Consider the following 72,089-nt stretch of genomic DNA (forward strand, 5'->3'; position numbering starts at 1 on the left):
CTGATCCAAAATTTATGGCCAAACACTAACTTAATTTGCTTTGGAGTTCTAAATAGAGGTTTTGACATGAATCAGGTGATAGTTAAAGAAACTAGAAATATTTAAAGTTAAATTGAAAAAGCATATTTGAAAATTGAGGTTGTCTTACATTTCACCTTAAAATATATTAAAGCCCTTTGAGGGGAAATCTTTTCTCTTTGAAAAAGGGGAAAGGTTTAAATTTACTGCTGAACAATGCGAAATTATTTAAATACATCCGTTAATAGTTAGGGTCAGTCCTGTCCCCACTATTACAAATTAGGTACAAATCTGACCTTATTTTCCAATTAGCTGACGAAATCTCATAACAAAATCAAAAAATAAAAATGAAATAAAATTAAAGATTAGTTGTGTCTCTGCCGCTGATCTTCTTTGTCGCTGACCAATTTCAGGTGAAATATCGATAAAAGCAATTGGAATTGAGTTGGGTATTCAAATGGTTGTTTACCGAAGTTTGGAGCGAAAAATTGACTATAATATATATAACCAAATATTTATTTTTTAAAATAATTGAAAAAAACTGGAACATTTTACTCGTCTTGACAGGCGTTTGACCATAGAATTTGGGAGCTTGATTTCAAATTAATGTTTGTTTATGAAATCTACACAAAATTTCAACTTCGACTTCAAATCATGATTTCAAATCTTATTTTCAAAAGGTAGGATTTTGAGATCCAAATTGTGGTTTCAATTTTTTTTTAAATGTAAAACTTGGCCATAAGTTTAAATTTTGTAAAAAGAGATCCATCATTTTAAATTTTACAAAAAAGATTCATGCTCGATGTAAAAAAGTTGTTCATATATACCATGTGGAAGGATTATATTAAATTATAGCTAGTTGCTACTATTATTGATTCTTTTGACTAGCGGATCTTTATAAAATTATGTGTATATGAAAATTTGTTTACTTTATAATAACATGTAATTGGAATTATTTATTCATAAAAGGAATATGGAGATAAGTGATTTATTAATATTGCGGCTTAGTTTCCATTAACTTATTAAGTTACAGTTTGCTGATTTGGTAAAATTTTGATAGTTTTCACAAATTGTGGGGTTTTCATGTTTATGAGAAAAAATATAACTTAAGAAATCTAAATTGCATGTCCAAACAAAATTTCAACTTTCAATCAACCTGATTTCAAATTATGATTTCCAATCATGTCCAAATGCGACCTTAGCAGTCATCCTCATAGCAAATTTAAATTTAATTTGGACACGAAATTTTAGATACTGAATGATTAAATCAAAAAACTATAAAAAAAGAGAGGGAAAAAGAAGTCCCTTTTATTGTTTAAAGGATTTGTTTCACATTTAATTTATCCATCCAAATGAAATTAGATTCTACTTGATTAGCTAAAAAACACACACTTTAAGATGGTTCGGAACTATGCTTCGATAAGTCTAGTATTCAGTCAGCTACCAAACGTGATTACCAAAATTGCAGATCCATCTACATATTTGTGATCTCACTACAATAGCAAAGATTTGATAACACTAATTAAACTGAAGGTCAACTAAACTTCACTAAATTAAAGACCACATAACGAGTAGATGTTGATAACTAGATTTGCAACTAATTATGTTAATTCACACATGTAAAATACTATAAATGTTATATCTGCGATAAAATAGGCTGCAACTTAAATTGAAGCATTATTTATTTAGCTATCATTGTTAATTTGTTATAAATCCTTAAATAATAAAACTCAAGAAAAATAAATTTATTTGCCAAACAGACATATTTATCACCGACGGTTGAGAAGTGGACAGTTGTAATTGCCATTTGGATGACAGCTGGCTACTTGGCATAACTTCTTTTTTTCTCTCTCTTTTTTTTTTTTTTTTTTTTAACCAAAAAACCATTCATCCGGGCTTTCACTTCCCGGGTGATGGGGGGTTTGGCAAGACCCCTACCGCGTCTATTGAATTCCAAAAAAACAACAGTTACAGTTAAATAGAGGGGGACATAAGGCCTTACCTCCGTAATGTTTTTAGGACATGAGCAAACCTATCCTATGAAATTTGATGATCTAACAGATCTTACAATGAAATCGTAATGCATTGAAACAGTGATTAGTTAATGCATTTTAAAGAATAACACTATCAAGGAGGATTAAATTGCCAAGTAGCATTCTTCTTAACTCTCCGCCGAAAAGAAGGGAAATCTAATTTATTCATCCTGAGGGGACCTCTAATAGCATTTGGCAGGTCACATTCTTGCAAAAACATTATTGGAACCTGATTTTGGGAAGCGTGTTTGGCTAGAGAGTCCGCAACTTCATTTGCTTCCCTATAACAGTGCTTGAAGGTGATGTTTCTCTGTAGAGCTTTTGATTGAATATCTTCAATTATGTCCTGAAGCTTCCAAGGAGGTCTGATGATGCCGTTGATCATTTGGACCACTATCATGGAGTCTAGTTCCACTTCTAAGGCTTCAAATTGATGGTTGACACACCAAGAGATGCCTATTAAAGCAGCCTTTGCTTCACTATAGTTGTTAGTGCAGAATTGAGTAGGATAGGAAAATGCCATAATCATATTTCCAATTCCGTTTCTAACAATACCCCCAGCTCCAGCTTTGTTATGATTCTTCATGTAACTTCCATCCGTGTTGAGCTTCCAAGCGTTGCCTACTGGTTTGATCCATTTGATCATTTTGCTTGTGATCACTGCCTTGAAATTTTCTGCCATCAGACAAACTTTGCTCCAATTCCAGGTGTAGTCTATAAATTTGAATTTTTTCCCGAAGGCCACCTTGATCTGAAACAGAGATTGAAAACAAATATTAGAGGCAGTAATCTTTTTATTCTCAAACTTTCTGGTGCATCTTGCTTTCCAAATTTCCCAACAAACTATCACTGGGGTGATTAGTAAAAGAAATTTGTGAACAATGTTTCTAGGTTGTTGTCTCCACCATTGCCAAATGATTGCCTGAACAGTGTTTCCTGTAATATTCAGTCCTAGAGGGCTGGTGATCATGGTCCAAGTTTGCTTGGCCAATTCACTAGCTGCAAATACATGATCTCCTGTTTCAAGACAAGCTACCCTGCAACAACAACAACTAGGACCCTTGTTAATGTTAAATCTTGACAGAGACGCATCAAGAGGAAGATTATTCATGAGAAGCTTCCACATAAAGAAAGAAATCTTGAAAGGAATTTCCTTGATCCAGATATAGTTATAAATGGGATCAGCCATGTTTTTGTTTCTAAGGAATTCAAAGGCTGTTGAACAGGTAAAAAAACCATTAGTGCTTAACTTCCAAATAGCTTTATCTTTCTGTCCTTCCTGACCTATTGGAATACTTTGGATTAAATTCAGAATATCCAAAGGTATGGAAGGATCATGATTATCTAGCCCCCATTGCTGATTCTGTATGAAATGTTTCACTTTTATATTGCCAGGTTTGGGGATTGGGTTAATCATCTGATAAAGGGACCCTTGCAGAGTCCAATTATCCCACCAGAAAAGTACATTACCAGAATTGATCTTCCAATTAATGTTGATGTCCATTTTGTCCCTGATATGTAGCAGATCTTTCCAAGCTGCAGAATCTTTAGAAGCTATGACCTTGGACATGGGATTACTTCTTTGACAGTATTTGGCTAATAAGAACTGCGCCCACAAAGAAGGTTCTGTCCTCAACCTCCACCATCTTTTAGCTGCGAAAGTATGACAGATATCCAACAAACTTCGGAAGCCAAGTCCACCCTCTTTAGTAGGAAAGCTCATGTTTTCCCATGAAGACCAGTGGTAACTATTTTTGCCGTTTTTTTCTCCCCCAAAAAAATTAGCAAATTGCATTTCAATTTCATAAAGTGTAGTAACAGGAGGCATAAGAGCAGCAAAAACATGAAGAGCCTGAGATTTAAGAATGTTTTTAATGACCACAGCCTTACCTCCTGGTGATAATAATCTGCCTTGCCATCCTGCAATCTTATTGAGAATCTTTTTGGAAATATTAGAGAAATAATAAATTCTTTTTCTACCACAGTATATGGGACAACCTAGATAATTAAAGGGGAAAGTGGATTGCTTAAAACCAGTCCATTTTTTAATCCTTCTGTTATAAAGCCTGTCTGTTTTACCATGAGTAAGAAAGAAAGTTTTGTCAGTGTTGATCTCTTGTCCGGAAGCCTTTTGATACAAATTCAACTGTTTCATCAAAAGCTTAATAGAGACTTTATCACCAGAAGTAAACAGAACAATGTCATCTGCATAACTAAGATGATTAATTTGAGGACCCTTTTTATGCATTGAGAAACCAGAAAATCTATCATTATGAAAAAGATAGTTCAAGGCTCTAGAGAGAGTCTCAGCAGCAATAATAAAGAGAGCAGGGGATAAGGGGTCACCTTGTTTTAAACCTCGAGAGGATTTAAAGAAACCATATCTAGTACCATTGATGATCACTAAGTACCAGTTATTAGAAATCAATCTATAAACCAAATTGATAAACATCTCATCAAATCCCATCTTCCTAAGAACAGAGATAAAAAAAATCCAGGAAAGTTTATCATAGGCTTTAGACATATCAAGTTTGAAAACAACATTACAACTATTGGATTTGGACCTGATTCCATGAATTATCTCCTGTGTTAGCAGGATATTTTCAGTAATCTGCCTACCTTTAACAAAACCTGACTGGTTATCAGATATAATCTTAGGGAGAATGCTGTTGATTCTTAAAGCAAGGATTTTTGACAAAATTTTGTTTGAAAAGTTGCTTAGGCTAATTGGTCTTAATTTTGAAAAACAATCAGGGGAAGTAACTTTGGGGATAAGTGTTAAACACGAATGAGTATAAAACTTAGTGAGTTCAGCACCATGAAATAAGGAAAGCACAAAAGATACTACCTCAACTTTGATAATGTTCCAACTATTTTGGAAGAAATGGCCATTGTACCCGTCTGGTCCTGCACAACTGTTTGGATCCATAGAATCAATAGCCATTTTGATTTCCTCTGTAGTTGGAATCTTTGTCAATAGAATGTTATCCTCATCATTGATCAGATTATCACAATGCCTAACAAAATCCAGGTTCCCCACCCTTGTATTTCCAGTGAACATCTGACTAAAATAATCAATAGCAGCCTCAGAGATGTTAGTATTTCCTTCTACCCATTGACCATGCTGATCTTTAATCTTGTATATTTGAGCTTTCCTCTTTCTGGCCCTGATAGTACTATGAAAGTACTTAGTATTGGAGTCTCCATCCTCAGCCCATTTCAGTCTAGCTTTCTGTCTGAGGATGGAGTCTTCCATCTTCAACCATCTAATGTATTCAGCCTTGGATCTGTTGAGATGCTCTCGATCACTGTCAGAGTCTGAAGCAAAATAAGCAGTTTCAGCAGCTGCTACATCTTTTTCCAGGTCTTTGGTTCTCTTGAACACATCTCCGATACATTCTCTAGACCATTTACTTAACTCCTTAGCTAGAATTTTGAGCTTTTGATGTAACCTCCACATAGGATTACCATATACCTCTGTTTCCCAGACTGTTTTGACCAAGGAAAGATAATCTTCCTGGTCCGTCCAGAAATTGAGAAACTTAAAATATTTGGTCGCGTGTTGATCATTATCTGAGCAGCTAACCAAGAGTAAATTGTGATCCGATCCAGTCTTAGAAAGATGTTCCACTGTAGTATTTGGAAATTTACTAGCCCATTCGTCATTCTGCATAAGCCTGTCCAGTCTCATATGAATTCTGTTAGCTCCCCCTCTCCCATTACACCAAGTGTGGACATTACCTACAAAACGAGAGTCTGTCATGCCACAATCATCCATACAGTTAATAAAATCAAGACATGTACGTAATCTAAAAGGAACACCCCCTTTTTTCTCTTCGGCTTCCATAATTGAATTAAAATCCCCTCCGATGATCCATGGACCATCAATCATGGAGTTTAAATCTCTTAGTTTCTGCCAAAGGTATCTTCTTTTGTTAGATTTGGATCTAGCATAGACAGTGGTGATCCATACTGGATCAGTGCTTTCCTGCAAGTTAACTTTTAAAGTAATTTGTTGCCTACTTTTAGAAATCACAGAACAAAAAATGTCAGAATTCAAAAAAATCCAAACTTTACTATGAGAATTGGAGATGGCATGGTCAAATCCAAGCCTTCTCCTAAACTTATCAATTTCGTTACTCTTTAGGAAAGGTTCCTGTAAAGCAACAAAATTAATTCTATACAGTCTGACTAACTGAATTAGTCTTTCAAGAGCACCTTGGGAAGTGATCCCCCTAATATTCCATATTATGAACTTAATCATAAAGAAATTTTAGAGGGAGGAACCACATTTTCTGCTTGTTCTTGATCTTCAAGGAAAGCTATATTGCTTTCCTTTCTTACCTTTTTACCTTTTCTATGTCTGTTACCTCTTGGAGAAAGACCTTGCTTCTGAATGACTTGATCAGATTCCTGAGTAATAGGGTCCTTTATGTCTTTAGGAGCAGGGGAAAAAACCTCAATTAAGCAATCAATGATTTGCTCGTCTTCTGCTTCTGTGGCATCTAGAAAGCTGTCTGGGACTTCTTCTTCAGATGATACACTTTCTATTTGATCTTCACTAGTGTCATAACAATAGTCATGTTCAGAGTTATTTTCAATGTCCGGGCCATATTTGTTTTGGATTACAGGTGGTATGAATTCAAGCGTACCCAAGTCCAATACCAGATGACCACTTTTTTGTTGTCTGCATTCAGTATCAGCAGTAATAGGAGACATATGATCAGGTTTAACTCCCTTAGAACTGCTACCCTGACTATCAATGATTGTGATTTTATTGTCTTTCTGGTTGGCCTCCACACTGTCGCAGCTTTGTTCTTGAGACTTAGGATTATCAGGTTTATCCAGTACCTCTCTAGTATTTACTTGCTTTGGTTTTTGTTTAACCCAAAGCATATTCTTGAGGAATCGTGCTGCTGATCCTTTCTTTTTCTTCTTTTTTGGCTTCTTTTTCTGACATTTAGCACCTGCATTCTTGATATTTTGTTCAAACTTCCCTTTATTTAACTGCTGTTTGTCTTGAATCATTTCTTTGCCCTGAACTGGGGTGTCAGATTCATCTTGCTGCTGCTGTGATGCATCGTAATTTTGTATCTGTGCATTATTATCCTGTTTGCCTTGGACTCGATCTTGTGGCTTATTTTGTTGCTCTTTTTGTGTCTCAAGCTGTTTTGTGTTGTTGCCTTGTTCATGAGGCTGTGATTGTTGGCCTGCATTCTTGACCTGCAAATCTGGTCCTTTCTTGTTATGAGTAGCTTCATTATGTTGCTCATTATGGTGTCCATCTCCCTTGATTTTTGTTTTGACATTCCAAGTGTTATTCTGTCTTGTAGTAGTCTTGTTGTTCTTCTTCCTAGTGACTTGAGTAAATCCATCTTCATCGACATTACCCTTTATCACCTTAGAAGTGCTTGGAGCAGTGTTTCCATTGTTAAATTCGTGTCTGCCTTTGTTGCTTTGTTTCTGTTCTTCACCATTCCTATCCTGCTGTACTCCTTGTTCCCTTTTCTTATTTTGATTTTGCTGCACTTCTTCTGTAACAATCAATTTCCCTTCCTGCACATTGGCTTTTTTTCCTAGCCACTACTTTGCATTTAGTGTGATCATGACCCTGTAATCTACAGGTTCTGCAAAAAGCTGGGACTCCTTCATATTCAAGCCTTTGATAATAACCTTTCAAACCAACCCCTTTTCCTTCTAAACCAATAAAAATATTATTTGGCAGATTCTTTTCCAGATCTACTTCAACTCTTACTTTTGCTAAATTTGGTCGAGTTCTTAAAGTAGTAGCAATATCTTCTTTCAAAGGGGTTCCTACTTGTACCAATATTTGTCTAAGATAATTCCAATTGTATAAGTGATACTTCAATTCTGGAAGTAGAACCCAAATCGGGGCTAAAGATGTTTCCTCATTTGGGTCAAATTCCGGAGACCACTTGAACATTCTCATCAAAGCATTATCAGTAGAAATAAATCTTCTAAAGTATACATCATTTAGGTCTGCTTCATTATCAAAATCAAGGAAAACATGACGATAATCATACACACCTATGTTGACAATACCATTAAGTGGAATCTGCTCACGAAACTTTGCCCTAATAACGTCGATTTGAGGTCTACCGTAGGTGTATTTGCCCACCAAGGTCCATTTGCATCCTTCCGACATTACTCCATAATAATCCTCTGCATCGAAGATCACCGCCGGTGTGCCGTTGTGTGAAGTTTGCCTTGCCACTACAGTGTTGCTAGCGGTAGGGATAATTGGAGGAGGGCGACCTACAATTGCTCCCTTATAGTTGTTATTTTTCAGATCTGCCACCGTGGAGGTGGTCGCCGCTGTTGTAGGGTCTTTAGGCTGAGTGATACGCGCCGGAATTCTGGCCACCGGAGTGGACATGAGGAGGCGCGTGTAGGATACTCGCTTATTTTTGGTACCGTTGTGGTTCAACAGCTATAAAGTACGGAGAGATAACTTTGAGTCTCTTTTCTACTTGGCATAACTAACTTAATGATTAGAGTCAATTAGTGGAGTTAGTTAGTTAGGGGTATAAAAGTCGGTTAGAGGATTATATATATGCATTATATAGCTTGAGACTCATACAGCTGAATGAATACAGAAGATATTTTTTCTCTCTTCCTCTCAATTCTTTGATTGCATTCAATCACAATCCATTTTTATTGTTGAAGTTTGAACATGGTATCAGAGCAATAACACTGGCGATTCTGTTTTTCGATTGAACCATTTCCCGTTGATTCTATGCTAAATTCTTCAATTTTCCTTCATTCTTTGTTCATTTCTTCTTCGATTTCTTCTTTTTAAACTGTTTTCTGTAAGATATTCTAGTTATAAACATGGCGATTGATGGAGAAATTGAATCTAGGGCTACTGAATCCACATAAGCAAATGCTTAGAGAACGAATTCGAGTTTTGATTCGTTCGATCCATTGTATTTACAGAATTCTGATGTACCGGGAGTAAATCTAGCTCAATGTTTACTGATTGGAATGGAGAATTACACCTTATGGTGCAAATCAATGAAAAATGCTCTATTGGGGAAGAACAAGCTAGCGTTTGTTGAAGGTACATGCAAAAAGGAAATGTATGAAGGTCAAATGGCAAGTCAGTGGGAACGATGCAATTCTGTGGTACTATTTTCGATCATGAGCTCAGTTTCTAAGGAGTTGGTGAATGGAATTGTGTATTCCTTGAATGCGCATGAGGTTTGGATGGATCTTAAGGAACGTTTTGATAAGGTCAATGCCACAAAAGTTTATCATGTGCACAGAGAAATTGCGACTCTATCACAAGGTACATCTATTGTTTCAGTTTATTTTACCAGATTGAGTGATCTCTGGAAGGAGTATGAATCATTAGTTCCACTACCAACTTGTACATGTGACAAATCTAGAGAATTCATAGCACATCTAGAACAACAGAAACTGATGCAATTTCTGAGAGGATTAAATGAAAACTATAGACAATCTAGGAGCCAAATTCTGATGATGACACCAATACCATTAGTGAATCAAGCATACTCTCTTTTTATACATGAAGAGAATCAGAAGGCACACTTGAGGCACACTTGAATATGGCAACACATGGTCCTGTTCATAAGGGGCATTATGAGGAGGGTGAATCCTCACCCCTTCCAGCTACTAGAAACATTCATAATATGAAAATGAAAAATGTATTGAGGAAAGTGAATCCTCAACACAAGCAACAACTAATTTCACTAGGAGCAACAATAACACCAGTGGCATAAGGATGAGAAGAAACCTAGACTTGCAATTTGAGTTTTGTAACCTTAAAGAACATACAAAGGATAATTGCTACAAGTTAATTGGGTACCCATCAGACTTCAGGTTCACAAGGAACAGGGAAAGGGAGAATACAAGTTCTAGAACTGGTGATTACAATAGGCAGAGAAACAACAGTAGACAAAGATCTAGTGCTTATGCTGCAAATAATGCTACTATGACATTTGGAAATGATAAAATATATCATGAGTCTAGCCAACCAAAATAACTTCTGATCAATTCAATAAGCACGCTTTCACACCTGCTCAGTTCAAGAAATTACTTAGCCTGATTGAGAAAGAGGAAACACCTGAAGGAGTGGACAACATGGCAGGTGAGATTAACTGTTTTCTAGTTGGTTTTAAAACTAATTTCTGGATTGTTGACACAGGTGCTTCAAATCATATGGTTTCTACCATGGACTTAATGTCATCTAGTACTCCTGCCTCTTACTCTAAGCAAAATCAGGTCCACCTATCAAATGCAGAATTAGCTGCAATCACACATAAAGGCACTTGTCTTCTAGACAAGAGTCAAGTACTTGAAGATGTTTTTTTCATTCCACACTTTAAGTACAATTTATTATTTGTTTCTAAGCTAACAAGAGACCTGCAATGCTTTGTTTCCTTTTATCTTGATTTCTTTCTCTTTCAAGGTCTCTACATTGGCAGGTGAAAGGGATTGGTAAAGAGAAAGATGGCTTATACATCCTATCTACCAAGCAACCATCACCTGATCAGTCTTAGTCTCAACAGTCATCAACCTGTTTTTCAAAACCTTCTAGTCCTGGCACCAAAGATTGGGCCATGCCCCGGCACATGTACTTAGCAAAATTGCTGCTATTAAGCATAGTATAAATAAGTCCCGAGTCTGTAATTGTCTTGTTTGTCCCATTGCAAAGAAGACTATATTTCCCTTTCCGACTCACAAAACTATATCTATACAACCTTTCCAATTAATGCATATAGATGTTTGGGGACCTTTTAAAAAATGCACTTATAATGGCTATAGATATTTTCTTACTCTTGTGGATGACTTTAGCAGAATGACTTGGATATTTCTCCTAAAACTTAAAAGTGACTGCATAATTCACTTAAAAAATTTCATTCATCTTGTGCAAAATCATTTTTCCTCTTCTATTAAGACCATTAGGTCTGATAATGGTCTTGAGTTCATAAATTTAGAATGTGCATCATTGTTTCAATCTTTTGGTATTGTGCACCAAAGGACATGTGTTTACACCCCACAACAGAATGGGGTTGCAAAAAGGAAACATAGGCATTTGTTGGAAATAGCTAGAGCATTTAGATTTCATGTTCACATCCCTTTTAAATTCTGGGGTGATTTTGTTTTGACTATTGTATATATAATCAACAGACTTCCTTCATCTGTTCTCAATGGTTCATCCCCATATGAGAAATTTCATGGTCAACCACCCTCATTATCCCATATAAGAACCCTAGGCTATCTATGTTATGCAACTGATCCAAATCCCTATAATAAATTCTCCTTAGGGAAATCCCAGCTGTGTTTATGGGATATTCAGCTGTTCAAAAAGGCTACAAACTATATAATTTAGCTACACATACCTTCTTTGTTAGTAGAGATGCTCTCTTCAGAGAACACATCTTTCCCTTCAAATAGTTTCAACTTGATTTGAATCCCACATTTCCAGTGGCTCCTTTCCTCTCATCTGATACTCATGCTGCACTACCTCACCAGGACATCATTCCTGATTCTATATCTCCTCCATCCTCTCCCTCAACAACACCTTTCTCACCTCAACCACACCTATCTTTTTCCACTCCTGAATCATCAAATCTTTCTACTATTCTCTCTCTTCCTTCCATATCTCCTATCACACCTCCATCCTCTTCTATTACACATGATCCTTCCTTGAAGCATTATCTCCTACATCACCTCCTATTTCACAACCATCTAGGACATCAACTAGGGCCACTAAACCACATATTTGGCAGACTGATTATGTTCATCAGTAGCCTGTTTCCAGATCCACACATTATCCTATTAATCTAGTGATGGATTATTCCAAACTCAGTCCTTCTTACTTAGTCTATTTTTCCAAACTACCTCTCCACACTGAACCTCACTCATTTTTTCAAGAAATTCTAGATGACAGATCGGTTCTTGCCATGGAACAAGAGATTAAAGCTCTTGAGTGTAACAAAACTTGGGATATAGTTGATTTACCAGTTGGAAAACATCCTATTTGTTGCAAATGGGTTTTTAAGATCAAACACAATGCTGATGGTAGTGTTGAGAGGTTCAAGGCTAGATTAGTGGCAAAAGGATTTACTCAACAAGAGGGCATTGATTTTCATGACACCTTCTCCTCTGTAGCAAAGATGGTTACAGTCAGGTGTGCACTTTCCTTAGCTGCTATGAATGCTTGGCCTGTTTTTCAAATGGATGTCTTTAATGCTTTTTTCAGGGTGATTTAAATGAGGAAGTTTACATGTTACTGCCACAAGGTTTTGGTAGTAAGGGGGAGTTCAATTTCTCATCAACTGCCACAAGGTCTACTTTAATAAGTTTCAGATCATTTCCAGTAATTAAAAGGTCATCTACCTTATGACACAGAAAAAATACACCTTGGAACAACACATGAAGTTGACTACATCTAAATATGACTAATATCTAGAGGAAATTGATGGCAGTGGTATATTGTTGAAAAACAATGATCCTTTGTTGAAGGACAGAAGTGTATATCATAAACTGGTGGGAAAACTGCTATATTTGGCCATGACAAGGCCAGATATATCATATGCAGTGCAAACACTAAGCCAATTCATGCATGCACCAAAGCAGTCACACCTAGATGCTGCACTACATGTGATCAGGTATTTGAAAGGCAAACCTGGTTTCGGAATCACGTTGAGTAGTGACAAGGATGACACAATCACAGCTTTTTGTGACTCTGACTGGGCCTCATGTGCAGTGACTAGGAATTCAGTAACAGGGTATATTGTATGAGACTAGGGAAATCTCTAATATCATGGAAATCTAAGAAGCAAGAAACAGTCTCAAGAAGCACAACTGAAGCAGAATACAAAAGCATGGCTTCTGCAGTGTCAGAGATAATTTGGCTTGTAGGACTGCTAAATAAGATGAACATGAAGGTAAAGCTTCCAGTAAACTTGTTGTGTGACAACAAGGCAGCTCTACAAATAGCGACAAACCCGATATTCCATGAAAGGACAAAGCATATTGAAATAGATTGCCACTTCTTGAGGGAAAAAAAGTCAAAAGGGAATCATCAAAGCTGAACACATTGCTGGCACTGAACAAGACGCTGACACATTGACAAAGGCCTTGGGAGGACATCAACACGGTTATCTACTAAGCAAGTTAAGGCTTTTAGATGTGTTTCAACCCTCGACTTGAGGGGTAGTGTTGAGAAGTGGACAACTGTAATTGCCAGCTGGCCACTTAGCATAACTAACTTAATGATTAGAGTCAATTAGTGGAGTTAGTTAGTTAAGGATATAGAAGTCGGTTAGAGGATTATATGCATGCATTGTATAACTTGAGACTTATATAGTTGACTGAATACAAAAGATATTTTTTCTCTCTTCCTCTCAATTCTCTGATTGCATTCAATCTCAATCCATTTCCATTGTTTGAACACCGATAATTTGATGTATGTGGAAGAAAGAGATGCACGAAAACCACGTTTTGAGTGAATTCACATGATTGATGTGCCAACATCGTAATGTTAAACGTGGTGGGACTATTCATGAAAGAACATTTTATAGGAGTAATATTTTATTTTTGTGTCTCTATTTTTTTTTTCTTGGAAGGAAGTTCATCAATGATTAAATAATAACTTATTAGTTGGGTTAATTTAATGGATGCTTATCAGCTTAAGGATTTATTGTGGCGAAATGAAACCTAAATTTTGTACCAAGGTAAATACATCCCTATTTTTATATTTAACATTAAATGAAATTCACTAGAAATTCATCAGCTTGGTGCCGGAAATTACAAATGAGAGTATTGTTGAAACTTCCTAGAAGATAAGAAATGATCCTGCATTAGTATAATTGTTTCAAAAATGATATTTTACACAATAGTATTTTATAGAAATTGAAATCCCAAACACTCTTTTTTTCTCTTTAAGTAATCATTCAAATTCGAAACCTCAAGTTGTTTCATGGGTTTTTTTTTTTTTTTTTTAATTCTTACCTAGAACTCAATATTCTATATATACTGTAAAATTTTCTTTTTTCTTACTTGTAAAACTTCTAGCATGAGAATTCTATCTTGAGTAGTCAATTGTGATAAGCATTTTTTTAAAAATTTCATGTAAGTCTCCCATATTTCTTGGTCTAAATGTTCATTAATTATGAAATCTAATAAAATATCAACATATGATATTTAATTACTTTATTAGTGGGTAAGTCAGATAGCGAAACTACTCTTGTCCATCACTGAACCACCCACGTGTTAACAATTAGCCGTGCACCCCACCCTAACCACCAGCTTAGAAGCAACCGTGATATTTAGTAAAAATAAAAAATAATGACGTTGTAAAATTTTTAACTAAAATGTCCAAGATTTAATACTCCCTCCATTCCTTTTTTTTTACTTTGTCCAGTTTAGAAATCAAGAGATAATTTACTATTTCATACCTATTTTTCCCTTATTATTAATTATTTCCTCTGTTCCAATTTATGTAATACACTTTCCGTTTTACTATGTCTTAAAAAGAATGATACATTTCTATACTTGAAAATAATTTAACTTAATACTTCTCCCTTTACCCTTAATGAAATGATTTACAACCACACAAATATCTATGACTTGTTTTAGACCACAAGTTTCAAAAGTGTTCATTTCTTTCTTAAATTTCGTGTCTAGTCAAACTATATCACATAAATTAGGACGGAGGGAGTATTGGATTGGCGAGTTCAAGAAATTCTTAGTGGCTACACAACTTTTAAATTATGATTTATTGATTTCAATTATTAGGTTACTTAGCAATAATTAAGGGTGATATAATAAAATTGTCATTTTATTTTTGGCTCCTTAATGACAAGTAAAAATGAACGGAGAGGAGTATGTATCAATTAACAATTTTTAACGTATACATTTAATAAAACATCCCATATGCATAATATAATTCACCAACGAAGGGCATATACTATCCATCAAGTCTATGTGGCTCCACTACAGCTAAAAGAGGCAGAAATGAATGGAATACTTTGAAATTATGCATGGGTGGATAAAATTAGGTGATATATACATATTCTAGTAATTCTAATTTCAAAGCTTAAGGTTAAATTATTTTAGTTGATGTAAATGTAAAATTTGATACGCGTCCCTGATCCATTTTCTTGGCCTGTTTCGTTGTTTTCTACTTTGATAATACATACACGTATGAATACCAATCTTTGAATTAGAATGTCTATAAAAACTTAAAGCAAAAGCGATTACGTAAGTAAGAAACCAAAATTCCAAAAAAAGTAAATCCCTCTGCTCCCTAACTGCTAAAAAAAAGGAGTATTTAATATTCGAATCTTCTAAACCTAGAATTTGCCTTAAAATTTGGAGCTTAAAGAACTACTCCATTAGTTTAATCCATCCTTGTTTCTTATATTTCAAATATATCATCAGTTTCAGAGTCTAATAATCTCAAGAAATATGAGCACTTTGACAACTTCTTTGCTTCCATTGAAGCTCACCACTGGAAAAGAAAGCTCTGCATTTGTGTACAGAAGTAGAAGACGACAGTCCAAAAAGAGTCAATCCATTGTTCCTGTAATATTTCTTTCTTCTGTCTTTTGCATTTCAATTTTAATATTCACATATTGTTGTCGTCCACATAAATTCAGAATTTAGAGTCTGTGAATTATGTCAAATTTATATGAAACCCTTTGGAGTACGAGTGTGCAACCCTTCCCCGGATCCTGCTGACGTTGGATGCTTTGTATACTGGATTGCCCTTTTTTGAATTTTGTCGAGCCTTATTTGGACATGCATGGTGCATGTGTTTAATAATTCTTTGTATTGATCAATGTGATTGATGATCTCAGGTGGCAAGGTTATTTGGACCATCTATTTTTGAAGCATCAAAGTTGAAGGTTCTATTCTTAGGTGTTGATGAGAAAAAGCATCCAGGAAAGCTTCCAAGAAGATACACACTTACACATAGTGATATTACCTGCGATCTCACTCTTGCCGTTTCTCAGACCATCAATAACTCTCAGGTAATTTCCCTTCATTACTGTGATCCCTTAGAAGCACATTTAGGGTTTAAAGTTTATGTATTCCTAAACCAACCTTAAGTTAATATACAATAATAATTGAGATTACAGTAAAATCTTTATAGGTATTTAATGAATATTTTAATTACATAGTTACAAAATCTGGGCAAGAGCTAATGGGTTCACGTGAATCCACATATTACACTGTAGACCCCTGATCCTGCTTCATCTTCATGTATTTTCATAAATAAATTAAAGAATATAGTTCCCTTTCAATCCTAGCCTGTTCACCTTTTAAGCAGAACAGAGGAAAACAGGGCAAGATTCATTTCTTAGCAGTTTCAACGATATTGTTTTTATTATTGGAATAGCTTCAGTGAAGGGGGTTGGTGCAACATAAAGTTGTTTCTCTGTGATTTATGGGTCACGGGTGGTGGGTGATTTACAAGAATGGTCTTGAAAGTGGGTGGTCTTGAACTTTTGAACCCGCTTGCCCATGGGCAAATGCTCAAGGTAAAAAATGTTGCCCATGGGAAAAACTTTTTAAACTTGAAGTTTTGCCCCATGGAGCAAGTGGGATAAAAATTCAAGACCACCCATTTTCAGGATCATTGGTTGTAATTTCCCGCTGGTTTGAGCCATAAGATCAACCACTGATGCTTGCATCAGGGTTGGTTGACTACGTCACATTTCTCTAGTTTCACGAACCCTACTTAACCACGGAATGCTTCGTGCACCAGACTGCTCTTAATTGAAATAACTTTAGTGTAAATTTGGGGGCTGTTTCCTTCTTTTTTTTATGCATAATTTGCACTTGTGGTTGGTTTCAAATTCAGTTAAGTCTATTGCTGAACCTGACTTTACTTTGGGTCATTTGTTTATCTCAAGCATATAGAAGTACCAAATTCTATTCATGACTAATATTTTTTTCTTGTTAGTATTCAATTGAAATTCTATGAGAAATTAAGGAATTTGGATGTTTGATCTGCAGTTAGAAGGATGGTATAATAGATTGCAAAGGGATGAAGTGGTTGCAGAATGGAAGAAAGTTAAAGGCAAGATGTCCCTTCATGTTCATTGTCACATTAGTGGAGGCCATTTCTTGTTAGACTTTGTTGCTAGGCTCAGATACTATATTTTCTGCAAGGAACTTCCTGTGGTAAGTTTTAAATATAGTGATCTCTCTCTTTTTGTGGTATCAAGGGTTTGAGTTCCCCATATTTTGTCTTAATTAGTAGGTCGGTAGCAACTTAAGGAAACTTTGATAAAAAATAAAATACATAGGGACCAGTCTTTTGTTGCGGCATGCTCCTTAGATTTACAAATTCGCAGGGCCTCAACCCTCATGCCCTACTTAGTTCACTGACAATGACAAATGCTTGGAAAACTAAGTGGGACATTTTTTACTCTATTTGAATAACTCATTCTCATTATCTTCAATAAATTAAGTAGCCAAATCTATTCCGTAGTAGTGTTGACAAACAAGAAGGAGCTGACTAAAAAACCCGGTTCTTTTATTTTCTTGTATAATCTATTATATCATAATATAAAATAAAAAGAATATTGTTATAATATAAGCCAGCTTGACAAGCAACCCTTCCTCTTGATCTGAGGTGCGAAGAGAAAGATTTCATTTTTATGATTTTATAACACCAAGTTAAGTTAACTGCCTCTAAAAAGTCTGATATGATAACTTAAAAACAAAATAATTATCTACAATATCTAGTTAAGCTGCACTAATAGTGTAAAATACATTATACTATCAGTATATATAACTTATATCTTTTTATTTAATATGAATCAGGTATTGAAGGCATTTGTTCATGGAGATGGGAATTTGCTTAAGAATTACCCAGAGTTGCAAGATGCTTTAGTTTGGGTTTATTTCCACTCAAATATTTCAGAATTTAACAAAGTGGATTGCTGGGGTCCACTCAAAGAAGCATCCTCACTCTCTTCTACTACTACTACCACCACCACTACTACTTCATCTAGTGAATTAGGTGAAATCCAAATGGCTAATACAACAACTACAAGTAATTACAGCTTGGATTTACCACAGCCATGTAAAGGTTCTTGCACATGTTGCTTCCCCTCAATGAGCTTGATATCCTGGTCATCTTCATCTTCTAATCTCTCTAGGCCTAAATTAGAGCAATAAACCTAAAGAAATGATTCTATATTGGTCTATAAACTTTACTAGATTGATGTATTTTATTGTCATTGTAGGACTGGTAAAAAGGATAGTAGTAATTCTTTATTCTACATGTAAATAATTCAAGTGCCCTGGGTTAAGAACAAAAATACCCATGTGGGATTGGCAATAAAGATGGTAGATACATTTTCTTCTTCTTGTTTTTTTTTCTTTTTTCTTTTTTTATTCATATAAATATATTGGAGAAATTCCATGTGGGCTTCTGACCCGAATCCAGTTGACACACATGTTTAGGACCCGGAGGAATATAGATTTGGCCCGTTACACGGTGCCAATTGCCCTTCTTTTGGGGTGGTCTTTAAATTTTGTCCCTCATATTTGTAATTTTTAAATTTTGCCTTCGGCTAAAACCCATGAGTTCCAGGTTCGAACCCCCACTCAATCAAAAATTTTAAAAAAATTCGCAAGACAGAATTTGAATTTCGCTATGCCCCTATCGACAGAATTTTAGTTATGTTTAACCAAAAGTCTGCCGATGGGGGCAGACTTTGCCTTGAGGCATATATTTTTTTTTTTCACTTTTTAAGGTAAACTTTTAGTTATGCCTTAACTAAAAGTGTGCCCCATAAGACATAACTAAAAGTATGCCCCATAAGGTGGAACTTTTCGTTAAGGAATAACTAAAGTTATGTCTGACCCGGCATAATTATAAATTTCGCCTTATAACGCAAAGTTTATGCCTTAAGGAAAAGTTCCGCCTTAAGGGCATACTTTTAGTTATCCCTTAACTAAAAGTCTGCTCCATAATGCATAACTAAAAGTCTGCCCCATAAGGCATAACTAGGAAAAGACTTTTAGTTAAGGCTTAACTAAAAGTCTGCCCATAAGTATGCCGGACCCGGCATAAACTTGTTAAGGAATAACCAAAGTTATGCCAGACCCGGCATACTTATGCCAGGGTCCGGCATAACTTTGGTTATTCCTTAACAAGTGTATGCCGGGTCCGGCATACCCGCGACCCAAACCTTGCCTTGCGATTTTTTTTTTCTAATTTATGCTTGAGCGGGGGTTCGAACCCAGAACCTCATGATTTCTGCGCGAAGCTCAGGATTGCAACGCGAAGGGCAAAATTAAAGACCAGTAATATGGGGGGCAAAATTTAAAGACCACAAATATGAGGGGCAAAATTTAAAGACCACCCCAAAAGAAGGGCAATCCGCGCAAAAAAATGCCTTTACACCTCCTCCCAACTTAAATAGAAGCTTTATCCGTGACAGGACCCAGACCATGATTACATCAACAATATACTCAGTGTAATCTCACAAGTGGTGTCTGGTGGGGTGGAATGTACACAGACCTTACCCTACCTTTGTGAGGTAGAGAGGTTGTTTCCAATAGACCATTGACCAGAGAATTCGGACCATGATTGTATCACTGTTTTTCCAACACTCGTAAAAAAAAAGCACAGCAGCTCAGTTGCCTTCCATTATCATTTATTATTTGCTTTCATTTCCTTCCTTTCATATCTTTTTAAAGCTTTACTCTTATAGCTTGTTCAATATTCAGTTTGTAGCAATGAATCAGAAGGGATAAAACAAACAAGAAAAACCTTATCTACAAGAGATCACAAGTTTGCGTAAAATTGGATGTTCCCAAAAGAACTCCCTCCCCCTCTTTATATATTACACAACGCCCCGAGAGAGGTTAATGAGAAATAAATAACATCTCTAACTGTACACCTTGATCTATTCACAGAATAATCACTCTAATACATAATATTGAGATGCACATTAAGCTTTACAGCTTCCGACAACTCGTTCCCGTTACAAGTATCTCTCTCATCAAACGATCAAAACGCTCCTCTTCATTGCTTGTGCTTCATGATAAACAACTTTCATGGGTACTCAAAATAATTACAACGGAGTCACCTAATATGTGTTCTACCGAGAGAAGATGCCCCAATTTCAGACTCGGTGTTCTGCAAAGCCAATTTCATTCACATGTGAGATGTCTTTGCATTTTGTAAAACCATAAATATGAAGGTACCATATAAGATAGAAAGTTAATATTCTTTTACATATGCTTTACCTGAGACCTAGGAGAAGGGAATACATTCCAGAACCGAAGTGTTTCATCTCCTGCTCCAGTCACAATCGTCTGCAAAGATGATAATGCCAGTTAGAAACATCAAAGCAAAGAAAATAAAGATGCTGCTGCTGTAACTAAGCGATAATAGGATGAAATAGATGCAATTAACTAGTTTTGCTCAGCTACCTGTCCATCTGGAGATATGGCAAGATATAAGACTCTATATGTATGGCCCGTCAGAGTAGCTATCTGCAATAATAGAGAAAAAAAACATATATGAAAACTAGTACAATATGATATGTCTAACAAATAATGTCTGTTCATATAATGTTTTTCCTGCAGAGAGACATTTCAAAAACTTAGTTGAAATACCTTGGACATTGTAGGATACCTCCAAAGTATTATTTGGTTTTGCGAGTAACCATGAGTGCTGACTAATTCATTCGCGTTCTTCGACCACACAAGATTGCAAACCTGCCACAGTACAGGATGAGTTAGTACATATGAGTGGTGGAGTAAACTTGCCAAAACTAGTTCAAACATATATATCCCAATGAAAATTATGTTCTTTGAGCTCCTTCGGCCTATATTCCCAAGCTAAGGGGTACTTGTATTTCCTGGAGTTATAGGTCTTAAGAATCTGGATGCTGGTTTCTGTTTCCCACTGTGCCTTTCATCCTAGCTCTTCCCCCATGAAGCACCTAAATTGGCATAAATTTTCTAGGTACATAAACCATTAGGCATACCTTGTCTTTTTGCGTGTGAGGCCGCTAGTTCAATTCCCAGCCGAAGGTATACAAATGGGGGAAGTCTTACTTTTAATTCCTTAATTTGTGAATGAAACCACTTTTTGCTGTTTTTATTTTCTCTAACAGCAGTTCCTAGGTGCTCAGAATTTATCTGGAAGGCTTCAAAAAGGTAATAAGAAAGTTCCCAATTCTTCTACTGAACCTAGTGCCAATTCTTCTACTGAACCTAGTGAGCTTGCGAATCTTTTGATTAGCTCTATTTTGGCTTAAATCATCGACCGGCCCTTCAGTATATATCGCCTACGAGTACAAACGATTCTGGCAAGGCGGGTGAGTTTTTTTTAACCGCCTACCTAAAAATTTGAAATCCCTTAATAATTAAGTATTTTCATCAACTAGAGTCAAGCTATTAAGTATTCTTTTCAAATTTAACTAGAGTCAGTGTCAGTAAGTGTGGATGCATGAAAATGTACTTTGGAATTTTTCTCATCCATAAAATCCTTCAGGAGATGAAAAAAAAAAAAAAAACAATCCTTCAGGGGTTAATAATGACCTAACAAATGCAAAAATAGCCTTGATGACATAACTAATGCATATCTGGTGAAGTATATAACTCCAAATTAATCTACTATTTGTTGATACTATAAAATGTTACGGGAGGAACTAAATGTCAGAGTTAGCCATGCCTAAATGTAATGACATAGGCCACTACAGTAATCTTCAATTTGAATCGAATCCTTAAGTAATTTGAAGGCAAAAAGGAATAATTAATAAGTAGATAAATGAGCAAAAGAGTGTTTCAAGCATCAATTTCTTTTTCCAAGAAACTTAGTTGTCAAAAATCAACTTGGACACCTCAACCCAACCCTATACTTATTAGACACTTCAATATTAACAAATGCCTACCTATTAAACATTTGTCTGACAATTAGTCAAAAACTAAAGTGCGTGTAGTACACACGCGGATGAGGTGGCAAAATAACGAATTATATAAAGACATGTGGCACTTTAGCCCAAAATAATATTTTTGAGTATAAAAAAAGAAAAATTATGTTTTGATCTATTTAACTAATCCCCCCACCCCCACCCCACCCCCCCCACCCCCACCCCCCAAAAAAAAAAAACTCTCCTCCTTTCCCCTGAAACCACCCATTCACGGTGAATGATTCACCCGCCTTCGACCCCACCATCCACTTTCCTCCTTGCCACCATGGCCACTACCTCCTGCACTTACAGTACACAAACACAGCCATAACCAACCACCAGCGGCCAGCAGAAACTAGCCATCACGCAGAGTCTTTCATCGGCCATGACAAAACCACCACCAGTCCTCATCTTCTTCTTCTCAGGGAAAAAAAAATTCTCTCTGGATAACAATACTTGGATGAACTCAACTCAAGTTGGAAAACAAATCCAAAACCTAATCCACAGAAAACCCAATATTGATAATCTCATGGTGTGCTTCACTTTCCTAAGAACTATGTTCCTCAGTTTTCTTTGTAGGCAGTAAGTGTTTATTGAATTTTTAGAAAGGGAAATGTTGCCAGAAATTGGAAAAAGAAAATCGAGCTATGGGTAATTCATATTGTTCAATATCAAGACCCATAGAAAGATAATTTAGAGGGGACGAGATACCAGCAATTGCTAAAACTCCAACCGGCGCCACCTTTTTTTCATTTCGGCGGCCGTCCGAGCAAAATCAGTTGATTTTATTGGGGTCTTGGTGGGGGTTGTGGTGAGGGTGTGAGGTATGAGGTGTAGGGTAGGTGGCTCTTGGGTGGGTGTGGTACTGGATGAGGTGTCAAAGATTTTTTTAAAAAAATAAATAAATAAATAAATAAGAAAGAAGAAAAAAAGGAATGTTTTGAAAAAAAAATGAAAAAAGTTGTTATAACACTGATTTCACGCACTCAACAGCAAATGAATTTCACTTGCTGTGCCACGTCTGGAAGAGGTGTTTAATAGATACATATTTTTCAAGATGAAGTGTCTAATAGGTATAAAAGGCTGGATTGAGGTGTCAAAGTGAATTTTGTCGATAACTTTAAGGAGCCATCGATGACTTAAGCCTTTTAATTTGGCTCGCTTATCTTTCCTTGGTTCTTTCCCTACTTCATGAAGTGAATTTACTTTTAAGGACCTCCTTCACAATGAGATGCTCCACACCCCCACCCCCACCCCCACCCCTTCTCTCTCTCTCCTTTTTTTTTTTTTCTTTCTTTTTCCCTCTCCCTATCCCATATTCTTTTGCCCTCCCTTGTCTGGTTCATATTCAAGGATTTCTGAAGTTTCAGCAACTCTACCAATTCTTAGTTGTTTGGGAACTTTAACGCAATCAATGGAACAGGTGTGTAACTGGAAAAAATACTTGATATTGTCTTCCAGGGCTTTGAAAATCCCTCAGGTTCTGATGAAACTGCTTATGCAATTCTGATGTGTAATTTTCTTTAATGTTATACCTGTAGAGGGTCTATACTATCAATAACACAACTAAAGTGCTGTTTGTCTTGTGCAGAAATAAAATAGATTCGTGGAGAAGGCCGTAGAGCAAGGAAATTATCAACAAATAAACAGGAAGAGGATATGTGGGGTGGGCTAAAGAGGAAAGTTCAGACAGGCAGAAATATAGAAGAGGTATTTGATATGTATAATAATAGGGAAATACCTGACTGCCAGTGTCCATGCAGCTGAGGTGTGTATTAGTTGTTGTGTTCCAGAATCGAATGCACCGATCAGCTGTGCCACCACCAGAAGCTAGAAGCCCATGAACATGGGGGGACCATGCAATCGCTTTTACAGCAGCCGTATGCTCACAGTACTTCAATACAGGTTGTGTTGAATGGTTGTTCCATACGAATAGCTGGTCATCAAGATTCATATGAGAAACTGTTAACCAAGAGCCTAAGAGAGCAAAATATTATTATCTTGCAAGTATCTAATTAACCACATACTCTGTTATCATTTCCACCAGAAGCTAATTCACGGCTATCATAAGACCATTTGAGCCCACAGACCTGAAAAGAAGTAGTTGGTATTAAGATGCAAGCAAAAGTAAACCAAAAGATCTGATTAAAAAGAGTTAAAATGACGAGAAGCAAGAAGGAAGTCTAACCTCTGACTTGTGACCACTTAGCTTACTGACATAATCTTCTTGAGCTCGTATATCACGCTGAAGAATACTCTTGTCCCGGCTTCCTGAAGACAACTGGGAGGAGCTCCAAGCCAGCGCACCAACTCTTAGACGATGCCCTTCCATTGTTCTTATCCTCTTACTTTGTGAGGCATCCCATAACTGTGCCAAATGAGATTTAAACACCAGTTAACCAGATAAACAATTGTATTCTTCATCCCAGAGAGAGGATCTAAATAAATTTTCATGTCCAAATAGAAAACTGAGTCTCATGCAATAGATTGCACATGAATAAAGGAAAACAAAGATCAAATTTATTCCAACAACAGAGCTAATGTTAGCTTTAGGACGCCCAAATTCAAGGGATAGAGGAGAGAATGAAAAGAAACAACTGTAAGCTTTTTGGCTATAAAGTTATTCCTTCACAAGCTTTAAATCTCATGTCTTGCTTAAGAAAAATATAGAACAACAACTGTGATAACAAGCCCATGCATTCAAATAATTCTTTCCATGGAATTTATCTTCAGTCGTAAAGTTCTTTTGTAGTAGACTTCGTTCATAATATACCACAATATGACAACTTCACAATGAATGTATGGAAAAGTTTTTCTTTTATATCCAAAGAACAAACTAAATATGCAAATTCCAACTAATGCAACGAGAACAGCCTCAGCAAGTTCTTCAAGTTTATGCTACTTTATTTCATTGGAAAGAATTAGCTTACAGAATTAACATATAGAGAGAAGATCGAGATAAAAATGCAGTTTAGTGGGATTGAGGTATTTTATGGATATAACAGTACCACCAAAGGTAGGACAAGCAGTTTTCTTTTGAGAGGGACTATTTTTTTTTTTTTAAAATAAGGTTTTGAGAGAGCCTACATTGTCTACCATGTTTGAAAGAGATTATGTTTTTGACTCAAGGATGTATACTACTGGATTAATCCGCAAAAAAATCTAAAATTGTTCGAGAATATGTGATTGGATCGTGTTAACAATGTTCTTTCGTATAAGAACAGGAAACAAGATGAACAAAATAAGCATACCACACCTGAACTTTCCCATTACTTGTTCCAATAGCAAGATGTGTACCTCGCTGTGCCCACCCGACTGAACTAACATCACCATCAATGCCCAAGTCGCACAACTGCACTACCTGCTATGCATTCAACAGAATTAAATTATGTTTATCAGCCAGATAGATACATTAGTCAAGCAAAAATTACATAAATATCTCCATCAAAGAAAACATAACGAAGCTGAAAGACTCACCTTGCTACTAGATGCATGCCATAGATATACACAGCTCCCCAGTCCCACGGCTAACACATTCTGCGAAGACCAGTCCACAAGGTTTAGATAAAAATCGTCTTGCAACGCAGGTGCATCCAGTACCTAGCAAGAACCATTCAAGCACCAACATAAGCCTTCTCATCTGGCAATAAAAATTCACCTTGAAGCAAGAAAAATAAAAAATACAAAAAAAACTAAAAAGGAAACCTCACAAGATAAGAACTTTATAGAACCCTAAACAGAGAATAATCAAGATCCAAAAAAACAAGAAAAAGGAAAGAGGGTGGTGATTTAGGTGGCTGCTGAGGGAATTAACACCTAATAAACGTCATTCCTACTCTACGTCCCACAAGTAGGGATGCCGGTCTGCCGGATAAGCTTTTCCACTGTCACAACGAGCTGACACTAAGGGATCATTTGGTAGGGTGTATTAGGTAGTAGAATAATGCTGGATTAAAAATTAAGTACAATGTTTGGGTGCAAATTTAAGCCTAGTACAACTAACACCAATATTACTTATACACCCTATTCAGTACTATTCTTATACATAGTAAACCATGGAATTAATAATACCAGTACTATTCTTATACACCCTATTCAGTACTATTCTTGATAATGCTGTAACTTTTGATACAACAAACCAAACAGTTAATATAAAATAATGCCTCCCAGCATAACTACTCTCAACATTACTAATTCCAGCATAACTTGTCTTTGAACCAAATGACGCTTAAGTGTTGTAGCTGAAATCCGAACTTAAGATGACCACATTATTACTTCTTACATTAACCACTTCATTATGCCCACAAAAATCCTACTACAATAATAATTATCATAAAAAAACTCAATTTTTGAACTTTCCTGGGAATCTTAACAGGGCTAGGACTAACAACACCACGCAGCTGATCATCATCAACCCCAAAAGGCGATAAAGAATGCAAAGGCTGATACTTATACACCCTATTCATGAACCTTATTCAGTACTATTTTATAAATTATGCAATGCATGTTATTTTTAATACATCAAACCAAACAGTTGATAACCTAATCCCATCACTATTTGTCTTCGAACCAAACGACCCTTAAGTGTTGTAGCTGAAATCCAAACTTAAGATGCCCAAATTAACACTCCTTATCTTAACCACTTCACTATCCACACAAAAATTCTACTACTAATAATCATCATAAAGAAAACTCAACTTTTTTTTACCTGTACTATATTTATACTTATACACCCTATTCAGTACTGTTCTTGATAATGCAATGCATGTTATTTTTAATACAACAAGTCGATGATAAATAATGCCAGCATAACTTGTCTTTTAACCAAACGACCCCTAAGTGTTGTAGCTGAAATCCGAACTGAACATCCCCATATTATTACTCCTTATATTAACCACTTCACTATCCCCACAAAAAATCCTACCAATAATCATCATAACAAAAAAAACTCAATTTTTTTTACCTTATAAGGTGATCTTGGAACTTTCCTGGGAATCTTAACAGGTCTAGGACTAACAACACCACACAGCTGATCATCATCATCAACCCCAACAGGCAATAAAGAATGCAAAGGCTAATACTTATACACCCTATTTGGCTATTCATACACCTTATTCAGTACTATTTTATAAATTAGGCAATGCATGTTATTTTTAATACAACAAACCAAACAGTCGATAATAAACAATGGCAGCATAACTAATCCCATCACTATTTTTCTTCGAACCAAATGACATCTAGCTGAAATCCAAACTTAACATGTCCATAGTATTACTCCTTATATTAATCATCAGAAAAATTCAGTTTTTTCTTACCTTATAAGGTGATCTTGGAACTTTCCTTTTTTTGGGAGGCTTAACAGGGCTAAGACTAACACCAGATAGCTGATCATCAAACCTGAAAGGCGATAAAGAATGCAAAGGCTGATTCGTCTCCGTTTTATACCGAAAAATATTGCAATTGGGTCTCTTCAAACCCCTCCCATTTACACCAACAACATTCTTTTCAGGTGTCACAGGTGGCCCGCAATAATCAGGCCCGAATAAGGCAGAACGAAGAAGAGAAGTATACACATTGGTAGAATTAGAAGAATCTTGTTTAGTTGATGAAGAATGTGGGGTTAATGGTAAGTTGAAAAGCGCGAAATTAGATGAAGATCTACTTGGGATGAAACGGTCACTGTAAATTGAACGAGATGGAGAAGGGTGATAGGAATTGATTAAATTATTATTATTAGACTTTAATGGAGTTTTGGGGCTGAGATTAGGAGGTGATTGAGGGTGCATGGAACTTGAGCTAGGGGTTTCCATAGAGGATTTATTTTAAGGGATCTTGAAAACCCTAAGGATGAAGAAGAAGAAGAAGGTGAAGAGGGGATTCTTGAATATTTGTTTTTGTTTAGAGGGAAATATATTTTCTTTTCCCGGGAGAAATAGTAACAGTACTTGGGTTTTGCGCGAAATTTATATGGGTCCCATATAAAGAGTTTTTGTTTAATATGCAGTGTCTTTTATACTTTCCCTTTATTAATTGTTACGACTTGCGAGTGACTTTTTTAAAAGAAATTATTCCCTCCATCTCAATTTATGCACTTGACACGAAATTTTAAAAAAAAAAAAAAAACTTTTTAAATGTATGGTTTAAAATAAGTTTTATGTAAATGTGTGGTTATAATCATTTCAGAAAGTTAAATTGTTTCTAAATATAGAAATGTGACATTCTTTTTAGGACAGATTAAAAAAGAAATGATGTCACATAAATTGAGATAGACGAAATATAAGACGTGTGATTTCCAATTAGGAAAGTTACCAAATTTTATTTTTACTTAATAACAACAACTACATACCCAGTATAATTACACATGTGGGGTTTAAGAGAGTGGGGTGTACGCAGCATTACTTGGTAGTTGGTAGGGAGGTTATTTTTTATAGGCCCTTGACTTAAGTAAAACATAGCAAAATCAATAAGGAAAACAAATATAATAATAAAGAATCCATGTAGAAACTAATGAAGAAAAGAAAAGTGGTAACAACAAATAATACGATAATCGTAGCAAGGAAAACAACAGGCAATAATAAAATTGAAGAATAATATAGTACTGTAATAATAATAATAATACTAACAGAGGAAAACTAAACAACGTTCGACTACCTACTAACCAATAAATTGATATACTTTTAAAGCCAATAAATCATGTTTCTGTCCTCCTAAATTTTTTCAAAAAGGTTCTTGTCCAATTAGCATTATGTTTATGCAAACATTGAAGGTAACTAAATGTCTTGATTAGATTAATTACCACATAAAAAAAGGGACTAATTGTGAATGAAGTGAAAATTTATAACAACATATTTCATTCAAGATCTTAAAGGGAAAAAACAGTAAGGTACATTGTATTGTACTTGTGGAGAAAAATTGAATTTGATTAACTCAAACTTATAAAACTTTAAATTAGAAAATTACAAAAAAAAAAAACAATTTGAACAGAAAAGGCGATTAATCAAGTCCAACAAGGGGAATAAATTTTTCCGGGGAGAAATAGTAACAGAACTTGGGTTTTGCGGGAAATTTTGTGGGTCCCATTAAAGGGTTTTGTTTGTAAGCACCGTATATATTCTTTCCCTTTTTGTTCCTAATTGTGAACCAATTCAGAGGTAACAACTAACAAACAACATAGTAAAACGTGTGCTTTCCTATTAGGAAAGTGACCAACTTTTATTTTACCTAATAAATTGATATTTTCTCTATACTAATTTACGTGAAACTTTTCATTTTTCAAAATTTAAAATAGGTAAATTTTTACATATATTTTAAAATATATATTTTTTAATCATGTTAACATGAGACAGATTGTAACTTATAAGTATTTTTCATATAATTTTTTAATATCTAAATTTTAATTTTAAAATGCTGAGTTAATATAGTCCAATTTGACTTTAAAGATTAGTCAAATTAACTCTCATGAAACAAAAAGTACCACATAAATTGAAACGGACGAAGTATATTTTTTAAGCCAATAAATCCTGTCTTTTTCCTCCCAAATTTTTCCAAAAAGGTTCTTGTCAAATTAGCATTATATTTTTGCAAACAACAGAGGTAATTAAAGGTCTTGATTAGATTAAGGATCCCGAGTACCATATGAAAAAAGGAGCTAATTGTGAATGAATTGAAAATTGATAACAACACATTTCCTTCAAGATCTTAGAGGGGATAAGGTACGTACATTGTGGAAATATTTCAACTTATAAGACTTTGGAAGAATTAAAAACTACAAAAACGAAACGGTTCACTTTGGACAACAAAGGATGATTAATCAAGGCTGATAATGGATTCTTTAACCAGCCTTACTAGGAGCTCTAGGAACTCTAAGTAATTGTCTGAAGATTTTGTTACACTTACGTATTATTAGTGTCAATATCAGAAGGGTATCTTCTATAATTTCGCAGAAGGGTATTTTTTTATTTCTTCTTGTCATTAATAACTTATTTATATTTTAGATAATACTAGGTAGAAACACCACTATGACGAATTGATTCTGTGAGTGTTCGTGGAAGGTGAGATACTCCTGAATTCGCCTCTAGTTTAATGATTGAAAAATTAATTACACACAGGAAACATAATGACTAGCTAGGAAAGAGGACTATATTCCAAAACGAATGATCAATAATATCTTTAGTCAAATTAAATCCAATGCAAAACCACAAATAATCTCAAGTCCATGAAATGGAAAGGAAGAAAATAAACCTTATTGACTAACCAAACAACAGGCATAAATTAAAGAAAGAATCACATATCAAGTGTTAGCTGCTCTAATATTCTTAAGCAATGATCATCAAGAACACAGCAAATAATGCAACAATAAATTTATAATTAGGACTAATCCCAAAGGCAGTTGATGAGGCAGGGGGACTTGAATTAGGAGATCCCACTTCAACTGGCAAAACAGTAATGGCTAATTTCATGCCTTGATCACAATGGCCTCTTATTCCACAAAAATACCATTTCTTGCCAGGATATGTCAATTCAATTACATCATTTCCAGTATTGAAGGATGTAACAGTAGTAGATGGTGCACAATCTTGGAAGGATATTAGATCTGCTTTAAACACATTGTGAACTCCTTCCTTGTACTTGAAAACTGCACACACACACAAAAAAAAAAAAAAAGTTTTCATTATATATGACACCAAAATTAAACACTGTTCATTTTGTGTTATTTGCTTTTTGAAGGTTAAAGAAACACTAAGGCATAACATGCGTAGAGTTTAATTTCTATACGTCAAAAGTGTAAAAGAATTTTTGCACTATCAACAGAGGTGACGAAGTTAGGTAGGAATTAATTATAAGGTAATCAATTGAAATACCTTTGTCGAAAAATTATGCTATGAATAAAAAAGGAGTCTTTTTTTGTGACACAACTAACACTTAATCATGATTGATTAAGGTATATTTTCACTTCATTAAATTACTTAACTATAGTAAGTTAGCATTGGTTTTATGTAAAAATCCGATGCGGGTAAATTTTTACCATTCAAAACTTGCTTTAGCCACAAGTTCAAATCCTAAGTATAATATTACAGTGTCTTTTTGAACATGCCCTTATATAAATTTTTGTTTCCGCCATTAACTAGAAGTCACTTAAAGATAATTAAAAGTAAGAGTAGTCACAGAACTCTTGTAAAAACTAAGGTATAAAGTGCAATATAAGAAGAGGATAAATAACACACTGAGCTTATCTCCAACATGGAACTCTTTGGTGTCCGCCCATTTATTGTAATCAACTAGCAAACTATGCCCGTGCGATGCACGGGGCCCAATATGATTAATTTGGTTATTTAATTTGGCTAGTCTTTATGGTTTGTATATTTTGCAAAGGATACTGCGATTATCCTTAGTGAGTCTCCATATTTTTTTTTCTTTTCGTCTTATTTTCCCCCTTAATTTCTCAATTGTTGTTAAAATTTATCTTATTTTGGTTATGTCCGCCTCTTTTTATATATAGTAAGTTGACAATTCAAATATCCTACATGTCAAGTTTATAATCACAAGATTCAAAGGATATTTTATTATATTATCCACATTTTTAATTTAGAACCACAAGATAGTCTATCTTTATTTCTTAAACTCCGTGTCTAGTCAAACGTAGACACTTAAATTGAGACAGGGGGAGTATATGCCAAATGAAAGAAATGAAAGGACAATTGAGACACTGTGGACACGTGGGGACTTAAAAAGTAAGCACATAAGAGGTGGTATTAATGTTAAACTTCTGAAATGTACACATGTTAATCCTGGCTTAGAGTACAATTTCAGTTGCTTTTTGTACAACTTATTTTTGTTGTGTTCGTCTACTTGGGTGTTTGTTATTAAAAAATAAAAAAATTGTTTTATGTTGGTTATGTCCGCCTCTTTTTATATTTAGTAAGTTGACAATTCAAATATCCTATATATCAAGTTTGTAATCACAAGATTCAAAGGATATTTTATTATATTATACACATTTTTAATTTAGAACCACAAGATTTGAAAGTCTATCTTTATTTCTTAAACTCCATGTCTAGTCAAACGTAGACACTTAAATTGAGACAAAGGGAGTACAAGCCAAATGAAGGAAATGAAAGGACAATTAAGACACTGCGGACCTGTGGACACACAAAAGGTAGAATTAATGTTCAACTTCTGAAATGTACACATTTTAGTCCCTGCTTAGGGTACAATTTCAGTTGCTTTTTGTACAACTTATTGTTGTTGTGTTCATCCACCTTGGGCGTTTATATATAAGAAGATAAGAAGAAGAAAAATATAGAATAAAAAAATAGACATATGTTTTTAGTAATGTGACCAAGTAATATGGGATGAAGGGAGTACTTCATTTTATTAATTTTTAAAGAACGTGAAAAGTCAAGTATAGTAATGTGGCAAGGTAATATATGGAAGAAGGGAGTACTTCATTTATTAATTCTTAAAGAACGTGAAAAGTCAAGTAATATGACCAATTAATATGAGACTGAGAGAGTACTTCATTTATTAATTCTTAAATAACGTGAAAAGTCAAAGTGAACAAGTAAAAGTGCGCGGAGGAAATAAATATGTGTCGGAGAATTAAAATTGAAGTGCATACATGTATACATGAGAAGAGAATAAATATTCAACAAGAACTTGAAAAGTCAAAAGTGAGCAAGTAAAAGTGCACGGAGGAAATAAATATATGTCAGAGAATTAAAATTGAAATGCATACGTGTACACATGAGAGAAGAATAAATATTTAGTACTGTGACATATATCCACGTGGGATTTATTAATTCTTAAAGAACGTGAAAAGTCAAAAGTGAACAAGTAAAAGTGCACAGAGGAAATAAATTTGTGTAGGAGAATTAAAATTGAACTGCATACGTCTATACATGGGAAGAGAATAAATATTCAGCAAAAAACTTGAAAAGTCAAAAGTGAACAAGTAAAAGTGCACGGAGGAAATAAATGTGTCGGAGAATTAAAATTTAAGTGCATACGTCTATACATGAGAAGAGAATAAATATTAAGTACTATGATATACGTTCACGTGGGATTAAAAAATAGTTGGGTAAAGTATACAAGTTATATAGCTTATGATACAAGCATTCATTACGTGTACAATTTGTAAAGCTTTTGGTACAAATTGGGTATGCTGTGTTGGTACCTTTAAGGCACTTTTTTCCAACCTTGATCATCCCAACCAAATGCTCAGTGGCCATAGCTGGAGCAACAACCATGCTAACAACAGCAAGTGCAATCAAGAAAGCTTTCAAGGCCATTTGGATTTTATTATTACTTTTGAAATCTTTCCTAATTTGAACAATAGAATGTTAATTTGTTAAGCTGGATGTTTTGAAGGGTTGCATGTAGAAGGGAATATTTATAGGATTTTAAAATTGGGAACTCAGCCGGCTAATGGCGGCATATACTTAAGTAGTGCTACTTAGCAAGGCCATTTGCCTAACGAATAATGCAATCTGAATTTTTTATTATATTAATTTAATGTATAGAGAATGGTGGCTTTTTTTTTTTCTTTTTTTTTTTGTAAGAGAGAAATGTAGAAATATGCACAATACTTGGTCAAGTAATTTTTTAAGATTATATAAATATTATTAAACTATGTATAATATTGAGGTGTCGCAGCGAAGACCTTGATCTTTGATAAGCTAAGAAAGGCCATAAGAATATACCTCGTAGGGGTAAGAATGAACGACTTTGCGGGAGCCGATGACTACTATGATTTATGGGTTTTTGACGAGTTCCAGAATCACGAGCGAGAAAACGGCATGGGAGAAACCATATATTCGGAGAACGCAAACGTTTTCAACAATACAATGCTTAGGATACTAGATGGACAGGAGTGTAGGCTCGACGCCAAGTATCTTTATAGGACTACAGACATCTTTGATTTAAAACCATAAGATTCATAAGTTTCCCTTTGTTTCTTGAAGTTCTTGTCTAGTCAAACTAAGACAGTTAAATAGGGACCCAAAAGTATGAAAATATGTGTTCTTAAATATGCCGTTACATTTTTATGGCTACAAAAACAATATATTCAAGTAAAATTAAAAAATTCAAAATTAGACAATATCTTAATGAAAAAATGTCATTCTTTTGACACCAACTTAAAAAAAGAGTGCCACGGCAAATGAAACAAACTTTATCGTTATATATGACGAGGCTAAATAACATACCGAGCGTATCTCCCCAACATAGAACTCTTTGCTCTCAGTCAATTCTTGCACTGGCATGTGTGGTGGTATCTACTAGAGTAGGAGAAGAAGGTGAAGGAGGAATCGAAGGAGCCGGAGTAGGTGGAGAAAGAGGCAAAGGAGGTTGGCAGAGGAGTAGGAGGAGGTGATGGTTGTGGTGGAAGAGGAGGTAATAGTGATGGTGGAGGAGGCGAAGGAGGCGGTGGCGGATCTGAGGGGGGTGGGAGGGAGATAGGCGCTTTTTGTAAATAACAAAATTTTGGGGCTTTAAAATTAGTGTCATTAACACTAATCTCAAAAGAGTCACCCCCGCACCTACTCAATAATAGTAACTTGTGTCATTTTTTTCTTAGATATAAAACTTGTTTGTCACCTAGTATAATATATTGACTCAGGTAACTCAAAGAATAGCAAAGTGTAATATGGGATTTGTAATATTAACAAATAAGACAGGTTACTTGCTATAATATGTAAAGGCCCTAGTAGTATGCGTAAATTAAGCACCCATTCAAATATTTAATATTCCGAATTTGCTATTACAAATTTTGAAATAATGAAAAAAAAAAAAACAAGTTCACGAAAAGAACAGAAATGATAGGATTAATTAACCAAAGAACAATAGTCTTAAGCCAATAGTCTTAAGCAATGATGATCAAGAACATGGAAAATGCAGCAACCATCATAGCAACAAATTTGGAAGGACTTATCCCAAAGGCAGCTGATGAGCCAGGGGAACTTGACAGAACGTTAACGGCGACCTTCATGCCTTGATCACAGTGGTTATTTATTCCGCAAAAATACCATTTCTTCCCTGGAGATTTCAGCTCAATCACATCATTTCCAGTAGTTAAGGGTTCAACATTGGCACCTGGTGCACAGTTTTGGAAGGCTGTCAAATCAGCTCTGTACACATTGTGAACTCCCTCCTTGTACTTGAAAACTGCACCCACAAAAGTTTTGTTCATTATGATTCCAAAATTAAGCGAGTTTAACTTCTACATATTCACAACTTTAAGATTTTTTACACTATCAGATTACTTATAAATTGCAAGTAATATTCTGTTACAAGAATGATTTGGTAACCTGTAATTTATGGTAAGTAGACTATTATAACAAGTAAAACTACATGGATAGTGTAAGAACTTTTTTGCGCTATCATGTCATTTAAATAATAATTATTACCTGTAATCATTCATAAAAAGTGGATTAGAATCATGAAAAAATAGAAAAATTACCTGCTACAATAGATTAAAATATACTGATAATTAGATTAAAATATACTGATAATGTAATCTTTCTTGTTTGCACTTTTAATGTATATAAGTAAATCCTAAGATTCCTTATATGTCCTTATAAAAAATGAAGGCATAACATAGAATATTACAGGAAGAGGATAAATAACGTACTGAGCTTATCTCCAACATGGAACTCTTTGCTCTCAGCCCATGCATTGTAGTCAAATTTGAGTTTCCAACCTTGATCATCCCCAACCAAATGCTCCGTTGCCATAGCTGAAGCAACAACTATGCTAACTACAACAAGTGCAATCAAGAAAGTTTTCGAGGCCATTTGGAATTTAATTTATTATTGCTACTACTTTTGAAAGCTTTCTTAATTTTTGATTATTTGTTGGAGAATGTTTGTTAAGCTAGATGTTTTGAAGGGTTGCATGTAGGAAGATTACATATTTATAGGATGTTAAAACTGGGAAGTGATCAGCCGGCTAATGACGGCATGTACATTTTGCCTAAAGAGTAACGCAATCTGATATTTAATCAAATGTAGAGTATGCGACTTTGGTATTTGGAAATGTAGAAATTGTGCACAATGACTTGGTCAAGTATTTGTTTGATTGATTGACCATTTCCTTCTACCTTATGACGTTTGGTCTCACCCCATCTGCAAAGTTAATTTGTAAACTTGACAGAGTTTTCTTCATTTTTGCATGGCACCGTAATTTACATATATTGATAAGAAAAAGAATAGACGAGAAGAAGAGAGACAGATCTTTCTTGCTAGCACATGCGACATTCAGGATTAATTAAAGCTTGATCGCTTTAGCCTTTGTTCTTAATTGTCATTGAAGCCAATGCATTTCTACAATTATAGGTTAATCATATTTTAATATTCATTAATATTAGTGATATTTCACATATATATTTATGTTTTTTTGTAAATAATAATAGGTTCAGTTGTGTAGGAAAAGTGTTAATAGTATCATATCAACAATGAATAAATTGAGAAACTGGAAAAACTTATCGATTAAAATACTATTGGCTGGAACACTGCCTTGAAAGTGATTTTGGCATGACTAGGATGCAAATCGTTAAGACTGGCTCTACAAGGTTCCACAACAATACCAAACACATATCACTACAAGAAAAAAGATATTTGGCAACAATTTTTTTTGTTGTTGTCATAGATTAATTATTGTTGCAAAAAGTACTTTTGGTAACAAAAACAAATTGCTGCATAAACTTTTCCCAACAGCTGTTATTACAACGACGTGCAACAACTTTTTTTTTTGTTGCCAAAAGTACCTTTTGCAACAATAATCAATACTATGACAACAAAAATTAAATTGTTTAGCAACAAAAAAGTTCATTTGCCAACAATAAAATTAAGTTGTTGTCAAATATTAAATTTTTTGTTGCCATTTTTATACTTTCTTGTAGTGTATACTCGTGGTCGAATGGAGTTTGGAGTTTGCAGAAAAAAAGTGCCTTAAAACATAATTGAGAAGTAGACAGTGAAAGGATTTCAGTGTGTGATAGTTTCACAAAAGGGTGTTGCTTTATAGGCCAAACTGCTGGAATAGTTACAAGAGGACTGAGAGTTGTTATAGAATTTAGCATAGCTGTTACAAAAAGAAAAAGAAAAAACAGTTGTACATGAGTTGTTACAGAAGTGATTTCAGGAACTATTATAGACATTATAAGGGCTATTACAGGATATTTTCTGGAGCAGTTACACGCTGAAGAAATCTGCCAGGAAAAAGGTTAAAGCCACATCATGCACGAGTCACGTGCCACGTTCCACGTGTCACGAGCCGAGGCAGATGGACTTCAGAGGTGGCGCATGAGTGTGGTTTCAACTCAACACAAGTGGAGGAACCTCCAACTAATCCCGTAAGACAGAGATTTGTATATAGAGTGCTCAAAATGACTTTCATCTTCCTCTACGGGACTTTCAGCCTTTCACATAAGGCAAAAGAGTAGGTGAAAAAAGGGATTCACAAAGAATTCCTTATTTTTGCATTAGCTAAAGGGTTAAGAATGCCAACAAATTGAACTCGCTAAGTATACATTGCAACCTTCTCTACTTAATTGCTAGGACATTTGCTGACAACAACCATACTGTTATTAAATGAATTTAAGTGATATACACTAATAATATACTTATCCAGTTCTATATCGAAATCGAGCAGTTGATCCCATGAAAGCAACGCTGGCTTTGTTGCGGGTTCAACTGGAATTGCAAGAAGTTTTACAAGGCAGGGGTTGTTGACACCTAATTTTTGAACTCCCATAATTTATTTTTATTACCCAGAGTCCTTGAATATTAAACAGAGTGAAATATGTATTTTTAGAAGTCAAAATGATTTTATAGAACTATTTAGATAATATTTTACCATTCTTGTGTGGTTAAATAATTTCTATAATGTTATAAATCATGTGAAAATTAATTTGCAACAATTATGATACATTTGTTAAACTTAATCAAGGAAATAGCTCAAAATAATTATTTATTTAATTGTTTAAATTATCAAAAATTAATTAGCACACATTTTACTCTGTTTAATGCAAGGAATCTGATTAATTAAATAACTAAATCATTTTTACCCCTCAATTCTTGTTTAATAAATTTATTAGAATTTATCATAATTAATTTTAATTGTGGTTTATTCTGTAAATTACCCATTAAATGACTATAATTGGAATAATTGTTATAAAATTATAAAGCAAGAACAAGAATATAGTAGAGAAAGAGAGAAGAGAGGGGAATTCTTATTTCTCTTATTAGGGATTGATTTACAATGAAGGAGAACCTCTATATTTATAGGGGAAAAGTGACTTGATCCCAAAGTCACTAACCCTAATATTTCTCCTAAAGATAGACATCCATAATTAAATAATATTTATAACACTCCCTCTTGGATGTCTATTTGGTAGATAATGTGCCTCGTTAAAACCTTACTAGAAAAAAACCCAATGGGAAAAAATCTAGTGAAGAAAAAAGAGTATACACTTCTAGTAATACGCTATTTGGTTGCCTTATTAAAAACCTCATAAGGAAAAACCCAGTGGGACAAAAACCTTGAAAGGGAAAAAGAGTACAACGCGTATTAACTCCCCCTGATGAGAACTTCAATCCAAAAACTTGAATCTTCACATCTTCACTCGAGAGTTGCAGTTGGTATAGACTTGGTGAATAAATCAGTCATATTAACGCTCGAACAAATCTCTTGCACATTGATATCACCATTATTTTGGAGCTCGTGTGTGAAGAACACTTTGATGAAGCATGACTTGTGCTTTTATGAATCCTCTCTTTAGTTGGGCTATGTATACTGCTGCTTTTTCAGTCTTTGAATAGAGCTGTATTGTTGAAATCACTCCAAGTGCATTCCTGACTTGCTTTATAAACAGATGTTATCTTTATATGACTTGACTGCCACGTAGAACAACATCGTATGACTATAGTCCCCCATAGTCATAGCAAAATATATAAATGCATTAATTGCATAAAGATATGACACTTCAGGACCAAAATATTCTGCAAGTTTCTCATTTCAACTTCTTTCAGCAGATAATCTATTTCTTTTGAAAACTCTTCAAGAGTTTCAATAATTCTCAAGTCATCAACTTGCACTAACCAATATGACAGATTTTGATTTTCACAAAGACGTAAGGATCATTTGTGCCCTTAGTCAGTAAATATTCATTAAGGTGATAAAATCGCGTTCACCTTGCTTAATTCATATAAACCTTGCTTAATTCATATAAGAATTATGAACAAATTTCTACAACTTGTATATGCTTTAGGCATTTAAAATTCTTCAGGAATTTTCATATAGTTTTGTCAAGTAATTCATATAGGTTGTGACAACATCTATTTCTATCTAAATATGTGACATCTTCTGGTGTCCGGACAGCAGTTCCAATAAGCTTTACGCTTACCAAGATGCGTCATTTCACTTGATAATAATTTCTACATTAGCATGCTTTAATAGACGTAGAATTTAGATCCTCACAATCTTTTACAATATTGCGCTATATTGTACCATAAATATCGTCGACGGTATATCATTTATATCGATTCGCAATGTGACATAACTTATTGAGATCTCATCACTTCCATTATTTTTAGGTACCTAAACCTCTCATGAGGTTTCATGAAGTATTATGTCGTAGGCTCTTCAAGAACACATTGCCTCTTTATAATGATCATTAACCATTTGCTCCTCTTTCTTTTCAATGATTATTGCGTTTGGAACCGATTAGTCTACCACGCTTCATGCATGCCGTAGACTATGTCCTTCAGGGACATGAATTTAATAGGAGCATTTTGCAGCTGAAATTAGAAATTAATTTTGGGTCAGCAAATGCTTCTAGCATTTGAGTTGAATTATCCTTTTAATGAGGATCACACTAATGATAATTCATAACATATTCCTCAGCTGCTTATTCTCCCCCCCCCCCCCCCCCCCCCCCCCCCTCCTTATGCTAGAAAAACTAACATATATTCCATATTCTTTGAGGGAATTCATCTTCGCACATCATGGTAGATTAATTAATCATATACCATACATAAAAAATGTTAGATGGTAATATCTGGTTCCTAATCCTGACCCAATTGTGAGAGGAGAATTTAATATAATTTATTGGTCTGAAGCATACAAGTAGTGTTGTATACCATATATCATATCTCAGACCAGCACATAAAGCTTTGTTCTCATAAACAATGGTTTAGCTATTTATCGGAGGCATTCAATGCCAAACCAGCTTGAATATAAACCAGCATTAACAAGATGAATTATCTTGATTATATACTCTGAAAATTGTGCGCTCAACTCAATTATTTTGAGCAAGTAACTTTGCATATGTCAAACTGCAGGTTGACAATAAACACACATGTGACTGTCTTATCGATGCATCTATTTGAGACATCACATAATAGGTGAACGGGCCCAAATTCACCTTTTATATTATTTTTTTCAGAGTTAGGAAATTCAATCCCAACATTAGCCAGTATAATCCACTTATCATAAGAACAAACAACAAAAATAAATTCTTGAAGAATCTTCTGGTTCTTCAATATATGCCAAATACTTAATCTGCATATTATATTTGAATCGGGATGGCCAAACCGCTCATGCCGACTAATAAAATTTATTTATACTAGTAAACTTCAAGTTTACCATGCCATGTTTGTTTTAATAAACTTCTGGTTTACTATGACATGAACTCCTGTTTTGTATCAATAAACTTCTGGTTTATCATGGCATATAATTTCATCATGCTTATATTTATGTAGTACAATTTGGAGAATAGAGAGGGTAACTGTTCACTTACATATGTCTTACACACTAGGATTTTGAAGAAATTTAATCCTCCGATCATTTATAGCTTCAATATGATAGCCATTTACTTTAGTAAACTTCGGGTTTATTACAACTTGTGTTTTGATCATAACATCTTCGTATATTACAATCTAGAATGAATGACACAATAGTATATAAGCTCTTCAGGGGCTTTTAATTTATTCCCATAATCAGATATTGTTTGGACACTACTAGTGTCATAATTCTTGTAGACAAATAATTAGGCTCTTCTGGACCTTGATCATTAATTTTGTACTACCAAAAATTGCTTAGACACTGCTGGTGTCATGAAAGAGAATTTGATTAGATCTTTCTGATGTCATGTAAGAAAAACAATAAATAAATTTACTTTTAAAGATAATAAATTCATAAATTACGAAAAGTAAACATTATGTTCTAAACTTCAATATTTCAAACATCTCTTTCAGGGAGATTTGCTATTAACGTCTAAATATTTTGTATCTTAGCGTGACCACATAAAAATTACATACTTGATTTTGAAATATATGAATTTGTTATTTCCTTTAGGGAAATCAATAACAACTAATCATGCTATATCAATGTGGTTATAATAGGAAATATTCTACAAATCTAATTCATTGGCCTTGGAATGATACATAATGAAACTATCCAAGATGATTTGACGTACGTCAGGTACGTGCAGCAATGACTTTCATACCACAAAATAACATTTGTATCTTTTGCTATTTTATCTCTTCAGGAGGTGTGTTGTGATATTTCTTCATTCACTTCGGGGAATGAAATTTGATCATGTAGATAAGCTTAATACACAACTTTCAATAGCTCATTATTTTTCTCAAGCACAAGAAGACACCACTTCAATATATTTCTCATTTTTTTTTATTCGGGAGAAAATTCAACTATTTTACTACTTCAGAAGGAAATTTCTTCAGGAGTAAATTTCAACAAGTTAATCGCCTGTGTTGAGCACATGCTTGACCTGATTCTACTGCAATATCGAATCAGGTACTGTTAGGGTGGTCAATTTTAAAGAAAAATTAGATATCAAGTTCCTGCATACAAATAAAATATGGTTTGTTGAAAACTCATAATGTTGATGATTGATTAGGTATGTATTATCTAGTAATCTCTGTTAAGTCTTTCCTCTTCTCTTACATCAAATACGCCAAATTTCTTCCAATCAATCAATAAAACAGTGGAGATTTATATCTATACATATACATACAACACCTACACAAATCTACAAAAAAATATATACAAATGTATAATATTCCAGAGAGAGACTGTACATGTGTAATTCTAGACAGAGAAAAGTTTGTCTGTAATGTTTAAAAACCTAGAAATCAATGGAAGAAACCAGTAGTAGGCAAATGAAGGAAATAAAATTAAAATGTGAACATGTGGTTTGCTGAAACAAAGAACAATACACGCGCTTACACGGAAGGAAAACTATAGTGATAATTTTTAAAATTTTACTACTACACGAGTAAATTGTTAAGTTGTACTATATCGGGAGTAAACTTAAGAATTTTACAATTTCATGAATAAATTTCAAATTATTACTATTTTGGGAGTAAATTTCACATCTACCTCTTTAGGAGTAATGTTGACACCCAATTTTGGCCCTCCTTTAATTAATTTCACTATGCTTCTCAGTCGTGAAAATTCTCCAATAAATGAGTTTGGAATATTTTCGCTAATTATTACACTATTTTTTGAGATATATTTCTCTTAAGTTAAGGAAGTTTTTTATCGTTTCTCAAAAATCACCAAACATCATATTTTTTATAATTAAAAATTACTAAACATCATTCTTTACAATTAAATCACTCAAAAATAGAGTTGGTGTTCTTGCATGACATTTTTCCTTTAATCCTATTTATTACTATACTAATCATCTTCTTACTCTATTTTTTAAACTTAATACGTATATTAAATTACTTGTATTGAAATTTATATAAGTATACATCTTGTGGGAAATATTTAGGACAAGGAAGCATACTTTTTAATTAATTGATTAGAGTAAAAAGGGGTTAGAAATTAGCTCATCCCATAATATTGGGCCAATTCCCTTCTCCCCTTAACAAAAATCAGCAGGCCATAACCCCTCAGCCCAATATCCACCTACCCGGCCCAACACCTAAATTAAAACCCCTAACTCTTTCTACTCTAATCAGAACCTAACAGCCCTAACCAAATCCCTACACTCCTCTTCAAACGAACAGCCCTAACCAAACGATGCCATCTCCCATCACCGCTGGTTCCATCGACGGACCAGGGTACAAAAGCCATCCACCGCCATCATGTCTCTTCAGTCCCCTCACCCTCTCTACGAGATTATAGAGCCATTAATGCTCTGCAAACTAGCTTGTTCAACTTCCAAAGAGGGCAAATGTGAGAATCTTGTGAATACAAGGATGAATCGATGGATAACAGCCTCATCCCATCTTCAGAGCTCGGTTTGCTAAGAAAACTTTCGGATTTTTGGCCCCAACAGCTCTTTCCTTTCACTTCACCTCTGAAAAAGGTGAGAATCCGTCATTTTTTCTTCATCATTTCATCTTTTTGAAATCTCAGAATTTTCCCTCCCTTTAAGTTGAAATTCAAAGGCCAAAAGCTTCTTGAAGAAGCTGTTGAAACGTTCCCCTTTTTTCAGCTATAAATACAGCCCTCTATGGGCTGTTAAAGCAGATATCAATTGATAAAAAAGGGTTGAACAACCAGAAAAAATCCCTTTTATTTTTCACAAGCTTCCCCCTCATAAAATTCCTTTTGTTAAAAACTTGGATTCTGTGAAAAATCTTATTTTTTTTTACTCTTTAAGTTTCTGATTATCGAAATCCGCTCTTTTAGTTCTCGGCTGAGGAAGGACCACTTTGAGCGGATTCGGAGATTCGACAACTACAGTAGCCTCAGTTCGCTGTCTCGGAGAAGGTTAGTAATCGACCTAAATTTCTTCTCATTTCAGTTCTTAGATAAATATCTAGTTGCTTGGATGTTATCGTCGTTCATTTATTTTCTGTTTTAAGTGTATAATTAGAACCTGTAAATCTTGTTTCCTTCTTTAGTTTTCTGTTTAAAGGGTGTTAGAATCTGCTTCTCGTTATTTTGATGAAAGATCAGTATGTAAAACTTAAAACAAAGGAATTACGATGTTTCTGAAGGAAACTACTGATTTGCACAAGTTTGAACTAATCGAAACTCGCTGACGTTGGAGTAACGTTATTGCTTGTAAATCTTTTACTCCATCGCTCAGAAGAGGTTATTGTTTTCCCTGCCAGCTCTACTCTTCGAAATTTGGAATTTTGAGTGTGTTGAGATGCAAGAATATGTCGCCAGTTATATTTTTTAGACGTGCTGTAAATAGCCTAGTCTTCAAGTTCTTTTAAAGAAATAGAATGCTCGAATAAATTATCAAGAGACTCTGTCTTTCCTCTACTAGCAGACATCGTGCTCGTTAGATATTAAAATGTGAATGTGTGTTTTGTTTCGTGACCATGGAAAACCATGCTAAATTATTTTACCATGTTTGTAGTTGAGGTCATAGTTTAGTTAATGAGATAATAGATTATTGCAGGTCCATAACGAGAAGAATATTTTGTGTGTATCTGTCATCTCTTTTCTTTGCCATGTCCATGAGACCTTCTTAACTTAAGATGACTCTTGTTTATTGATTTTCTGAAGTTTTTCATAGTTAACTAAATATGCTTTATACGTTAGAAAGCTACATTTGTTCCGAAAACGAAAGTTACTGTTTTCTGGTCAAAAAGTTACTATTTTGATAGGAGTAAAAGGTTACTATTTTGATTAGAGAAAAGGATACTATTTTGATTAAAAAAAAAACTTGCTGTTTTGATTAGGGAAAAGTTACTTGTCTTGAAAGGAAAATTTACTGATTCGTGAAAATTAAATTCGTCAAATCTGTGTTTGACTTCGTCGTTTTGGCTAATTTCTCTGTTTTGCGAGTTGCTCTTGTTATATGGCTAACTAAGTTAGTAATCATCTTCGTCCTCGTCTTACATTTCATTTTCGGGTTATCAAACTAAAAAGAAAACGTAGTGATGTTTCTTATTATTTATTCAGTTATGTTTGTTTGAACCTGCTTGTCTTCTGTTTGTTATTAGAATGGTTGAGATGAGCTAACAACACTTTGGCAAAAATGGCAGTCTAACTTCTCAAACATACCAGCATCCTGTTGTCTTTTTTTTAAACTCCATCCATCAATCTGGAGGGACTATTTTTATCATAATTCTAGGAGAAAACAGTACATAAAGATTTTGGCGCAAGTTGTGAGTTTCAAAAGCCAAATTCCTAACCCTTTAGGATGTAAACCTGCATCTAAACAAGTGTTTGTATGGATTCTGAAATGTTGCAATATTGAAATATAAATGAGGTCACGAAGTAGCTAGAATGTCAAGATTGGTTTTAAAATCTTCCTTGTGCTAGGTATGTGTTAATTGGTTCATGTTGAAATTTCGAGTAGATTTGTTGTGAATTTTGTCTTCTCGTTACTGCTTGTTTGAAAATCACTACTATAAGATTTTGGAAAGGACTTAGTAGCATATCTTTTTAGCTAAATCCTCACAAGTAGTGAAGGCGCGTTCTAGATTTACATTCTATGATTGCTTGTGCAGCACGTTTGGGCTTTATGTCTAAAAGCTTTGCTTCGTATAATGTTCAAATGATCCAGTTTGAGATTTTATAATATGGAAAACAGAAATGCATTATAGGGCAGTAGGTTGTCTGCTATTTAAGTGTATAAGAACAGATCATGGAAAATTTGTTTGAAGCTTGGTCATTGTTTTGTTTTCTCATGTATCCTTTTTTTGACAAAGAATATCAAAGCATATAAATTGTTATGTATGTCTGAAAAGACTTATCCTGAATTAGTGTTACGCTGTTTCGTAAGATAAAATGTGAGATTTTGTTATGAAACAATAAATAGTTCCTGTCAAACACCATGTCTGTGATCTGAACCATCCTCTTTGGTTTGGTTCTATTCAAGTCGCTAGGATTGTTATTGTTAGTTTTATGGGAGGAACAACGTGTTGGTAAATCTGGTTTGTCTATTTTTAAAACAAATAGTCTTCTGTATGCTTAGTTTTTTTTTTTTTTTTTTTTTTTTTTTTTTTTATTGTTAGCAAGCCCTTTTCGAGATAACAAGTTACAAGGATTCAAAATTTGTCGAGTTTGTTGAAGACTGTTTATTTTTCTAATGTTTTTTGGAAGTTGGCTAATAACATGGGCTTGTAAAGTATGTTAAAAATTACCATTGAGAGTTGTTAAGGCTACAAAGGCTGTTAAGAGTTTTGTTTGGTTAAGATTTTTTTCCAGAATATGATTAACTCTTTAACAACTTCCTTGAAGTTCAGACTTTAAATTCCTTGTTAGCATTCTGGTTGTATTTTTCCCTCTTGAACTACTATAACTAGATAATTTTTGGTGTATCTTACCAACAAACCATACAAAGATTTATGAGTTGTTCTTACTTGAGCATTTAAGTTTGTTTGCTGCATAACATTAGTGACAGGTATAATATCGTAGCTCCACGTTTCAAAAGTTAAAGGAAGCGCACAAGATTTGTTTAATTTATTTGAGGTTACTAATTGAATTCATCTCTTATTTAGAAGTATTTGTTTCCAAGTTCTTATGATTGTACGCTTCCTTCTAGATTATATGACGTTCAGTTAATTTTTTTGTTGTTGTTACTGATTATCGAGATTTGCACCTAATCCTTTTCTTCTCTTTTCACATGAACACCATGGGAGTTTGTTGGAGTTGTCACAACTCCAAATCTGCCCAGGTCATAGGAGCAGGCAGCCAGCAGATTTATTTGCTCGTGTCTAACAGTCTTTGCTCGCGTCTAGCCGTCCCCGATCTCTCTCGTGTCTTAAGTGTCGACGCCTTCTTTCCTCTCTTCAAAATTTTATGTCTTTGTATTGATATGTCGTTACATATTTTACTAACATTTTGTGAGTTTTGTATTTGCAGTATTTTTTTCTTGTTTTGGGCGTGAATTCTCAAGAATGGTTAAGAAGAATAGTTTGCTTAATCTCTTCCCGCTATTAGACTTTACTTAATCAATTGGGTTTAAGTGTGCTAGATATGTTAATTTTCTAAACAATTGCCAGGTTTTTTTTTTAACTGATTTGCTATAGGAGTAAATTGCCAGGTTTTCTAAAAAATGAGTTTGCAGGAAACACAAAAGATGATGATATTTACTAAGGTCAAATGCCTAACAAGGCCCAACTGGTCTTACATTTTTTAAAGTCATCTATTTTTGATAAGCTAACATGAGAAGGCCCAAATTCCGAAAACTTAATACAAGGAAACAATATTAGGACCCAAGTATAGTGGTCCAAGTATTTTCAAGAACTACAAGGTATATGCTCTATTTTATATACAAAGATTCTATTTTACATGTATGTATACTATTCTTACTTTAAATACCTTTAATCATTTTCTCATCATATGCATACGTATGTACGTTATATTATAAATACTTATCTTTAGTATACATTATATACAACAATCATATTATACCTCATCTTCTAAAACATACATACGTATTCTTTTGAAAACAATGTATATTCCTAATACATATTTTGTCTTAATTACTTTCCTTTATTGTGGGTGTACCAACATACTATTTTCATACGCGCATATCATACCTGTACTATCTTATTTTTTATTAATTCCCTTAGTCGTATTTTCATGATATGTACACATATAGTATTATCGTGTCATCATAACTATTTTTTAAGTGTTCACTTAGGATATGCTATCACATATGTAGATTATTTTCTTAGAAAAATATACATCTCCTTGTTTTATATGACACTTACTATTCTCATATAAGATAAATGTCATACATATTTTCCTCATGCATACATTAGCATTAACTACTTCCTTTATATATATGCATTTACTCACATAGTTACAATTACACTAAAAATCCCCTTTTTATATAAATAGTTTTGAGAGAGTAGTTTCTTTTTCCGCAATTCTTTAAATAGGTGATAATAAATAATTAGATAACCCCCCTCTAGTATTAATTAAACTAAGTTTAAAGACTGTCCTCGGATAGGCTCTGAGGGATGTTTAACACCTTCCCCTCGGGGTAAATAAAACTCTTACCTAGAATCTCACAGGTTTCAAAGACTAAAAAATGGAGTTTACATTTTTCACAAATGGTTTCCTAATATTCCCTAAAATTAGGTGGCGACTCTGAAATTTACAAAACCAGAGGAAACATAGTCATAAGTTGTGAACTAGTTTTAACCCGTTAAAAATAGGGCATGACAAGTAAAATTCAATGTTTACTACTTCAGGAGTAAACTTCGGAGTTCTATTTCAATAGTAGATGTCAGAGTCTAACTATTTCGGGAGTAGAGTATAGAACATTTAGAATATTTTTTTTTTCAATTATTCTGCCTCTTCAGGAGGTAAGGCGTGATTTTTTTTTTCACAACCAAGAGCACATTGACATTTATAGTCCATACTAAATATTATCAACATTCACTTCAGGGAATGGATCTGTATTTGTAACATGTATCAAACGTTTTCATTCTTCAGGAATGGGACATCATAATCATCTGAACGTGCCTTAACCATATAACCTCTTTTAAGATGTTACTACTTCAGGAGCAAATTGATGCATACATATAACATAGTTTTTTTTTTTTTTTTAACGTGTCTTTCAAAATTATCATAATAAACCTTTGAAAATACTATTACTTCTGGTGATTAATGAAGACATAGAATATAGAATCACTTCGGGTGGTTGTAAACCTAAGTCCTTGTAATAAGGAGCCTTCCGAGATAAATTAAAAACCAAAGATAGACAATAGTTTAATATATCGCTAAAATGGTAAATTAGAAGACGAAATATTGTGATAACATTCCTACCTTTCACATTAGTACATGAAGAACAATGCTTGGCAATAAAATTTTCGATATATTACACAAAAATAATATGGCCATAAAGTTTACTGCCATAAGTATGCTAATAGTGATTTATCATACTTACTTGCACAATAATCCAATCTCCATGATCCATTGCAAACATGTATTTACATAGTAATGACACGGTAATTTATAATTGGTGTTGTTAGAATGCATCAAAATACATGACCATGAAATATGCATGTAAATCCAAACACTAAAGCATAGAGCATATAAAATTTAACATGACAAGGAATATATTTAAACTTATTGTTTGTTCCATAAGAGAATTAGCACAGATAATTAAACTTGAACCTTTATGTCAAAAACAAGAAGTAGGAGATAGGTATTTATTAATTATCACATTAAATAACATATGTCACTAGATTAGAATCAATTAGTTTAGCAACAAATTCTTTGGCAGGCATGCACTGACAAAGTATAACCCAATATTAAATTCAAACGGATTTCTAGGAAGCGTACCAGGCATACGAATGACAAACCAAATAGTTGATTGATATGCTCAACCAATACATCACGGTAGAGATTGAAAATTATTAGAGACTCGTGCTGATAACGTGTTATAAAATAATAAAGCAAAAACAAGAATATAGTAGAGAAAGAGAGAAGAGAGGAGAATTCTTATTTCTCTTATTAGGGATTGATTTACAATGAAGGAGAACTTCTATATTTATAGGGGAAAAGTGACTTGATCCCAAAGTCACTAACCCTAATATTTCTCCTAAAGATAGACATCCATAATTAAATAATATTTATAACAATAATCAATTAATAGTCCAATTATGGCCCAATTGAAAATCAATTTCCTTAATTGAGGTCATTCTTGCAAAATTAGCCTTTTTAATTGTCATTTAGTTTAATTGTAACCTTATATGAAAGGGCCAAAATCAGTGGTCTGAGTAATTAAGGTTATTTTTGCAAATGTTACCCTAAGATGGCTAATTGGACCAAATAAGGCCATAAGTAAAATAGCCTGGGTTTAAAATCAAGCCAATTAAGGCTATGTTTGCAATTAAAGTCCCTTTATACAGTTTACTATGTCTCCAAAATTAATTAATTAATTAATTTTGTTATAGTTTGGTCATGTTTGAAATATTTCATCACTAAAATGTTTAAATTTGGGCTATCTTTTTAAAAAGGGGTCAATTTTACCCTCCCATGTATACACATGTATACATGAGTATACAAGTATACATGTGTGTATACATGTATACCATGGATACATGTGGGCTGTCTCATTTATTTCAAAAAATCTGAGCCGAGCCCAGGCCCAAAGGACCGTGACCCGACCTAGTTGGCTTATAACATATAAGCCATATGTTCAGCCAAACGAACCCTTTTATCATTTTTGTTTCTCCACTAGGGTTTCATTAGAAAACCCTAGCACCGCCAGGGGGCGATGGACCCGCCCTTACGTCACTTTTCCATTCCCGAAAAATTTACAGGCATACTTCACCTTTGCTAGGTCTGGTATGACCATATCGAGCAACGCATTTAACGTTTTGATTTTCTCTTGCCAAATATGGCCCAAACATGGTATATCTTCTCACTTTTTCTCTATCACTTTACTTTTTCGTGCAGCAACAGTAAAAAATACTGAGAAGTTTTAATGATTTTCGTTGTGTTGCAAGTTTGAATCGACGAATCTCATTGGTTCGCAAAGAACTGAGGAGATCGATTCATTTTGGGTTAAATCTAACCCTTTATCTGCTCATTCGCTTATGATAATATGCTATTAAGAAATTTCAAAGTCCAACATCGTTGGGAACTGAGGGTTTTATAATTGCAAGGAAGGGGATCTGGATTTTTTTTTTTAACATAGAAAAGAACTCGAAAAAAATAAATAGGGTTTCAATAATTTTGAGACCTTTAACCTTTTTTTTGAGTTAGTTTAAAAATTTTAGTGTCTCTTTTGTTCTCTTTGGGTTCGTGGTTGAGTTAATTTGGGAGGAAAGAATCTCCAAGTCTAAATCTTGACTTAAGGCTGCTCCAAGGAGAGATAATTCCTTATCTTTTTTTTTTTTTGCTGCATTCTTTCTGTTTTATAGTTGGCCTGAGTTAGCTTATTGTTTGTTGCTTTTTGTAGAGTTTACATACTATTATTTTGGTCTGTGTAGAAAACATGATTGTGCAATTAGTCTAATTCATTCAAGTATATAAATTACATTTTTGCTTTATCTTAATAAGGGAATTAGGCATTAGTTTAGTTAGATGTTTGAGTACATGTTGATTACAATCACCTGGATGATGTTCATATTTTGCTTAAGAATTTGAAACATTTGTTGTACTTAGCCTGGTTTAGTTCAGTGACTATTGTTGGGGTTTATCATTTAACTTAGGTGAGCTTAAGTTATGTTCATGTTTGTTTTAACAGTCATAGCACATAAGGATGAAGTTGGGTTAGGCTTGTTTGAACTAGTTTAGCTGTCTACCAACTTTATTTTAAAATAATTATGGCCTGTGATTATTGTGCTCTCCAAACTCATACTAGCTTAACTTATTTAGCTTAATACATATGCCTGTATGTACTGTTTGTTCTTCTCGTTAATCCACCTACTATGATTACTTGAGTGTGCTACCAGCAAAAGTGATGTGAGATAGGAATGTACTTCTATCTAAAACCTACTTAATATTGGTTAAGTTCATATCCATGCTTACCTGAGTCTATGTGTGTTAGTTTATCCTATATGTTTGGGAGTTTGAGTCTGTGCTGTCATCATAAATGTTTAAATCCCAATTAAGGTCTAAGGTGTTGAGGAAACCAGTTTAAGTGAGTGTTTGCTTACCTTGACTGGACCATGTCTCTCAAATGATATTCTCATGTGCAAGAGAAACACTAATTTATTAATAGAAGTTGCACACAAGTTAGGCATTGCCATATGATTTATTGTGGATGCTGTATGGGTTGAGACCCTGTTGATCACGTTCTATGCTTAATTAATCTGTAATATGTCTACATTAGCTAAGGTCACTTGGTTCCCTGTTAGTATTGTGAAACATGAGGTCCATAAAGGCTCAAGTATGCTACAGTTGAGTCCAATTGAGGCCTCCTATACTGATTTTGGTGAACTGGAGAGTCTGAGCCTATATACTTACTCTATGTGCTTGATTGTAGACTTAGTTAGCTAAATGTATGGTCTCTTTATGTAGAATGATAAAACTGAGTTTTCCCACATGGATACCCAACCACTATGATCATGTTTTTGTCCATTTGATTGTCAAAGTCTATCTTTTCTTGGCTTATCTTTTTTTTTAAAGCTAGTTGTAACTGGAAAATAGGTCAATATAAACATAATTGGTGTGGCATCTTGTTTGGTTGGGCGTGATATATGTTTGTGTTTTAAAATGGTTTTCTCTGTGAATCAAGTGTTGTACTACAAATCTTCTTGAGTTTAGAATTTATCTGAGTAAATCTTTTGTGTCTGGGTTGAAATCCTATTTAAGTCCCTCAAGGTTTTTCTTTATAAACTCTCTTAGTTGGCAATCTAATCTGTGCTGAGACTTGTTTTTTCCTCTTTGAGCTTTCCTATTGTTTCCCCCTAAGTGTCTTAAGGTACACCTTGTTAAACTATTGCCTACATAGGAGTCTGTGTGTGAATGAGGCACATTAATGAGCAGTTGAGAATTTTCTATGAGTTTTCTCTTTTTATGAAGTGGATTGTGTGAATATATATTGCACATGAGTGATATACACCAGTATACCAGACACATATAATTGTCATATGTTCTGTAGCATATGAGGATTTGTATACTTGGTGTATGGAGGGTGTATCACCGATGTGAGCCGCCTCCCCACCCTTACCCCCCTCTAAGTGTTGGCTCAGCTGCTAAGTTGTGTTTGGCTTTGGATCTACTCCTCCATGTCTTGTTTTGAACCTTAATTTTATTGATCAGTTTAAAATGCTTTAGGCATCAATTCCAGGTCATAATTGCCTTAATCTAAATTTGTTAGCTTCATGTTTTTTCTCCCTCTAAGTATATGATTGAAGTTTGTGCTGTCTACTTTCTTCATTTTCTTTTGAAGCTTAGGCCTTATGTGTTTGGCCAGATGTCTAGGTTATATTGATTTAACAAATTATGTGATTGTATACTATGTGTGGGGATAAGTATAGTTAGTCTCTTATTGTAAACTTGGCATGCAAAAATTGAACACTCCCTCTCATATATATTGTGAGTTTAACACATAAATGGAGATGCCAAATAGTAGGGGTGGGCGTTCGGTTTTTCGGTTCGATTTTATCAAACTTCGGTTTGGCTATTTCGGGTTCGGTTTTTTGAAGGTGGACACCGAATACCGAACCAAACTAGTTCGGTTCGATTCTTTCGGTTTCGATTTTTTGAATTTCGGTTCAGTTCGGTTTCGATTTTTTCAATTCGGTTTTTTTGATATAATATTAGAAGCGATTCCATTGACAACAATTCATATTCTCAAAAGCAATAAAACATAAAACTGATAAATTGAAATCAAAATCAAACAAACAAGATACACAAGAACAGAAAACTATAATCATGATATAGGATTACTAGGTGTTATATACATACCGTAAGAATAATTAAGAAAACACATAAAGGACATACATTAATCCTAAAGACACATCCTAGTTATCTTTCTTTGTTAAGGATATTTGATTTTCTCAATAGAAGGAAAATTAGTGATACAAATGCAAAAGAAGACTTATTACAATTGGGTTTTTTTGCTTTAAACTTAATGGGCCTGGACTATTTAATTTTTTTTTGGGTAATGTATTAAATTTCGGTGCGCGTTCGGTTTTTCGGTTCGGTTTTATCAAACTTCGGTTCGGCTATTTCGATTTCGGTTTTTTTACGGTGGACACCAAACACCGAATCAAACTAGTTCGGTTCGGTTCGGTTTGTTGAAGTTTCGGTTCGGTTTTTCGATTTTCGGTATTTATGCCCAGCCCTACTAAATATGTCACGACCCAACCCCGTAGGCCGTGACTAGTGTCCGTGCTGGACACCCAAACGTACCCAATAACCCAAACCAGCAGACTAGCAGATTATATAAATATAAAAGTCAGTCGACGTTACTAGTGTCACAGAGGAACATATATAGCACATGGAAGCCGATAAGGCTATCACAAATCATAGCAACCCAAAACATATACAGAACCCACATGTATGTCTACAGACCTCTACAGAACATAACAGAAACATAAGACGGGACATAACATATCATATCAGATGGCCATATCAGATCATATCATATCATATCAGAATAGTATACATGGCACAGCATACTCCACAACCCATGTACCCGTATACCTGCCCCCTCACATCGAGGCACGGCGAACAATGCAGTGGAAGACGCTTGAGAACATATCCTGGCCCGGGCTCAGCGGCGATGTCTATTCCGCCGCTCCGTTTGGATTCGATATGACATTTTGATTTGTGCGACCGCTTAAGACATTTTGATATAACCTATGTTGATATGACTTTTATGAAATTCTGAAATACGTTCGGATTTGGTAAATGAATATGTGATTTGGTCTGGGTACCCAGGTAGGGAGCCAGTCGCGGCCCACGGGGCTGGGTCGTGACAAAAGTGATATCAGAGATATACAATGATATACGCAAATATACAAAAGGTATACACTTTTCCCGTAATGATCCGAAATCCTTTTCCAACGCCAATTCAATTCCTTAAACGTTCATTTACGACATAAAGGCCACAACGACACATTGAACAAACTAAACAAGATCTAATTCACTACTCTTACTCTATGTTACATCACACGGCCACTCACCACTCCACACACACATACGGCCTCTCACAAACACAACACCATTTCAAAATCTTCATGCAACATTAATCACTATAACATATACTCCCATTTCATAACATAAAAACATAGAATTCTCACCTTTTTCTTGAAATTCCGACTTGCCGCAAACGTGATTCTTTCGCCAAACTAATTGTATCACGTTGAAGAGCGTCTTGCACTTGCTACAACTACAAGAAGGACACTATTTTATGATCAAAGCAAAGACTGATTTTTTTTTTCCTTTCCTATAGGGTTCGGCCGAGAGCTCTTTGAGGTGCTTTCTTATTTTTTTTTTGTTTTGTTTTGTGTTTCTTGAACACTCTATGGATAAGCATACTTATATACACTTGATTAAGTGAGCACATGGAAATCACATGACCATTAAATGGGGCTTGGGCCTAGGCCTCTTGGCCGGCCACCCCTTGGTCTTGGGCCTCAATTCTTATTAAATTTTTTCTTGGCCCAATTCGTTAAAATCTCATTTTGTAATTCCCAAAACTAATTTCCGAAATTCCAAATTTACCCTCGGCCTTCCCCGATGTCTTAACATTAATGATTTCATAACCAACGTAGTCATGTCAACTAGAATCAAAATATTTCCTCATAACACACAAGTCTTGATTATTTCTCGATTTCCAATTATACGAAAACACGGGACATAACAAAATAGCACTCAAGGATTAAGCTTGAGTCTTCCCTGGTGTTTGCCATGCCTGGGGTTCTTGAAACCCCTTGGATCTTGTGCGACATCAGGAACGAGAGGGTAAAAGCTTTCCTTTTTGGGCCATTTTAGCATCTCCATGGGTGTGTATACCCATGGTATATTAAAAGATGGTTGTGTATATTTAGTTGCATGGCATTGTTTATTCTTACATAAAATGGTCTTGTGGACTTCCTTGTTATTTACTAACAATTGGGCCTATTTCTACACTATTTAAACTTATATGGGCTTTAAGGATGTGAGCCCATAATTATTTTCTTGGCTGGGGGGGGGGGGGGGGGGGGAGGGGAGCCTATCTCTTTGCTGTTTTTTCAGTCTACTTGGATGTCTATGCTTAGTTGAATTTCTATTCCATGGAATAATGTATATTAAAATTACATGCCTTACAAGTATTTATTATATCTGTTCCTTTATCTTAAGCCATAGTCTAAACTTCCTAATCCATATCTCCTTTCCTTTTTGCTTGCATGAAATGTCATCGTTGGGCGATCTCTCTTGCATAAACCCATTGGGCCAAAGACCTAATAGCTTCTTTTGATCGAGTCCGTTGAGAAAACAAAAAGGGAAGCTAATATTTGCATTTGAAGGCCCACCTATGGGTAAAAATAGGCAAGTGGTGGGCTTAGGTAGGTCCACCAACCTAAATTCTCCTCCTTTTTATTTTATTTCCATGATGCAAATGTATTTGTAAAACATATGTAAATATTGAAACCCTTTATGCATGCTTAGAATGTAGGAAAACCTAGTATTATTAGGAAAGTCGCTTAATTTTTTTTTTCACTCGGCTAATTCCCAAGTATATGCATAAAACTGGGCTAAGTGTTTTTAAGACAAAAGGGGTTTGTTTTAAAGTTGGAAATCTGGTTTAAAATTTGGCCAAGTAAACAGAATTTGAAAACAAATGGCAAAGGTTATATGTTTTGGGCCTTCAACCCCTTGAACGGAATTTATAGAAAAAAAAATGAACAAGTGTTTTGGGTCGTAGGCCTAGTTGGAATTTGGATCGGTATTTATAAATTTGAGCGAAGATTGGATTCTTTTTTTTGTTGTTGATGAAATTGGACTGAAAATGGATGCAAATTTCAACTTGGTGTAAACTTGGATTTGACAAATGAATTTGGACCAATTCAGTTTCAGACTTGGAAAATTTCTTGGGCCAGAACCTAATACGCTCAAATTACACCTATTAATGGCGTAAAAGCGGACGTTGTCAAATATAGTAACCCAAACAAGGTTGGGGTCGAATCCCACAGGGAATATGGAGAGAAAAAGGTACTAATTATTTATGTAACTAATCTCTAGAAACTTTAATTTTATTCCGAATAGTATAGAGGAAAGATTTGGTTTGTATTCGCTATTTTGAAGTATTTGGAATTTGTTTGGATTGGGAGAACCAAAGTTGTGTTCCCCGCGGTGATTAGATGTTATGCTATAGGTATCAATATGATATATTTCTAATGGATCGGGGTTTTGTATGCACTTAATCTCTAATGCACTTTCTAATATTTTTCAATAGTTAGAAAGTATTTCTTTTCATGATTTTCCCAAATGTAGAAAAGTTGTAAGTAAGATCGATTAAATATGCCAAGTAGAACTCATCTCATCCCTAAGTGAGTTCATTAAATGAAGGTTAGCATCCCGAGTCCATGTTATATTATTTCAAATCACACCCTAGTTCATCTTTTTAAATAAACTAGGGTTTGTGCATAAGCAAGTGTTTGCAACCACTAATGAACAATGAATGCGAGAAATAATAAAACACATCACAACCCATTATATATATATATATATATATATATATATATATATATATATTTCTACTATATAGAAGAGTAAGTTTGCTCACTTTTTCGTCGTCAGTCATGGCATTTTCGCAAATAAAGTGAAAAGTGAGGGTAGACAACTCCAAGGTTTTCTGTCAATTCATTCAGTTCACGTGCCTCCAACAAGTACACATTGCCATGTGTGTGTATGATGACGGTTGGAGCAAATAGTCTGTGCCATTTCTGAAAAGTAGGTGCCTAAATGTGGCCCCACTAGAATTCCAGAATCAAGACCATTCAATTTGTTTTTTCTTTCTTACTTAAAAGGGGAAAAAAAAGTAGCATGACATCTACTGTAATCTAATTAATTGTTTTATTTTGCTACTTTCAATTAAAGTAAACTATTTCTTCCGGATAAAAAAAAAGTGTCCACTTAACTTTTTTTTTTAGTCAAAAAAATATTCACTTATTAAATCAAGAAACAATTAACTTTATCTTTTCAAATTTGCCCCTATTAAGTGTTATGTGATCAAATCATAATGTCTATTTAATTAGGGATAGTTAGTCAATTTACATTTTTTTTTTAGTGAGTAGTTTCTTAAGGGGTGTGTAAATGGCTAAATGGACTCTTTTTTTTTTATCCGGAGGTAGTAATAGGTTCACTAAAATAGAAAAATAGTATTCTCCATTTCACTTTAAGGGTTCCATTTAATTAGATATGGAATTTTAAAAAATAAGATTTTTTTTAAATCTTATAAATATTAAATTAAGGATTATGTAATATACCTAAACTCTCTTCGAATTTTATGGTATTAAACATGCAATGTAAAATTTGAATTAAAGAAACAAATAAGAATGACAAACTAAAAATAAAAATAAGATACTTGAATTGAAACGGAAGGATTAGCTATCAATTTAAATAGAATATGTATTATGAACTAATAAAATTTTAATTTATTTTTCAAACTTACCAAATTAAAATTTGATAAACAAGTGTTACTTTGGGTCCAATTTATAATACTGACAATATAATCTTTTTACATTTTAAAATTAATCAAATCAATTTTTCATCTGTTATAACAGATTGCTTGCATTATTTTTCAGAATAGTTCATAATTGTTAATACTAATATTATTTTGTCTCAAATAAGAAAGGGAAAGGAATTCTTTTTACGTAAATTGTCTCTTTTTAAAATATTAATGAATTCCATGTAATATTATATTGACAAATTTAAGTTTTCACAAGCTTTTTGTGCATAACCAAATATAATACTATGATATTCTTCTTAACTATTTGGTCCCTGCAATTATATATTCTAATTAATTTGATACATAACTATAAATCGTAAATAAAAAAAACTTCAGTAAAATAATTTAAAACTAAATCTAGATAGGATAGTCTAAAAATACGCTCATGATCTGAAATTAAATGTAGTATTTTTCATTATAGTGACTTAAATAATACTTTTAATTATGCATCATTTTATCATGAACAAAGAACTGAAAAGTAGTCATCGTATCATGCTAACATTCTTTTTTATTATCATTAAGATAAATTACAGGCTTAGTTTTTTTCAAAAATGAGTTAGACTCGCTCCTCCGTTATAAATTCAACTACTGAGCCGAAAAAATGAAAAGTAAGCTCTTCAGCATAACGACCTATAATAATTTATCCTTATAAAATTATAATTTCAGTTTATGAGCAAGAAATTGGAAATAATGACCTTTAGGACAATAATGCACAATGACTCATCCTCATGAATAATAATAATAATAATAATTATTATTATTATTATTATTATATTATAACTATATAGAAGCATGGGTTTAAACCCACGCCGTCCATTAAAAAAAAAAAGGTGGGTCACATACTAAACAACATCAACCAATATAAAAAAAATAAAAAGTGGAACCCACCATCTCCAAACTCACGGAAAAAAAAAGTGGACCCCATATTAAAAAAAAACAAACAATGTTAAAAAAAAAAAGTGCAGACTTTATATTCGTAGCAAACACTAATATAATAAAGTTTTAGATACGGAGAACAAACTACAATGTTATATTAATCGTGTTTTGAACATAGTATATATATATATATATATGCACAAAAACAGTGCAAACTAATAATGTCTAAAAAAAAAGTGCGCCCTATATTAAAAAATCAAACAATATTCATATAATTTTTAAAGTATCCTATTAAGTCAATAATGATAGATTCATTGTCATGTGCGTATCAATCCATTAGTGGAGCAAATGAAATTATTGTACAGCAAAAAATATGGACCCCATATTATTGTTTTTCTTCAAAAAGTTAAGTAGCCAAACCATACAATTTTTTTTATATTAGCCTAAGATCTAATCTAGATATTGCACTGTTGTATTTGCTATTCCGCCATGTCATTTATTTGTTATGTTTACTAAAATAAATATACTTAAAATATTTATATTTTAAAATAAGATAGAATTTAGTTACATTTTCATTTTTATTCTTAGTCTAATAAATGTGAAAAGAGATTAATGTCGTAAAAAAAAATATCAAATGGAGATCAAATAATGAATAAGGTAAATTAGTCAAATTATAATTCTAATCAACGTTTTCTTAAAAAACCATGCAAAAGACAACATGACAAGTAAAATGAGCTAAATCGAGAATATTTACCAAAAATTAAAAAATAGTATTTCTTCGTTTAAATAGAAAATCAATTTCTACTTTGTTTCGTTTTAAACATGTAAAATTAATTTAATAATTTGAATTAGAATTATCCAAATCAAAATTTGATAAAAAATAATAAGTATTTTACACCTTTAAATTAATCGAATTAAAATTGAAAGTATCAACTGATGCTTAAATATTGCTATTGTTTTATCTCAAAGAGAGGAAAATAGTTTCCTTTTAAATAAGTCTTCTCTTTTAAAAAATATTAATAAATTTTTGCCGATTTTGTATTCGTAGCAAACACTAATATAATAAAATTTTAGATACAGAGCACAAAGTACAATGTTATATTAACCGTGTTTTGAACGTAGTATATATATATATATATATATATATATATATATATATATATATATATATATATATATATATATATATATTATCACTATCTAAACACAACTATATACACATAGATACACTATAATCTAAAGTGTTTGGGCCGTGCGCAGCACGGGCATAGGCCGTCTAGTATATATATATATACAATGTTAGACACCCATTACATAACACCCATCATTTGGGTCCATAACTTTGATTAAAGAAACTACTCACACATGATGGTCTCAAAAGTAGTAAGCAATAAATCAGACATAAAGGTTACAAAGTGTGATAAAGATGATGAAAAATGGAATCTTGTTGTCTTCACTAAGCTCCAAAAGTGGAGTAATCAATGCTTACCCACCAATGAAACTTTGTTCACGTGCATAAAATGAAAATTGGCTGCTAAAAATAACCTAAAATGTTCTTTAAATAGGCTCCAAAAAAGGCATACCAGCGACTGACAAAATTTCCTCCGATAGCAAGATCGACGGACCGTCGATCGTTCGACGATCCGTCGATTCCTCCGTCCTTTGTATCTTCAGCAATGTGATCCATTCGACGGTTCCGTCGACCAGTTCGACGCTCCGTCGAGTATTCCATCTTTCTGTTTTCTTGTTGACAGATCTTGATTGATGACACAAACGACGAAACGTCGATCAGTTCGACGCTTCGTCGATGTCTCCGTCCTTTGTCGTCTTCAACTAATGTCATCACTGGAAAATAGAGCTTATCGACGCTTCGAAGGACGGTCCGTTGGCTGATCGACGGGACATCGATTCTTCATTTCTGGCCAATTTTTCCTTTATTCTTTGTTTTTGCTTTTGGGCCATTGTTTTCCTAAAACACAACAAAACATATTAACAAGAACCAGACTTACTTGAAAACAACCAAAATTCATAGTAAAAAGGCGTCGAATGTGTCATAAATCCGCGGCACATCAGAACCCAAATTTGAAAGGACAAAAAATAAAAGGAACTTTACTTGGACCATTGTAAGTGTTGACACCCAATTTTGTCCCACATTTCCTCCTAAATATCTATTTACGCTTCTAGTATTTTTTTTTGGTAACTTTAAAAAATAATTATTTATATTTTACTATAATCATTAACTTTTATTAATACCGGCGTTTCATTATTCTATTGCAGTCACTAGCTGTTATTATTTTTTGTTACTTATCCTTATTATTATTATTATTATTGTTGTTGTTGTTGTTGTTGTTGTTGTTGTTATTATTATTATTATTATTATTATTATTATTATTATTATTATTATTATTATTATTATTATTATTATTATTATTATTATTATTATTATTGTTATTATTATTATTATTATTGTTATTATATTATTATTGTTATTATTATTATTATTATTATTGTTATTGTTATTGTTATTATTATTATTATTATTATTATTATTGTTGTTGTTATTATTATTACCAGTATTATTATAATTCGCATTATAGCATTTCAGCATATTTACCACCCTATGCACACGCATCACATTTATTTTCGCACAATTAAATAATAGCGCTTATTTACTGTTGATTTTCAAAAATATTATTGCACGGCTATTACGACGTCATATAATTTTATTATCTGAGCACTAATAATTACATATTTTATATTAGGTAATATTTTAGCACCCGTTAGTATATAGTAAATTAAAATAGGTCTCTCATTTAAATTTAGAAGCCCAATTTATTTCTTTCATTCAGCCCATATTTTTAATTCATCAACCCAAATCCGAACCCAATCAACTCATACTATTTTCGGACCAATTCATAAAATCAGCCCACATTTTTAACCTACCCAGCCCATACTCTAAATTTCGCAGCCCATTATTTTAACCCAATACCCGGCCCACTACCCGGTGACCCGACCCGTCTTATTCAACGATAATGAACCATTAGGGTTCTTTTCATCAGATGTGCCGCTCCCCTTTTCTCTTTCTTCCCTTCCTCTTCTCCTCCCCTCTCCTCTTCGATGAATCGAGTAAAAATGTAGAGCTCTTTCGATTCCCCCAGGCTGTGCATGGCCATTTCGGGAAAGGCAATTAATGCCTGTCCCTTTCCCCGTCAGTGTTCAACCACGGTAAGTTCGTCATCTTCCTTCGTTGTCTATCGTTAATCTGAGTGACCTTAATGGGTTTTGGCCATTTGTGAGTTGAAATCCGTCTTTATCTTTCCCTTTTGATTTTTCGAGTACAACTTTTAATGGAGCTTTGTCTCCTTCTTCTTTTGTTTCTGATCGGTGTCATAACAAGCTCTGTAACGTTCTGATTTCAAAAGATTTTCGACAAAAGAATCCCGCCTAATTTTCAGTTTTCAAACCCTAGCAAAACCCTATTTGATCCCTATAAATAATCGTTTCGGGAGTCCCAAAAAGACAAGGAGGGAATCGCCGAATTCCCTAAAAATTAAGTTCTTTTTAGCTGCCATCGAATCCCTGAAAATACAAGTCTTTAACCGTTCAAGTTCCCCTTTAAAAAATATTAGTTCTTAATTTTCTTGATATCATCTCAAATACTAAATCCTTTTCTGTTTTGCCTTTGATATTTATTCGGGTCCGAGTGCATACAAACTCGGGATTTGCGGTGTTTCGAGGTTGATCGGAGATTCGAAACCTCACTTCGCTGCACCCGAAGAAGGTAATTCTCCATTTCCTTTCTTTTTATTTCTTTTGCATTTTTGGTTGCTCTGTGTTATTTTAGTTTGTTATTCTGTGATTTAAGCATGTTAGTCTAGCTAAGTTAATTTAGCTTGATAGACAAGTCTGTTTGCATGTTTCTGTGTTAGTCTGTTTATGTGATTAAGCATGGTCATATATGATAATTTAGTTTATGTTTATTTAAGTATGTAAACAACCCTTCTCTAGTTAGTTTAATTCCAATCCTTAGCAGTTTGACAAATGCTTATGTGTTAATGTGCTTTGTATAGTGTAAACTTCTATTTATTTTCATTATGTTAGACTGGTGATGTGATTCATTTAGGTTATTAGAGGTTTAGTTATGTGATCTGTTTAAAGATAGCATTATAGGTTGTTATCTACCTTAGCCTAATATGGTATCGTTAATGTCTCTATGCTGGTCCATAAGTGGGTTCTCATAAGTTTTGGTGTTGGCACGAGTTTATTTTGGTTCATATAGTCTTCAACATGATAAAGTAGGACTTAAATAATGTTAGTAGGTCTAAATAAGATTAACAAAGGTCTGAATTCAACTTCAATCAGTTTGTAAACACAGTCTCTCTGATTAAATACCATTTGTTGCTTAAAAATGACTTAAATGACTGTCATGTTGCAACTAGTTTGGAATTAAGACTCATGCAACAACCAGAGTGGTCTGATATGGATAAAATGTAGGTATAGTCATGTAAACCTTAGAGACTAAGCCTTGAATAGTTTAAACCTGTCATTAGTTCTCATGAATGAGTCTTGTAAGAGTCTTTGTGGTCCTGGGGAATGTTTCTAAGTATGTGGTGGCCTGAGTTAACTTTAATGTCTTTGTGTTAGTAAACTTTGCTCATTCTTTCCAAGTTTGAATGAAACATTTGACTGACGTGTTGTTCAACATCAATCTCCACACCATGACTAAGTGCCATGCCTTTAGACCTTTTGAAATCTCTGCTGAAGTTTGGATGTTGGAAATCCTTCATGTTAATTAGTCTGTTTGAATGATGTATCACAATGCGCTTGCTTCGTCTCCTTTGTCATGAAGTCAACTTACATTTGAAGTCTAGTTCTGGCTAATTTGAAGTTTGAACATGCTCTGCTATAGTTTTTAAATGCCAAATGGTTGTGTAGAGAACCCGAGTTGGTTATTTCCAAATGAATCCATGCTGATTTATGCCCTGTCTGATTCTGCTGCATATATATGTACCCCTCTCCCTTATTTGCTTCATTTTTGGGATTTATATGAAGTTTGTATTATTGTATATCTGGAAGCCATACAACATATACATATTGTATATACATTTTGTGTATATAGGATAGTATACCTTGTATATTATCAATAGTTGACTCATTACTATGCATTAGTATGCTTTGTAGGTGATGCTTAGAGTTTGTTTTTCTTTCTTTATTTTTTTTTCCTTTTTTTTTTTTTTTTCGCTTTAATATGTTTTGGGCCTATATTGTGTTCTTCTCGGCTTTGGCATATATGGGGCCTGCCTTAACCTTACTCTTTTGTCAAACTGATCTGAACTGAAATTCATTTCATGCCATCATTATGCTATAGGAAATTTCATGAATGTGATGTTGATTTTGGGAAAATTGGTTGGTGCCTCATTTTTTTTTTTTTTTTATTTTCTTATGTGGCTGTCCATTGCAAGTGTATTGTGCGATTATGTATATATTGTATATGACCCGTATATCTTAATTAATACGTTGATAGGGAGGTTAGTGGGGTCATTATGGATCAAGCTTAAACCCTCCCCAGTGTTAGCCATGCCTTGGATTCATGAGATCCCTTGGAACTTGTGCAACATCGGGAAGACGGGGGCGAAAGCTCTCCAATGTTAACCTTCTATACATCCTTATGAATGTGTATATATGAGGTATACATTAAATATACACAGTATATACATAATCTACTGATCTGTTTTGAGCTTATATTTTACATGTTTAATCTTATTCATTGACTATATACTAATCCTTTTCCTTCATTTTTATGCATGACTATCGCATACGAGTCTGAGGGACTCGTCTTCTTCATTCGGTGTTGGGCTAAATCCCAACATGACCTCTTCTCGTGTCCAGCCCACCCGCAGCAAAATAAAAAAAAAGAAAGAAGAAAGATTTTCTGGGCCAAAGCCCAATAGCAGCAATGATCGCAACAGCCTTAAAAATAGGCTGAGCCCATTCCTGATAGCAGACCGATTGCAGCAATCCTAAAATGGGTTGAGCCCGTTTAAATTATATCTACTCCTCTATTTTATTTTTTGTGCATTTAATTTGTATTGTATGACTAACACTTTGTCTTGTTAATTTAGATAAACCTTAGTGAAATTAGTGGGGTTTAGTTTTAGTAATGGGTAGTTAATTTAAGGAAAACCCACAGTTAATTCCATAAGATTTCATTCTCTCTTTGTTTTTTGTTAAATTATTCATAGTATCTACAATATTTATTTTCATTTGGATAATTGATTTTCAAAATAGCATGACTACATATTTTGAGTTAGAGGAATCATGATTTATTCTTACTATCTTAGAAAATTAAAAACGTCACTAATACGCAAATATGAACTCAAGTATATTTTATAAACATTGTTTTTAAGATTTATCCAACTACGCATACTTTTAGAAACATTTACAAACCATCTTCTTAAAATATAATTGCTATATTTGCATTCTTTAGCCTTAATTAACTAACCTAAGTTTGACCGGTTAACCGTAGTTAACGGATTCTAAAGGATGTCTAACCCCTTCCCTTTAGGATAATCTAGAACCCTTACCTAGAATCACGTTAATTAAGTAGACCATTAATGGAGGTTTAGTTAGGTTTTACCTTAGTTAATAAATTAGGTGTCCTAATTCACCATTAAACTAATTAGGTGGCGACTCCTTAAAATAAACAAATAGGAATCACCAATATGTTGTACTCCTAATTTGAATCGGTTTAAATGGAGTATAACAGCTTGGCGACTCCGCTGGGGATTTTAGGTTCTTAACCATAACAACTTAGGTTAATAAATAATTTATTGGATGTTATGTTTGTTTTTCTTTATTTTGCCTTTATTGTTGCTTTATATGCTTGCGAATGTTTTTGTTTTATTCCTTATTTGTCTTTTCTATGTAACATGTATATTTTTGCTTTTATTAAATTGGCATTCCGCTCATACTTCCTCCACTCCTGGAAAATTCACACAAATTCACACACTTAAAGCGGTTTCGCGGTTCGCGGCCGTGCACTACTAAATTACCCTTTTAGTTGGATCGATCTTGTGGATTTAGTCGATCGGCGGTGCAGTTGACAGCCACAGACTTTCCACTCCCAAGTTGTCCACTTGGGGGAGCCTTGTGTCATAGGAAACCAACTTCTAGTCAGCCTAAGATAGAGCTAAGCCAAAACCCTCTTTAAGGACATGCATCACGCAAACTTAGGAGGCTTAATACCCAAGGTGTACTAAGTTCATTAGTCAACCTCGCCAAATGTCCGAGTGGGTCTGTGGCCCCAAGCGACAGTTATCACACTATGTGCATTGATTTGAAGGATAAACATGTGTGTTATGTGGACCATGTGCTATTTAGGTAGAACTAACCATTAGTGAACGCAGGTAGTCATGAGTCAGTACAATGCTTACCCGAGGTTCAACATGGTTTTGAGCGTTCCTCCCCAACTAAGAGCATAGTGGATTGATTTAGGGTACTACGGACAGCGGGTGGTACGTGGAGCACTCGGGCATTTACCATCTTTAATGGATATCCAACCGTGTAGAGACGTCATCGAGGCGGCAGCTGTGTTTTGGGATGAGAAAAGGGTCGCGTTTAGATTTGGCAGCAATGAAATGACTCCATTGTTAGAAAAAATAGGTGGCTATGTAGAAAATGCTGCTTTGTTACGTAAGAAGAAAAAATGGCAAAAGTGTGGCATGATTATTCCAAAAGAACCTTTACCAAAGGAATTTGTTGACAGTTTCGGATTCAGGAAGGGTAAAGGCATAGAATGCTTACAAGGGTTTACAATACCGTTTGATTACTTGTATCACAAATTTGGCTATCAACAAAGTTTCACCAATCATCAAGACGAATTTTTCTCATATGACTCTTGGAAACAAAAACGGTGCTTCGCTTTCGCGGTGTGCTTTTTGGGAACTATGGTGTTCCCTAAAGGAACAACAAGAGATATTCACACCCGTCTCATTACCATAACTGAAGCTCTATTTGGTGGCATTGAAGGAAAATACTACACTGTGGTCCCAATGGTCGTGACAGATATCTACCGAGCGTTAGGACGTTGCAAACACGGATATAAGCATTTTGAGTGATGCAACTTGCTTTTACAAATTTGGTTGATGGAACACCTTCAAAAGGTTGACAGAGGTCTAGCATTTTGAAAGCCGACGAGTGAAAATCACATTCTTGGACATTTTCCAGGGGCCATCTTGACGAGTAGATCATTTGAAAAGCCAAATTGTGTAGAAGGGTGGGTAAGACTTATTAGCCGTTTGAATGACGATTCAATTCAGTGGATGTTCAATTGGTTTCCATCCGAGGGTTTGGTGTTTCGTACGAAGATCGTGCCATTTTTAGTTTTGATGGGACTTCGGGGCTTACAACCTTATGCCCCACTGAGAGTTTTGAGGCAATCTGGAAGAAAGCAAAACATACCTTTAGTGGCAGACATGGATCATTATCGAGCCGACTACAAAGAGGGAAAAATTCCTTTTGCAAAAGAAGTTATAAGCATGTGGAAATTAAGGGAAACCATGAAAGCAGATTCAATTAAGCCAAACAGATACCAAGCTGGATGTGAGGATAACTATTTGGAGTGGCTGACCGCTAACTTGGAAGGATCAATTGAACCTGGCGTTAGCCTGAGAGGATGAATTAACGATGGAGAAGCCGAAGCACACATCTTACTCCGGAAACTGCGTAAGAAAAATCTTGTCTCTGAAGCCGAGCACTATGCACAACTTGAGGAAAAGGAGAGGGAGGCAAAGAAATGGAAGCAGCAGGCACTTAGTTATGAGCAAAACATGCAAGAGTTAGATACACTTCTAGCTGAGCAAGGAGATACCTGCATCAAAGAAGGCATCAAAACGGGAGGAGTTCTAGCTATGTCATATCTTGTCTAGAATCGCCGAAAGATCGGTCAATCAATCCAAGCAACCAAGAGGCTCAAGAGCGACGAAGGGCCTTCCTCATGTTAATTAGCTTATGAAAGTCAAGTTAATTGTGATGATTTCTTTTGTATCAGGATTTAAATTTTCAAACATTGTATGTTTTGGAGGGTCTTTAATTAATAGCACATTGGGATGACGTATAATTACATGTTTTATCCTTCAGATCCGCGTTAGGCCTACCTCTGGCGCAAAAGAGGTCCCTTGCATAATAGGTCGCGCTATGCATTGCAATATTTCCCCTTTTTACTATGTGATTTGTTTTCTATGCAATATGTTGTTTGCCCAATGTTCGCATTATTTTAATCAGCAATCATTCGCACTATACTAACGCAGTTTTCTTCATTTTTGAAGGTTTTATTTTATTTTGATTATCCCCCCAAAGGTTGATTCGTGTTGACTGCGAACTGGCAGACCACCCGTACTTCACAAGATCAAAAGCACGAGCATCCAACGATATGAATCATTCAGGGGCATCCGAAAAGACTGGCTTGGGACTTGTCACTGTTCCAAGAGACGAACCTGAGGCTTCGGGAGGAGGAAATGATGAACTTATCGCCAAATTGGTGCAACAAATAGCCAACATGCTTATTGAAATTGAGCGACTGCGAAATCTTACCAACCTCTCCATTACCCTCAACACGCCTCACCATGAACAAAGAACAAGTGCGACAATCCTGCCATCTTTTTCGCCTATTGACTCGCCCGCCCTTCAGCCTTTTCCCTCAAACCCTCCACTTCACACAGTCAATCCATGCACTACCAATTCACCCCCCATCCCACAACAAACTAACCCGCAACAAACCATATCACAACAATCAAATCCACAACAAGCCATCCCAGCACAAATTAACTCACAACAAACCACCCCACAACGAACCACCCCGCAACAAACCAACATATAACAAACCATCCCGCAACAAAATGACCCGCTACAAGCCAACCCCCAACAAATTAACTTCCAACAAGCCAATCCGCCACCTTTCACCACTCTATATATTCCTCAACCTACAGTTATCCAAACTACCCCACTTACCCAAAACTATCAAACAACTCAACAAATACTATTGGCACACGCTGCTAACCATAACACGCAGTATGTGCCACCGGTATATGTAGCAGAAGCTCAACCTTTCACTACCCAGTTGCAGGCCGTGCAGCATCCAGAGGTTGACCCTTATAAGGAGATGGAAAGGGAAGCCAGGGTGAAAGCAGACGAGAAGGTAGCAAAGGAGATTCACAGCCTGCAAGAAGCAGTTAGAAACATCCAAACCCACAAGGGATGTGAAGGACTGGAGTACGAGGATCTGTGTATTCATCCTGACATCGAGTTGCCTGCTGGATATAAAGTAACAAAATTTGATATGTTTGATGGAAGAGGGAATCCTCGGGCTCACTTGAGATCGTACTGTGACAAGATTGTAGGAGTAGGGAAAGATCAAGCCATCAGGATGAAGCTGTTTATAAGGAGTTTGACGGGAGAAGCGCTCGACTGGTACACATGCCAAGACCCGCAGAAATGGCACAGTTGGGGAGAAATGGCCCAAGAATTCATGGACAGGTTTAGGTTTAACACTAAGACTGTCCCAGATAGATTCTACTTGATGAAGTTGGAAAGGAAGTCAACAGAAACTTTCTGAGAGTATGCTATACGCTGGAGAGCGGAAGCTGCAAAAGTCCAGCCCCCAATGGCGGAGAGTGAGATGACAACGCTTTTTGTACAGTCTTTAAAAGATGCCACATACTATGAAAGACTGTTAAGCGTCATTGGACAAAAGTTTTCTGAAGTCATCAGAATGGGAGATTTCATAGAAGAAGGAATCAAGACAGGAAGAGTTACAAATCTGGCAGCCTTGCAAGAAACAAGTAAGGTAATTCAATCATATTCAGCTAAGAAGAAGAGGGACGGAGTGTCCGCGGTCATGACCATCCAGGAACGAAGCATTAATCAAGGAAGGGGTCATCCAGCTCAAAGGAGCTCCCCCAAATATAAACAATAATCCGCTGCCCAATCATGGCGATGCCAATGTAAATATGATTACCATTGATGAAGATTGCAATTTGGAAGGGACTATTGTGTCGGTCAAGAAAGAGGAAAAGGTTGAATCATCAGCCTTTATTGCTCCAGTGATCACGGTCCAGATGAGGGCCCTATTTGAAGTGGAAGTGCTCACTCCAAGGCCTAAAATCACGGCCTTAGTTGCTTAAGCACCTTCTTGCAACACCATAGTAGTTCCTTGGAATTATCAGTCGGATGAAAGGGACAAACCAAAGGGAAGATTGGTTGTGGAAACTGTTACAGCCGGAATGACTAGATCTGGGCAGTGTTATGCCCCCGGAGAGGTAGCGCGAGGAGCACCAAGCCAAGAAAATAGCCAAAAGAAGGCTGTAACTGAGGCTGAAGTTGAAGAATTCTGGAGAAAAATTCCAATCAAAGAATATTCTGTTGTAGAACAATTAAAGAAAACACCAGCCCAGATTTCTCTATTGGCATTGTTGATGAGTTCTGAAGCTCATAGGAACGCTTTAGCAAAAGTACTGAATGAAGCTTATATTTTGCCTGAGACTTCCAGCGAGAAACTTTCAGCCATGGTTGGAGAAATCCTTAAAGCCCACAAAGTTTCTTTTCATAATGATGAATTGCCACCTGAAGGATTGGGACACAACAAGGCGTTGAACATCACCGTTAGATGCAGGGAAAAATTCATTTCTAAGGTGTTGATTGATGGAGGTTCAGCTGTGAACATATGTCCTGTCACTACTCTCCGTGCTTTAGGCATTGATATCGGAAAACTTCGCGACAGTCAGGTGAGAGTCAAAGGTTTTGACGGAGCTCAAAGAGGTGTCGTGGGAGAGATTGACTTAGCCTTGGAAATCGGACCTGTGGAGTTTACGGTGGAATTCCAAGTAATAGATATATCTGCTAGCTATAATCTGCTGATAGGAAGGCCATGGATCCACATGGCTGGTGCAGTTCCCTCCACCCTGCATCAAAGTTTGAAATTTGTTTGGAATCATCAAGAAATTGTGATCCATGAAGAAGGCAGCAATTCGATCTATCCTGAAAGCTCAGTTCCTATTATTGAAAGTGTAGAAAGGCTGGATGGATTTGTCTTCCATGTCAAGGAAACTATATGTGCTACTCAAGCCGAAAGGTTAAAATTGTCGCGTGTGCTTAGATGGTGGCTTGGGAGATGTTGAAGAATGGTTTCCAGCCCGGTCGAGGTCTCGGTTTGAACTTGGATGGAATTGTGGAACCGATTCAGTTACCCGGGCAGAAGGATACTTTCGGTCTTGGATACGAGCCCACTCCTGAGGAAATTTCTCTGGCTAGTCTCAAAAGAAGAAGTGATATTCCCTTTCCAAAGCCTGTTCCTCTCTTGAATCAGTCATTTTCCAAAGCATCTGCCACCCAAGCATCAGAACAAGAACCTGAAGATAGCCTCGTGGAAAGTTTCAAGAATGTATTCATTGCCGATGAGGAAGCTGAATGCAACGTGGTTCTGGATGAATGCTCTGAAACCCCGACTATCTGGGATGCTGAGCCTGGAGATATTTTGAACAATTGGACTTGTACCCCGCCCCCGGTTCTTCGGGAGTCTTGGTAGACAATTTGTATTAAGTATTTGATGAAACAACACGATTCAAAACTGAGGCCTGAATCGTGTTTATGCTTTTGTTGTTTTGCCTCCAAACTTTTGAAAGCTCAAATGCCAAATTCAAGCTGTGCTTTTTATTTATTATTCCGTCTTTATTTAATTAATTTTTCTTTTATTTTTCAGCAATCAAATTAATAAATCTGCTGATACCGTGAATGTGACACGTAATGAAATAAGCGAGCCTATAGTAAATGCCGAACAAGACTCTGAAGAATATGAAGAGGACATGCAACCTGAAAAGTTAACTAAGGATTTTGAACATTTTGAGAATAAGCCAAAACCAAATTTGGATGAAACAGAAACCATAAACTTGGGAGATTCAGAAACCGTAAGGGAAACAAGAATTAGCGTCCATTTAACTCCGTCACAAAGGGGAGAATGGATCAACTTTTTGAGACAAAATATAGACATGTTTGCATGGTCTTATGATGATATGCCGGGTCTGAGCACAGACATTGTTTCGCATAAGTTGCCTATTGATCCATCTTATCCTCCGGTGAAACAAAAGAAAAGAAAAATTAAAT

General features: G+C 34.7%; 5 protein-coding genes and 1 long non-coding RNA gene across 6 annotated transcripts; 3 read left to right on the top strand and 3 right to left on the bottom strand.

Annotated features, from left to right (window-relative positions):
• Positions 1-12,001: 12,001 nt before the first annotated feature.
• On the top strand, positions 12,002-12,842 carry LOC132601772 (uncharacterized mitochondrial protein AtMg00820-like). The gene is made up of 3 exons (XM_060314838.1): positions 12,002-12,217; positions 12,301-12,386; positions 12,527-12,842. Exons 1-3 carry the CDS (start codon positions 12,002-12,004, stop codon positions 12,840-12,842), a joined length of 618 nt encoding a protein of 205 aa, XP_060170821.1.
• Positions 12,843-15,300: 2,458 nt separating this feature from the next.
• LOC132603860 (protein STAY-GREEN homolog, chloroplastic-like) lies at positions 15,301-18,428 on the top strand. Its single transcript, XM_060317144.1, has 4 exons — positions 15,301-15,629; positions 15,905-16,078; positions 17,067-17,234; positions 17,880-18,428. Exons 1-4 carry the CDS (start codon positions 15,513-15,515, stop codon positions 18,234-18,236), a joined length of 816 nt encoding a protein of 271 aa, XP_060173127.1. The 5' UTR covers positions 15,301-15,512; the 3' UTR covers positions 18,237-18,428.
• Positions 18,429-19,861: 1,433 nt separating this feature from the next.
• Positions 19,862-27,919, bottom strand: LOC132603861 (B-type cell cycle switch protein ccs52A-like). Its single transcript, XM_060317147.1, has 10 exons — positions 27,307-27,919; positions 25,469-25,591; positions 25,248-25,352; positions 24,180-24,359; positions 24,019-24,081; positions 23,733-23,927; positions 20,691-20,792; positions 20,505-20,567; positions 20,319-20,387; positions 19,862-20,208 (listed from the first exon to the last, which is right to left on the bottom strand). Exons 1-10 carry the CDS (start codon positions 27,799-27,801, stop codon positions 20,155-20,157), a joined length of 1,449 nt encoding a protein of 482 aa, XP_060173130.1. The 5' UTR covers positions 27,802-27,919; the 3' UTR covers positions 19,862-20,154.
• A 2,387-nt stretch (positions 27,920-30,306) lies between these two features.
• LOC132601773 (blue copper protein 1a-like) lies at positions 30,307-33,279 on the bottom strand. Its single transcript, XM_060314839.1, has 2 exons — positions 33,165-33,279; positions 30,307-30,626 (listed from the first exon to the last, which is right to left on the bottom strand). Exons 1-2 carry the CDS (start codon positions 33,277-33,279, stop codon positions 30,307-30,309), a joined length of 435 nt encoding a protein of 144 aa, XP_060170822.1.
• A 1,571-nt stretch (positions 33,280-34,850) lies between these two features.
• On the bottom strand, positions 34,851-35,781 carry LOC132601774 (blue copper protein 1a-like). The gene is made up of 3 exons (XM_060314840.1): positions 35,619-35,781; positions 35,448-35,450; positions 34,851-35,152 (listed from the first exon to the last, which is right to left on the bottom strand). The coding sequence occupies exons 1-3, from the start codon at positions 35,779-35,781 to the stop codon at positions 34,851-34,853; spliced, it is 468 nt and encodes a 155-aa protein (XP_060170823.1).
• Positions 35,782-42,988: 7,207 nt separating this feature from the next.
• Positions 42,989-46,850, top strand: LOC132603862 (uncharacterized). Its single transcript, XR_009568555.1, has 2 exons — positions 42,989-43,325; positions 43,652-46,850. It is a non-coding gene; the product is annotated as an uncharacterized LOC132603862 (long non-coding RNA).
• The last annotated feature ends 25,239 nt before the right edge of the window (positions 46,851-72,089 follow it).

Source organism: Lycium barbarum, chromosome 7 (genome assembly GCF_019175385.1).
Source record: "Lycium barbarum isolate Lr01 chromosome 7, ASM1917538v2, whole genome shotgun sequence".
NCBI lineage: Eukaryota > Viridiplantae > Streptophyta > Magnoliopsida > Solanales > Solanaceae > Lycium > Lycium barbarum.

What these genes read in the sequence shown, in the direction of transcription:
- LOC132601772 (XM_060314838.1), top strand. Translation starts at nt 12,002, where the DNA reads ATGGAACAAGAGATTAAAGCTCTTGAGTGTAACAAAACTTGGGATATA. An exon ending in TCTCCTCTGTAGCAAAGATG is followed by an intron (nt 12,218 to 12,300) that starts GTTACAGTCAGG and finishes TGCTTTTTTCAG; the next exon opens with GGTGATTTAAATGAGGAAGT. An exon ending in TTCTCATCAACTGCCACAAG is followed by an intron (nt 12,387 to 12,526) that starts GTCTACTTTAAT and finishes AATTGATGGCAG; the next exon opens with TGGTATATTGTTGAAAAACA.
- LOC132603860 (XM_060317144.1), top strand. Translation starts at nt 15,513, where the DNA reads ATGAGCACTTTGACAACTTCTTTGCTTCCATTGAAGCTCACCACTGGA. An exon ending in AGAGTCAATCCATTGTTCCT is followed by an intron (nt 15,630 to 15,904) that starts GTAATATTTCTT and finishes TGATGATCTCAG; the next exon opens with GTGGCAAGGTTATTTGGACC. An exon ending in TCTGCAAGGAACTTCCTGTG is followed by an intron (nt 17,235 to 17,879) that starts GTAAGTTTTAAA and finishes AATATGAATCAG; the next exon opens with GTATTGAAGGCATTTGTTCA.
- LOC132603861 (XM_060317147.1), bottom strand. Translation starts at nt 27,801, where the DNA reads ATGGAAACCCCTAGCTCAAGTTCCATGCACCCTCAATCACCTCCTAAT. An exon ending in CCATATCTCCAGATGGACAG is followed by an intron (nt 20,388 to 20,504) that starts GTAGCTGAGCAA and finishes TCATCTTTGCAG; the next exon opens with ACGATTGTGACTGGAGCAGG. An exon ending in TCCCTTCTCCTAGGTCTCAG is followed by an intron (nt 20,209 to 20,318) that starts GTAAAGCATATG and finishes TTGGCTTTGCAG; the next exon opens with AACACCGAGTCTGAAATTGG.
- LOC132601773 (XM_060314839.1), bottom strand. Translation starts at nt 33,279, where the DNA reads ATGGCCTTGAAAGCTTTCTTGATTGCACTTGCTGTTGTTAGCATGGTT. An exon ending in TGGAAAAAAGTGCCTTAAAG is followed by an intron (nt 30,627 to 33,164) that starts GTACCAACACAG and finishes GTGTGTGTGCAG; the next exon opens with TTTTCAAGTACAAGGAAGGA.
- LOC132601774 (XM_060314840.1), bottom strand. Translation starts at nt 35,781, where the DNA reads ATGGCCTCGAAAACTTTCTTGATTGCACTTGTTGTAGTTAGCATAGTT.